This window comes from Gopherus evgoodei, unplaced genomic scaffold (genome assembly GCF_007399415.2).
Source record: "Gopherus evgoodei ecotype Sinaloan lineage unplaced genomic scaffold, rGopEvg1_v1.p scaffold_33_arrow_ctg1, whole genome shotgun sequence".
In the NCBI taxonomy this organism is placed as follows: domain Eukaryota; kingdom Metazoa; phylum Chordata; order Testudines; family Testudinidae; genus Gopherus; species Gopherus evgoodei.
Window position 1 is genome coordinate 1,538,632 of NW_022060005.1, and position 71,632 is coordinate 1,610,263.

Below are 71,632 nucleotides of genomic sequence, written 5' to 3' on the forward strand. Positions count from 1 at the left end.
CCCACGTGTGGGCATGGTCGGCCCCTCTCTGCACAGAGCGGAACTGCACTGTTAAATAGGCCCCTGTCTCTGTGCCAGGGGTTCAAACTGTAAAGTTCCATCTCTGACATTCATGCCTCTGGGCCCCCTGTATAGAAAAATCATTTTCCCTGCGGGGGAGGGAAGTAGCAGAGAGACAACGAAAATCGATGGCCCCAGACTCTAGTCTTGATGCATCTCCATGATAGTGTCAAGCATCTTTCCCAGGCAGGGCAGCTGTCTGGATCGCAGCACAACAGGCTGCCATTGAGCCAGGCCAGACTTGTGCTGTCAACGTGCCAATATTTCTACACATACTACAACAGAGTTCACAGTTTGACACCATCATACCCCACTCTGTCACACAAGCAAACAATTAACCAAAAACCATGGCACCGCAAGCAGAGTTTATGCCCCCCAAAAGGAGAAGACACAGAGTTCATGAAGTTCACTAAGGACATGATTATGGCTACTCATTTGAGGTGGAAGGTGCTCAGAGAGTGTGGTGTTGAGTGGCAGTACAAAAAACATGAGAGGTGGAGTCTGAACTTATTTACACTGCTGTAAATCTACAGTAACTCCATTGACTGGAGTGGTGTTTGTTTGCATTTTCATCAGTCTAAACACACCTTTCTGCATAAGCGGATTGCAAAGCATGTTCTCATGGAGACAATAATGTCGTTGGAGGATTACATTTATAAAGAAACATGGAATGAAATCACAACCAAAGGGAAAAAATGGACAGTTTATTTCTGGTGAATAACCTCAATGCAGCTTTGATCTCCTTGTTCCTCATGCTGTAGATGATCGGATTCATTACTGCTGGCAGCATGGAATAGAGAACAGCCACCACGAGATCCAGACCTGATGTTGAGCTGGAGGTGGGATTACTGTAGGCAAAGGTGGCAGTGCAAAAGAACAAGGACACCACGGTGAGATGAGGGCGGCAGGTGGAGAAGGCTTTATGCCGGCCCCACTCAGTGGGGATTCTCAGCACTGTTTTGAAGATCTGAACATAAGACACAATTATCAAAAAAAAGAAGCTTAAGCCTAAGCACACACTAAAGGCAATAGCCCCAGTTTCACTGAGGTACAAGTCAGAGCAGGTGAGCTTGAGGAGCTGGGGGATTTCACAGAAGAATTGATCTACCACGTTGCCTCCACAGAAGGATATTGTGATCCCAGTGTGCAGTACAGAGTAGAGAAAAACTGATCGAGACACCAGCTGCCATTTGGACACAAGCTTTCCTGTTCATCATTCTCTCATAGTGCAATGGTTGGCAGATGGTGATGTATCAGTCGTACTCCATGACAGTCAATAAAACAAGATCAGTCAGGATTAGAGTGACAGAGGAATTGATCCTGATTCTCTTTCTGTAATATCTTATAATGTGAATTTCAAGGGTGCACAGCACTCATCACTTCCGTTGATGAGGAGTCACGAGTGCTCCTCACTCATCAGTAAGAGCACTAATCAGGTGCATTATCACATTAGTGAAAACTGGATTATTTCACTTAAAGTCAATGGAGCTGGGTCAGTTTACACCATCTGAGGGTCTGTCCTTAGATAAAATGCAGTGTGAAGGATGGGACAAAGTGCAGTCCAAATCTAAGAAAGTAGCCAAGCTGGTTCCCTGTTGTGACAAACAGCAAGCCCACAACTTAGGCATGAAACTAACATACTAAAATGACAACACAGCCTGATTCCCACTTCCTAGAGAAATATGACATCGATTCACCCAGCTTCCTACATGGCAACTCATCTGTGATGATTCCTCCACATAGACGGCCTGCTACATATTAACAGATTGATCCATGGCACCAATTCTAGCTGCACTTCCATCTCTTGTGTGAGCATGGGCTAGGAGTGTCGCTCAGTTTCTGCTAGGTCGTATTGTTTCCCTTTATGACTTTGTGTCTGTGCTGGGCAGGTCAATGGCAGTCAGGAGACTTGGATTCTGTTCTTGGTTCTGCCAGTGACCTTGACCAGTCACTTCCCCGCCCTGTGCCTCTGTTTCCCCTGCCTCCTTTTCTCTGCCTTGTCCATTAGGACTGGAAGCTTTTAGGGTGGTGGACCATGTCTTACTATGTGTATGTTCTGTGCATCTCTCAACAGCACTGCCATTTAGGTAGCAGCAATATAGGACAGCAGATATGGTGCTAGAGCAGAAGATCTGGGTTCTAATCTCATTGACCTTCTGTCTGTCCTTGGGCAGAGTCAAGATAGAAAGGTTTTATCTGAGGGCTTCAGCTCTCCCAGTGCTTAAAATATATTCTGTGGGCTGTCAACTTTGCTTTATTAAGTTTAACCATCCTGGAGCTATCCCTTTGGAACAGCTGCAATAGAGCGAATGGATTTGAAATTGTGATATTAGTAGAAAATCTAAATGTTTCCCCCCTTGGTGCAAAGCTGTTCCCTTTCCAGGTAGACAGACATTTTCTGCTTTAATTATTGCAAAGGCAAACTGGGTTTTCAACTAAACACATTTTCATGGAAAGTCTCTGCTATCCTCGATATATATTTTGTTTTTCCAAGGACAGCAGAGGCTATTTTTTTTCAGTTTTCAACAGCTTTTAATTAAAATTGTTTTCTTCTCAGTTGCCACAATGAAACAAAGGTTTGATTTTTCACAATTTTTATGAACAGTCCATTTTTGCTGCTGAAAAATAAACAAATAAAAAACTCTGCCTGGTTCTAGGTATTTGATTAAATAAATAGTAAAACTCTTCATGAGTGCCAATTGTCATGCACATTTATGTTCTCACATGTGTCCTGTATATCAATGCCCTAACATTTTTAATTGAAATAGGAATCTTACTGTGCTCGTCGTTGTGGACTTTTCCTCAACTTGTGATGCATTTGATCCTCCTCTGTTAGAGAGATAATGTTCAAATAATCCTATCTGTCTATCATGCCCCTATCACCATATTATCCAGAAGCTGTTTCCTGAGTTGCCAGTCTCTTTGCAGTTCCTGGCAGATAGCAGACTCAACAGATGCATGCTGCCTGCTTCCCTCCTTGGATAGGTTTGGCTAAGAGGTGATGGACTAAATGGGATCAGAGACTGAAAGCCCCTCTCAGCTCTACAGCTGATTCCTGTTTGTGCAGGCACCAGATATGGTCACAATGTAGGATGTCCCTGTTCTGGGGCTAAATAGCTGAATCTGGTCTCCAGGGCTGTGAGCCCAGCTCTGATCTCACCTCTGGAGCAAACCACCCTGACAACCTGCCCTAGATGAACCTAACCTCAGGTAATCAGCACCCTCCCTGGATCTCACACAATGGCAGCATCCCCGAAAGAACCCTTGGCTAAAAATAAGGGCGAGCTGAGGTTCAAAGGCTGTTCCAAAGGGGTTGCAGAATAAAATATATATTTATCGTACAGACATGTGACCTACAATTGCTGAGAGCCTAGTGGCACCAGAAGCTCAGCTGGCCTAAAATAGCCTGTTCCTTCATTAACTCCACATAATTACCTCTAGGTGAGTGGAGATTTCCCCCATTCCCTTTTCTCCTGCATTGCATCAGCAGCTCTTGGAGTACAGCCACCAGGGGAACCCACAGCTCAGGTTTGCTGGGCTGATTGAATTAGGTCATTAAGAGGTACCCAAAGCAAACACTACAAACTAAGAACCACGTCCACACTGGTGTAGTTAGGGATATTTTTGCCAACTGGGGATCTGGCCCTTTGATTTCAATGGAGCAATGGCTGATTTACACCAGCTGGGGATCTAGCCTGTTACCCAGTTTCAAATTCATATTCTTTGCCTGTGAGCTTTTAAACCAAAGATGAGAAAAAATTATGAACCCATCTGCACTTTCTTAGTTCTTTGTTCCATGGGTTTAATTGGAAGTATGCAACTTTTAATATTAAGGTGCGATTCATTCCCACTAGGGACAGAACTTTGGAGGAATTCACTGTTGCTAAGATTTTCTGTATCTGAGCTTTCACTTCTATTGGGATGAATCACCCAACTGTCTTTCTTTCTTTCTTTCTTTCTTTCTTTCTTTCTTTCTTTCTTTCTTTCTTTCTTAGCAATTACATTTTTTTCTTACTGCATTCAACACTATAATAAAAGGCTCATTAGGCTGCAGGTGCGAAGCTGCATGACATTTAAAAATGTTTAATTCACTTTGATTGTAGGTATGTCAGGGAGATTGATGTCAGCTGGTGTAAATTGGCATAGTGCTATGGAGCTGTGCCAGTTTACATGAGGTGAATGTCTATACTGTGGGCCTAGTTTGATGCTTTTTCCTCTATTTAACAGTACAATCCCGTTTTAATGCTCATGGAATATTCCAAGATCATGGTTTATAGACAGACATCTGAAAGATGGGTACTCAGCCATTATATATTATAGTGACACAGCAGTGCTAGTATAGCTAAAGTTGTGTTGTGACTACCATTAAAAAGTCAGTTTTCTAAGGCCTCTAATATTGACATGCTTAGTCAGATTCCTTTGAAAATGGGTGTGCTTTTGGAGGGTGCAGGGTAGGGTTAGTAAATTGAATTATCGGTCATTTGAGCAAGGGGTTATGGAGAGAGAAGCCATGAAAAAATAGATTTTTTTCCAAAAAGTCATTTGAGCTAGGGGTTGCAGAGATAAAAAGCGTTTTTCTAGGTGAGTTTTTTTGTGCAATGCTAGAGCTCAAACTATTGATGTGATGAGGGTCAAAAAGGTCTCAGTTTGTCAACTTTATTCACTCAGATTCAGTTTGGGTCCCCTGAAGATAAAGAAAATGTTCACTTTTTAGAGTGCGCACGCACCAATATGGAAAAGCAGCCAGAGGGTTTTCATTCCAGCCATTTTATATGCTTTAAACCTTAAACATTTTAAATGCTTTAAAATCCGAATAGTCACTCAGATAGCTTTGAAGTTTGGTGTGACTCACGGGGTCGCAGGGTAGTGTTAGAGATCCAAATCTGGAGTCATTTGACCAAGGTGTTTCCCAGGAGCGGCGCCAGGGTTTTTGGCGCCCTAAGCAGGGGTCCTTCTACGCTCCCGGTCAGTGGCAAATCTGCGGCGGGGGGGGGGTTCCTTCTGCGCTCCCAGTCTTTGGGGCACTTCAGCGGCGGGTCCCGGAGCGAGTGAAGGACCTGCTACAGAATTGCTACCGAAGACCCGGAGCGTGGAAGGACCCCCCGCCACCGAATTGCCACCAAGAGTGGCAAAATGCCACCCTCCCAAATCCTGGTGCCCTAGGCGACCGCATAGATCGCCTATATGGAAGCGACGTCCCTGGTGTTTCCTGAGTTATAGCCAGTGGTGCAAGCAGAAATCATTTCTTGCCAGTACTGCACTCATGGGAGGGACACAAGGGGGGGCATGTGACCTCCCCATGTGACTCCTCCCCGCCCTCAGCCCAGAACCCTGACACTTTTCCCATCCTCTTTGAAACCCCCCTTTGTATATACAAACATCAACATGCTTAACTACTCACATTCCCCCCACATATGTAGTATTCAGTCTGTTTATATGGAATATGGGAGTGGGGTGAGAAGCCATTTCAGGGACTTTTTAAAAGACAAATTTTAAGTAGAACTCTATCCTAAACTGCTTTATAGTATTGTACTCAAACATTGCATTTCAATGGGGGATTCAACTTCCTTTATAGGAACAGAACAGACTCCTGAAACTCTTAGCAGTCCACAAAAGCGATCCACAGTCATGCAAATAGTCCGACTATCTTCAATGGGATTGATAAAATGATTAAGGCATTATAGGATTAGATTCCAGGTTTGTAAATTGTTCTGGATGAAAATGATAATGCCTGAGCTGTCAGATCAGAAGGAGCTTCATTCGAATAAAGGTGGGCAGATGTGTGATAAGTCTTAGCTCCGTTGCTAAAATGAGGAATATATTTTCAGCAAAGTTCTTGGCAGATTCCTGAGGCAGCTGGCTTAAGGCCATCAGTGTCCAGCATTATAACCTTCACTTATAGTTCTTTCACCCACAAAGCTGGAAAACGAGGCATTTGTTTTCTTTGTTTTCCTGCTCCCGTTCCAGTTAACAAAATGTATGTTAGACTAGTTTTGCTGCTAAGAAGAATTCTAGGTATACTGGGGACAACACCTGATTCCCATCAGGTGGCAGAACTGGTCTGACAACAGAATCCAGACATCCTCTGGTCAGTGTAAACAGAGACATTCCTCTGATGATCTGGACTTGATGTAATGCAGTATGGATGTCATGGATAATTCCGACCCATGGGAAGAAACAGAATAAAAAACACTGTTTAAACATCTTCCATCTCCCTCACCCTCCCCACTCCTGACCAATGTAACAGCACAAAACATATGATAACAAACTTAAACAAAGCCATTGTTTGTTAGCATATGTATTGTGCTGCTAAAGCCATTTAAATAATGCATGTCCTGCCTAGCCACATTCTGCTCCTTTAAGGAGCGGAGTGTAGTCCCTCCCAGCCCCCCAGAGGCGGGGGCTAGCCCCAAGTCTTTCCGGTACCTCATACCCGCTAAAATTCTCTTGCCGGTACTGCGTACTGGTGAGTACCGCCCTACTTGCACTCCTGGTTATAGCACCACCCAAAACAGTTTCCTGCCTTATAAGTATTAAACAGAGAGGTACTATTGAGTGGATGTTTCACACACCTCGTTGTAACCGATGCCTTTGAATTCACCCTTAGGTTAACATGATTAAGGAATGTTAATCACAGGCTCCCCCTAAGACCAAAGGAGTGCTAGACCTCATGGCAGGATGATAGCTGACTCTTCAGTCCTTGCCCTTAAGCAGTTCCATGCAGCATCCAGGCACCAAAGCACACAATGTGGAGAAAAGGAAGGGCTCCCCCCCGGAGGGGCCATGGATTCTCTGCTGGAAGGAAGGGGCCCTCACTGCTATTCTACTATGTCCCCAGCTCATTCTCATTTCTTCTTAACCCACCCCAATCTTAGCAGCTCCATCAAGCCAAGGGAGCGGGGCCACGGGCCATTCCTGCTCCTGGCCCTGAGGAGTGTGATGGTGATGTACATGGATATGGGTGTTCTCCTTTCTTTCTCTGAGTGGGTTGAGGTCCTGGCTCTTCACCGAAGGCCTGGTTTGCAGAGGTGCTGAGGGTGTGCAAACTGCACTGACTGGAACTAGAGTTTTGGTGGCTGTGGCATCTCTGCAATTCAGACCCTTAGTCCATCCTGCTCATGGAATTGAAGTCACCTCTAGACCTGGCACCTGCTCTGACTCATTCACCTTGCTGCTTTCCAGACACCAAATGGCAATGGAATGGGATGGGAATGACTTTCCAGGGCTTAGAGGTCACAGGCCCTGGGTTCCACCCCCAATCACCTGAGCCTAATCCAGCCTCTTCACCTTGTCAGTTGGGCAGCTTCCCCCAGGATGGATAAGGCTAGGACCAGCCCAGCCGGGCTGAGGTACAGCAGAGGGCTGTAGATGGCCAGCAGCACCAGCTGCAGGAAGGATCTTCTCTGCTCCTCAGAGACTATCTCTCCAAAGACCTAAAAAGCAACAGGACACAAACCTTTGGCAGATTGCACAGAGCCAAGCTCCAAATCCTGGGGCTGGGATGGTGTCACCCAATAGTGGCCCCAGGGAACGACTCAGGTACCACTCCCCAGCCCACTGATGTTGCCCCCAGCCTTTTGTAGGGTGCAGTAATGAAGCCCAGGGCAGGAGCTCACCATGTCTCTGACCCAACGCCCAAGGCATGGCTGTTCTGCTTCCTGACTCACGATGCTGCTGGGAAACCCTCACACCCACTCTGTGCTCCCAAAGGGAGCCAGGAATCCATCTGGAATCTGATGAGACAATAGCTGAGTGAGTGCTTCCCAGCTCACTGATCTAGCGTCTCCGCTCTCAGACACTCAAGGATCAGTCAGGGAAATAAAAGTCAGATCTCTTGAGACACAATCCTGCATTGACTCACCCACCCAGGGGATTCCCTTTGTGCCATGTAGCGACGGATCCCTGTAACACACACAAGCCATGGCCATTATCAGAGGGGTAGCCATGTTAGTCTGGATCATGGCCACTAGTGAGGCTTCAATCCAGGCCCCTCATATTCTGTTAAGCACCGATCACAGGGCACCAGGCTGCCTTGGAGATCAAGAACCTCTAACTCCTGTGAGACTCCGGAGATGGCCCTGAGAAGAGCCATTGGCTCCTCCTAGTGCAAGAGGGCCCTTGGGGAATTGACCCTTCTCTCCCATGGGCACAGATTATTGGAGAGGGGAAGGGAATTGTCCTGAACCCTCCCTTCACCCCAGAGAACTGCAGACATGGGCAGGGATTCTGAACCCCTGAATTATGAACAGAACATCAGGAAGGAGACAGGTCAGCCGTGACTGACCACCTATCACTGCCACTTCTGATCTAGTGAGACAATTACGGTACATAACCCAAAGGATATGGACAGAATCCTGAGAGCTGCAAAAGCCCTTCTATAGCTCTAAAATCAGGGAGTCCCATACTTCCCCAGGTCACTGAGTCTCAGCCCCCTGGGGAGGGGAAGGAGCTCGTTTTTACAGAACATTCACCTATCGATGGACAATGACCGGCCTCCTTCTTCCACAGCACATCGGCTTTTGTCTGACCTCCTGCACATCGCAGGCCACAGAATCTCACCCATCCACTCCTGTAATAGATCCCTAACCTCTGGCTGAGTAACTGAAGTCCTCAAATCACGATTTAAAGACTTCAAGTTACAGAGAATCCACCATTTACACTAGTTTAAACTTGCAAGTGACTCGTGTCCTGTGCTGCTGAGGAAGAAGAAACCTCCTCAGGGTCTCTACCAATCTAATCTAGGGGAGAATTCCTTCTCCATCTCAAATACGGTAATCAGTTATACACTGAGTGTGGGCAAGACCCACCAGCCTGACACCTGAGAAAAAATTCTCTGTAGTAACTCAGAGCCCTCCCCATCTAGTGTCCCATCACCAGTCATTGGAGATATTTGCTGCTAGTAGTCACAGGTCGGCTATATGCCATTATAGGTAGTCTCATCATAACATCCTTTACATACACTTTTCAAGCTCAGTCTTGAAGCTAGTTAAGTGTTTTGCTGTTCCAGAACTTCACTCCTCCTCTGATGGTTAGAAATGTTCACATAATTTTGAGCCTAAACTTGTTGATGGCCAGTTTATATCCATTTGTTTTTGTGTCCGCATTGGCGCTTAACTTACAGAACTCCTCTCCCTCCCTGGTATTTATCCCTCTGATGCATTTTTAGAGGGCAATCATATCTCCCCTCAGCCTTCGTTTGGTTAGATTAAACAAGCTTAGTTCGAGTCTCCCCTCATAAAGTAGGTTGCTCATTCCTCGGATCATCCAAGTAGTCCTTCTCTGCATCTGCTCCAGTTTGAATTCATCTTTCTTAAACATGGGAGACCAGAATTGCACACAGTATTCCAGATCAGGTCTCACCATTATCAGTGAGATGTGAGTCCAGCCAAAGATATCCCTCCCTCAGCTCCAGGGCTGGTGCAACACATTGGCCGACTTAGGCGGTTGTCTAGGACACTAACATTTGGGGGCGGAGACCATGGCAGCCAGATCTTTGGCTGTCCTGGTCGTTGGTGGTATTTTGGGGGTGGGACCTTCCGCTGCTTCTGTCAGGGGCACCATTTCGGGGGCTGGACCTTGTGCCACCTAGGGCACCAAAAAAGCTGGCAGCGCTCCTGCTCAGCAATAAGGGTATTTCATTGCAGCGAATGGGGAAAATTTAATGTCTGAAGAGACAATTCTTAAAAGCCAAATGCAGGTGAGACAATGAAAATCAGCTTGGCCCAGTTCTCCTCTTAATCCTGTTCAGAAAATGGGGCTGAGCTAGGGTAACTGGCAAGAGAATGTCACTCAATGTTTGTTTTCACATTAATTTTATATTTGGTGGCTGGTCTGGGAGATGAACTTTTTCCATCTGTGCCCCTGATTCTGAGCCCTGCAGGGCTCCAGGGTACTTACCCAAAATGCCCTTGGGAGAACATAATTTAATAAATTCCCTTGGCAAAGCTTCAGTTGCTCAAAGTCTTGATATTCGGTGGGCCCCCAGTGTAAGCAGCTAGAGCAGGTCTCAAACTATTTGCATACCCAGTAGTGTGTCTGCAGCTCTGGCAGGATGGGGAGAGCCTGTTTTAATCTAGATGCAGTATGAACTTTACCTACAGCTCCTAATGAGCTCTGAAAGCCCTTTGTTATAAGTCGTTGTCCCCTCCATGTTCTCAGATAGTATCAGCTCCCACTGACGGTCTCAGGAAAAGAGTCGCAGGGTTCATTGGGATGTCCATGCATTTCAGCACAAGAGATTTTTACCACACCATAAGGATCAGAGGACATCTTGACTCAGGAGACACCATCTCACCCCTACAGGTATGTTTACTAATGTGTAACTGACCAGGGACTGGGTTCTGAGCTCAGTGGCATCAGTGTGAGCTCTGATTGTGTTCTCCCAGATCTCTTTCTGTTCTAAACAATCCTGGAACATGGTCAGGGCCTGGTAGTTTGTCCCTTGCCCACAAGGGGCTACGTATTCTCATGTATTTCTGGGGGTTAGGGGAAAGGACGGATGGTCAGAACATATTTTAATTTATTTATTTAGCTAGGTTTTTTCATGGAAATTTTTGACAAGACTGAAGAGAGACAAGGCAGGTGAGGTGATATCTTTTATTGGACCAACTTCTGCAGGTGAAAGAGACGAGCTTTCAAGTTACACAGAGCTCTTCTTCATGTCTCAGAGTAAACTTGGAAGCTTTTCACTTCTACCAACAGAAGTTGATCCAATAAAATATATTACCTCACCCACCTTGTCTCTCTAATATCCTGGGACCACCACGGCTACAAGAACACTGCCAATTAAAAGGATGGGAACGTTTTTATTTCTGTCAAATTTTTTGGTGGAAAATTTCGATGTTTGCAGGAAAAGAAAACCACAGAAAATGTCTGGCCAAACCTGAAAAAAAATGGTTTGGGGGCCAAAACATTTGGTGTTGGGAGTTTTCAGTTTTCTGATAACAAATGTTTGAAGAAAAGCCAATACTTTTAGTGAAAATATTAATTTAGCAGAAAACCCAGTTTTCCACTGGAAATGAGTTTCAATGGAAAATTGTTGACCAGCCTCAGTGAAAATTCCAGGAGCTGACAGAGGTGGTGCCAGGTTCAGCTGGGCAGCACTGTGTCTCTTGCTGCTTGTGCAATGACTAAAGCAGGGAAGCAACTATGAAGAAGTAGCTGCCGTGTCTCTCTCTCCCTCCCACCCCCTGCCCTGCTGCTGCAGATATAATGGGAGAACACTATGAGAGGAACGCTTAATGATAGAAACATGCCATTTCTTCCAGGCAGAGACTCCAGAACAGTAACACATAGTTCTTACTTAGCACTTTTCATCAGTAGAATTCAAAGCACTTCAGAACCTTTATTTATCCTCTCAGCACCACTATGCAGTAGGGATGTACTATTTGTCCCCATTTTAGAGATGGGAAACTGAAGCCCAGAAAGGCTAAGTGATTATAAGTTTGGTCAACAGAGGTAATATACTTAGACATCTGTAAGGCATTTGATTTGGTACCACACAACATTTTACTTAAAAAAACCCTAAATTGATATAAAATTAACACGGCACATGTTAAATAGATTAAAAACTGGCTAACTGATAGATTGCAAAATGTAATGATATACGAGGAATCATCATAGAGTGTGTATGTTTCTAGTGGAATCCCACAGGGATTGGTTCTTTGCCCTACACTACTGAATATTTTTATCAGTGACCTGGAAGAAAATATAAAATCATCAGTGATAAAAAGCTTGCAGATGACACAAAAATGGGGATAGTGATAAATAATGAAGAGGATCAGTCAACTGATTCAGAGAGCTCTGAATCATTTGGTAAGCTGGGCTTAAGCAAAAAATATGTGTTTTAATACAAATGTAAATGTATACATCCAGGAACAAAGAACATAGGCCATACTTCCAGTAGTTATGGCAGAGAGCTCTTTCCCAGGTGTCAGGCTGGTGGACCTTGCCCACATGTGAAGGGTCTAACTGACTGCCATATTCGGGGTCGGGAAGGAATTTCCCCCTGGTTCAGATTGGCAGAGACCGTGGTTTTTTTTGCCTTCCTCTGCAGCATGGGGCCCAGGTTACTTGCAAGTTTAAACTAGTGTAAAAGGTGGATTCTCTATAACTTGAAGTCTTTAAATCATGATTTCAGGACTCCAGTAACTCAGCCAGAGGTTAGGGGTCTATTACAGGAGTGGGTGTGTGAGATTCTATGGCCTGCGTTGTGCAGGAGGTCAGGCTAGATGATCATGATGGTCCCTTCTGACCTTAAAATTTATGAGACTCTGAAAAAGATTTGAGGGCCATGGTGGATAATGAGCAGTGTGATGCTGTGATCAATCCTTTGATGTATAAACAGAGGAATCATGAGTAGGAGTGAGAGGTTATTTTTCCTCTGACCTGGTCACTGGTGCAACCGCTGCTGGAATACTGTGTCCAGTTCTGGTGCCCATAGTTCAGGAAAGATGTTGATAAACTGAAGAGGGTTCAGAGAAGAGCCACGAGAAGGATTAATGATTGGAAAATATGCCTCATAGTGATGGACTCAAGGAGCTCAATCTATTTAGTTTAACAAACAGAAGGTTAAGCAGGGACTTGATCACAGTCTGTTAGTACTTACACGGGGAACAGATACTTAACAATGGCCTCTTCAATCTAGCAGACAAAGGTATAACATGATCCAATGGCTGGACATTGAAGCTAGACAAAACCTGACTGGAAATAGGGTGTAAATTTTTAATAGTGAGGGTAATTAACCACTGGAACAATTCACCAAGGGCCATGGTGAATTCTACATCACTTGACAATTTTAAAATCAAAACTGGATTTTTTTTTCCCCAAAAGGTCTGATGCAGGAATTATTTTCATGCAGTTCTCTAGCCTGTGTTATGCAGGAGGTTAGATTAGATGATCACAATTGTCTCTTCTGGCCTTGGAATATATGACTTGCCCAAGGTCACACATGCAGTCTTTGCAGAGGAGGGAAATTGAACTCAGGTCTTCCAAGCCCCCAGGAAGCACCTTAACCACCAGCCATTCTTCCTGGCCATGTGGGCTATTACATTACATGTGTGTGGTATTATTGTGTGACAAACACCAGCCCCACATGTGCTCAAACAGGCATAAGAATTGCTCAGATTCCTGAATGGTGTTTTTAATAATGAATAGCTGTTTAACCTGACCAGAATCAAAAGATGCCAAAGTGAGCATTGGGTGGATATTTCAGAGCTGAATCTGGCCAATGAGTTGATTCACCTCTAAATTAGAGTGTGGAGAACTGTTTCCTTCTCAGCTTGTACCTTCCCCTGAACAATCTGCTTCGGACCATGGCTGGAGACCAGACAGACCATGTCTCTGATCCATGATGGCAAGTCTCATGTTCCTCTTAAACCGCAAACTGCAAAGACACAAGTGAAACTATTTGGCCAAAATTCAGCCCTAGCACAAGTAAGGTAAAAAGAACAGGAGTACTTGTGGCACCTTAGAGACTAACAAATTTATTTGAGCATAAGCTTTCGTGGGCTACAGCCCACTTCTTCGGATGCATAGAATGGAACATATATTGAAGAGATACATATACAAATACAGAGAGCATGAAAAGGTGGGAGTTGTCTTACCAACTGTGAGAGGCCAATTAAGTAAGAGAAAAAAACTTTTTTGAAGTGGTAATCAAGATAGCCCAGTACAGATGGTTTGATAAGAAGTGTGAGAATACATACAAAGGAAGATAGATTCAATGTGTGTAATGGCTCAGCCATTCCCAGTCGCTATTCAAGCCTAAGTTGATTGTATCTAGTTTGCATTTCAATTCCAGCTCAGCAGTTTCTCGTTGGAGTCTGTTTTTAAAGCTTTTCTGTTGCAAAATTGCCACCTGCAGGTCTGTCATTGAATGACCTGAAAGGTTAAAGTGTTCTCCTACTGTTTTTTTATTGTTATGATTCCTGATGTCAGATTTGTATCCATTAATTCTTTTATGTAGAGACTGTTCAGTTTGGCCAATGTACATGGCAGAGGGGCATTGCTGGCACATGATGGCATATATCACACTGGTAGACATGCAGGTGAACGAGCCCTGGATGGTGTGGCTGATGTGATTAGGTCCTATGATGATGTCACTAGAATAGATATGTGGACAGAGTTGGCATCGGGCTTTGTTGCAAGGACAGGTTCCTGGGTTAGCATTTTTGTTCAGTGATATGTGGTTGCTGGTGAGTATTTGCTTCAGTTTGGGGGGTTGTCTGTATGTGAGGACAGGTCTGTCTCCCATGTCCCTCTGCCATGTACATTGGTCAAACCAGACAATCCTAATGACTGCCGGAAAACTATTCCCATATCTCTAAAGGTAAGGGTATGTCTTCACTACCTGCCGGATTGGCTGGCAGTGATCGATCCAGCGGGGATCGATTTATTGTGTCTAGTCTAAACGCGATAAATGGACCCCTGAACGCTCTCCCGTCAACTCCTGTACTCCAGTGCTGAGAGGGTCAAGCAGAGTCGACGGGGGAGCAGTAGCAAACTCACTGCGGTGAAGACACCATGGTAAGTCAATCTAAGTATGTCGACTTCAGCTATGTTATTCACGTAGCTGAAGCTGCGTAACATAGATCGATCCTCCCTCCTAGTGTAGACCAGGGCTAAGCAAATGATATTTAGGGAGATTTACAAAAAAATACACAGTCACTTTCACCTTTCAAAGTCCAATATTATTATTTTTTCTTGCAGAGCAATAACTTTAATCATATTTATTTCTCTCTTCTTCCTTTCATAACCCCTGTCCCTCTGTAGAGTGTCTCCCAGGCAGGAAATGTCCAACCAAACCACGAGATCTGAGTTCCTTCTCCTGGGATTCTCTGACGTTCGGGAGCTGCAGATTTTACACTTCACAGTGTTTTTAGTCATTTACCTGGCAGCCCTGATGGGGAATCTTCTCATTGTCACAGTTATAACTCTCGATCGCCACCTTCATACTCCCATGTACTTCTTCCTGGGCAACTTATCCATCCTAGACCTCTGCTTCATCTCAGTCACTGTCCCTAAATCAATGGCCAACTCCCTAACCAACACCAGATGGATCTCTTTCTCTGGATGTGTCACCCAAGTCTTTTTAGTTGTGTGCTTTGCTGCTGCAGAGATGGCCTTCCTTACAGTGATGGCATATGACCGGTATGTAGCCATCTGCCTTCCTCTGCGTTACAGAGAAATCATGAACAGAAGTGCATGTGTCCAGATGGCAGCTGGTTGCTGGGTCAGCAGCACAATCTATTCATTTGTTCTTACTATTGATACCTTCAGGCTGCACTTCTGTGAGTCCAGTGTGATCGGTTAGTTCTTCTGTGACATCCCACAGCTGCTAAAAGTCTCCTGTACTAATATACGTGACCATGAAATTTTACTTCTTGTCTGTTGCTCAGTCTTTGGCTCCATGTTCATTATTTCCATATTTTTGTCTTATATTCACATTTTCTCCAATGTGCTGAGAATCCCCTCTGCACACGGTAGGTACAAAGCCCTCTCCACCTGCCTGCCCCACCTGATTGTGTTTTCTTTATTTATGAGCACCACCATGTTCACCTACATGAGGCCAGAATCAATGTCCTCACTGTATCTGGACCTGCTGGCTGCCGTGTTCTATTCTGTGATGCCACCGCTATTGAATCCTATGATTTACAGCCTCAGGAACAATGCGATAAAACATGCTTTGGGGGAAAAGATAGGAATGATATTTGGCATGAAGAAAAATTAATCCCTCTCCCTTTGCTCCTAGAGATTGTCCAGATAACACATATGATGGAAGAAAGCCATTCTCATGTTTCACCATGACTGATTGACCATTTCAGACCCTCATGGATTACAAAGCTGTAAGGGACTATTATGATCATCTAATGTGTAACACAGGACAGAGAATTTCCACCAGCGATTCCTGCATCTAGCCAATATTTTATGGTTGAGATGGAACATATATAATTTAGAAAGAGATCTTTGTTAATCTGTATCCCTACATGTGATTTAGGAGCTGTGTGTGTTAGTCTAAGAGAAGGGTTCAGACAGTTCCAACACCTTCCCCCACAAGCCAGATACAGTCACAAAACCAGTGATTGCAAGCCATTAAAGCTGAATGGGTCCAACCACCCAGAGAATGGCACACACAAGATGGGGCATAGATGCCCCAGCTGGATACTCCAGCCTTCTGAGGCAGAAGGAAGCTTCCACACCATGGAGCAATACCGTACGTGGGTCCAGATACAGAGGAAGGATGGGGGCTTTCAAAACCCTCAGATTTCCCTGGAAGAGGAAGACCTAATCACAGGGAGAATATGAGACCAGACTGGGCCTCAGAAGCTTCCTGGCTTCCTAAGAGTATGTGAGTTGGTTCATGTCTTCTCCTGTCACTCAAGAGGAACCCATCACACCCAGCTTGCAGAGAAGCATACGTTTAGATGGGACTAAATATAATGTCATAGTTCCATAGAGTTTAAGGCTAGAAGGGACCATTAGATCATCTGGTCTCACCTCCTGTTTGACACTCGGTTACCCCTGTACTGAGCATGATAACATTGGTAAGACTAAAGCATTTCAGACGTGAGCAGACTGACCTGTTGTGAGCCAGTGATGAAGTAGGAATTTTTGCAATGTTTTCTATAAATCTTGTGTGTGCCTCAGTTTCCCCTATATGCTGCATTGTTACCTAGTTGGGAGGGAAAGAGTTGGCTGCTGGAAGAAGTCAGGGTTCTCATCTGGGATCTGACCCAGGAGAGATGGAGAGAGACAAAGAGCTTGAACAATGAGGTTCACTACAGCTTGGCAGGGCTCTGGGCTAATCAGAAGGGACTCGAACCACGTTTCAACCCTCAGTTCTCTGTGTTAACCTAAACCTCCCTTGCTGCATTCCGGACTCTACTTTGTTGACAACACTGTTCGAGTGACACTGCAAATGCTTGGTAAGGTGCATTAATCCCTGAAGAGTGGACAAGTGTCTACCAGGAGCCTATCTCAGAGGGACTTGCTGAACAGAGCTCTCGGTGCGAAGCAGGAGGGCTGAAGCCCCAGAGGTTCATTCAAGGAGGCGATGAGGCTTTGCCTATGCAGGAAGAATGAGACCTCTCAAGGGTCTGGCATACTGAAGAGGTTCCTCCTAGAGACTGTTCCAAAGCTGGGGGCAAAACACCAATCCTGTGGATCCATGACAGAGACATAAGTGGAGAACAGGAGAGACTGAGGTGTCACCAATGCCTGAGGCCCCATCAACGGCAGGGAATTGATTAGGTGTAATGTGCCTAGATGATCCCAAGAGGTGAACCGGACCCCATGCTGCACAGGAAAGTGAAAATCCCCAAGGTCCCTGACAATCCGAGCTAGGAAGATTCCTTCCACACCCCAAATCAGGTGATCAATACGGCTTAAAGTATGTGAGTCAGACCCACCAGCCAGGCATCTAGAAAAAAGGATTCTCTGGGCAACCTCAGAGCACTGGTCCACCCCATCCAGTGCCACAGCTCCAGCTTTAGAAGAAGATGTGTGTGAGTGTGTTGGGAGGCAGGGGGGACGGATGGACAGAATCCATCAGATCAATAGCATTGGGGCGGGGGGGGGGGGGGCGGAAAGTCCTACCAGACCACTGTAGGTAAGCAGCTACAAGACAAGGTCTCATTTCACACCACAGTCACCTGTGACTATCATAGAAAGCTCATCGTAGACAGGGAGTGGCTGGCTTGGGGCACAGGGCATGAAGTAGGTCCCTTAATCATTAGGAATCTTCTTCAGAGAAGTCCAACAGAGTAGTGTCCAGAAGCTGCCCACTTTCTGACCCCTGTGAAAAGATCTTGTGCAAAAAAACCAGAGCACATACCCCCAGCCAATCCAGATGAGCTAATTGGCTCCTTTGGGAGAGTCAGCAAAGACCCAGGATCAGCCTTGCCTCAGAGAGACCATCTCACAGCACGAGAGGGGAACTCAGTTCCCAGCTCCCATTGAGTCATTGACATCTTTGTGGAAATTGCACCAACCAGCAGATGCGAACAATCATGGCAAACATGACAAGGGCAGGGTTTCTAGAGATGGACCAGAGTCAGAACCCCAGAAAACAAACCCTTCTTGACCCGAATGGCTCAGGTTGGGCCCATTTCTGGATATTTCAGTCAAGATTATCCATCTTCATTCTGCTGAACTATTCCCAGTGTTTATAAAGAAGGAAATGATGAGTTATGCTCCCACTGGAAGCATTGGAAGGGGGGATGGGGCTCATCATATTAAAAATTCTAAAAAAAAAATTTGGCAGAAGGGAAATCTCCTATTCTGGCCAGCTCTTGTCAAGACAGATTATTTTCACCTTCCTTCTTTGTGTTTTGACAATAAAATTTTTGACAAGTGAGGCCTGATCAAGCTCTTCTAAGCTTCAGAAGAAGTTCAGAGCAGCATGGAAAGACTCCAGTCCCGTTCCTCTCGGCTTTGTCACAGTAGCGTTCAGATGTGGGACTGAGTTCCAAAGAGGAACAGAAGAACTTATGTCCAAACAGCAGCCAATGCCTGAGTCAGTGGGATTTCGTACTCTGCACACTGGGAACACGTTTGCAATGTCCTTTTCCAGTGGCATGGTGGTGGATCCGTTCTTCTGTGAAATCCTCCAGCTACTCAAGCTCACCTGCTCTGACACATATTGTAGAGGAGTGGCTACCCACTCCTGCCCTGAAGGGCTTGAAACAGCCCAGGAGAAGGCTGTGGCTGGGGCAAGAAGCCTGGGCTGATTGGGGAAAGTAGGCTCAGCTGTGGCCATGCCCCAATCAGGTCCAGCTGGCCCCTATAAGAGGCTGTGAGCCAGAAGCCCAGTCAGTCTCATTCTGCTTGTAGAGGGAGAAGGGCCAGGCTGCAGGGACCTAAGCAAGACACCTAGATTGGGAGCAGGGCTGGGGAAGGGCCAGAGGAGCTGGGAGCTCTGACCGGGAAAGTCCCAGGCTGCAGACCTGACTATAGGCCGAATAGGTGCAGGGCTGCAATTGGGCAGCCCATGGATAGGCAGAGGCAGCAGGTCTGAACCCCTTTGCCTGTGATGAGTGGCTTATAGAATCATAGAATATCAGGATTGGAAGGGACCTCAGGAGGTCATCTAATCCAACCCCCTGCTCAAAACAAGACCATCCCCAGACACATTTTTGCCCCAGATCCCTAAATGGCCCCCTCAAGGACTGAACTCACAACCCTGGGCTTGAATTGCAAAAGATCCTAGCAGGAAAAAAACTACTCAACATGCATCCATCAGCAAATCTGAACACATCATGACAGGTTTCACATCTTTCCTTTAAGACCTGGGCAGATATCAGTCAGTCCACCCAGAAACCTAATTAGCACCCTCTAAATTAACCATTTGGTTCTCATATCACCCACTGTGATGGTGTGGCATGTGCGCACCAAAGGTCTACTTATTCCCTGCCCATTTTGCCCACCTACACCACAGCTGCTTCTATTCCTATGTGGCAGGTAGCCAGGACAGGCTGTAAGGAGGCACTTTACACAGCAGCCCTCATTCTGTGCCCCCCCTCCACACGCCATTGGCAGGTATGGGTCATCTCTGCACAGCAGTATGATGAGTCTAAGCACCTTGGTGTTTGTGAGGCACTCAGACAGTGCAGTGATGGGGGCCAGATAAGGACCTGCAATCGCTAGAATTGCAGCTGTTTCCTGTCACATCAACTCACAAAAACATCACATTGGGGTTGTCACAAACTTTCCTGATTTCACACTGCCTCCTTCACTAGCTGATGTTTCTCTTAACACCCCAGCTCCTGGAATCCTGTGATTAACTGACAATCTCAGCTCTCACTTTAAGGAAGGTCAATTTCTTGCTCTCATGGCTGAGAAGAAAAAGTTGAGAACATGGCAGCTCAGAAACAAACAAAAAATCCAGAATGTAATTTTTCAGAAGAAAACCCTCGGGATTCCTTCAGCAAACTTCAAGATTTTGGATAACGTGGTGCTGACTGTACTGCCTTTGCAGTGATCATTTTGTTTTCAGGTCTCTTGTCTCCAGCAAAGGCTCTAAGGACCTACATATAAAAATGAACATTCTAATTTATCTCTTTACTTCACCCCTAATCCAGGGGAGTTGTGCTCATTTGCTGCTTGGGCCCACAGCCCAGCTCCATGCGCATTCCCACACCTTGCACTCTCTGTCTACTTCCCTTTCTATTATCTCTTCTGTTTTAGATAAATGATGGCACTAAATTAGGGGGGTCTCCAGGGGTAGCAGATAGAGATTTAAGGCCTGAGTTCTCAGTGGCACAGGATTGCCAACACCAAACTTTTGAAAATTATGAGTCAGGATCCCCAAAATGATGCAACTGCCGTTTATGAGACATAAAAATAAAAAAGATAATAAATGTTGAGTTCTTTCGATTTGCCTTCTGGCTTCTCAGCCCTTTAGGCTGCACTTAGACCTTTTATAGTTTTTCTCTGTAAACAAGAAACTTCCTTTGTTTAGGAAACAGAAGCCAAAAGTCTCACCTTGTGACATGGTTCCAGGAGCTGGGGCTTTAACAAACACATCAAATATCAGGCAAAACCATGCTCTGAAGTGTCCCTAGCCTCTGTTTGCCAGAAGCTGGGAATGGGTGACAGGAGATGGATCACTTGATGATTCCCTGTTCCTTTCATTCCCTCTGAAACACCTGGCATTGGCCAGTGTCAGAAAACAGGATACTGGGCTAGATGGACTATTGGTCTGACCCAGTATGGCCGTTCTTATGTTCATAAGACTCATTATAAAACTCTGAATGTTGGCAACGCTTTTGATACTGCATCTCCTTTACACTGAGGCAGAGCTGCCTTAGCATATGTCAGGAACAGGCCTTTGAAACATTGATTCCAGTTTACAAGTTTTTAGCCTGTGAATTGAATGTCCCTAGACTCAGAAGGATGAGATTTTATCGGTAGATGTCAGTAAATGTTGATTTCACTTTGCGCACACAAACTGATGAAAAAATATTTCCATTGATAAGAACTGAAGTTGACAAATAGGAACAGTAAGAAAAATGCTGCCTGAGAACTTACTAGAGTGTAATTTAAGGAGATTTACTTCTCATGTTTTGATATGAGATGTTGACAATTTGTGTTATAACACTTACACTTTTTAAGTTTTTGAATCTTTGTGTCCGCTGTCCTAAAATAATTATTGTCTAACTAAAATATTATCTGAACGCTCCCCAATTTCCCATAACTGTGAACAATAATATTGATAAAAACTGAAACTTTGAAAGTTTAAATAGATAAATACAAAAAAACCTTACAAATAAATATTAATCTTCTCTGTCAAAATTACGTATTAAATCAAATTAATTCCGCCAAGCCTAAATATCACTCCTTGGACACGCAGTTCTGTCAACTCAGCAGGACAAGGGGAAGCTGATGTCCATGTGAAGCCCCAGTGACCCCCACACACCAGCAGAGGCGGCCGATTGCAGGATAAGAGCCTTGTTGCTACATTTCTCACCAAACCCCCCAGGGCTGGAATGTTACCAGTGCTCTGGCTCCAGTTAAGGGAAACACCCAAATGGTGCTGCTGCAGGCGGGGTATATTTCTGAGCTCAGGAAAGTGAAACTAACCCTGTGACACTGTCCAGAGGGAGACATGGCCACAGACAACCCTGTGGAAAGTCTCCAGGAGGAAGCTACATGCTCCATATGTCTGGAGTATTTTAAGGACCCAGTGACTGCAGACTGTGGGCACAATTTCTACAGAGTCTGCATCGCCCAGTGCTGGGAGAGACCAGATACAGACGTCTCCTGCCCTCAGTGCAGAGAAACTGTGCGACAGGGAAACAAACCTCAGGCTGAACAGGCAGCTGGCAAAAGTTGTAGAAATAGCCAAACGGCTGAGTTTACAGGCAGCAAAGGGAGCAGCAGAGAAAGGGTGTGTGAGGAACACCAGGAGACTCTGAAACTGTTCTGTGAAGAGGATCAAACTTCTGTCTGTGTGGTTTGCCATCTGTCCCGGGATCACAGAGATCACAGGGTGATTCCCATAAAGAAGGCTGCCCAGGAGTATAAGGTAGGAATTGCTGTCAAGTTTAAAGGGTAATAACTTTGGATTTTAATTACAGGCAGATTTCACTGAAAGTTGCCTGTCATGAGTGTGATGCATCATTCAGCTCTGTAAAGCTTTCATTGTGTGGGAGATGCCATAACAAAATTAATGAGCTGGCAGTGTGGCGACAGAATCAGAATATCAAGTCTTAAAAGATACCTGATGTGGGAAACTTTTCTCTGAGGGCTTGTCTACATCAGAAAGTTGCAGCGCTGGTGAGGGAGTTACAGCGCTGCAACTTTGAAGGTGTACACATCTGCAGGGCATCACCAGCGCTGCAACTCCCTGTTTGCAGCGCTGGCCGTACTCCCGTTTTGTCTCGGGTGTAGAGGATCCAGCGCTGGTGATCCAGCGCTGGTAATCCAATGTAGACACTTACCAGCGCTTTTCTTGACCTCCGTGGAAGGAGGAAGCCTCTGGTAATCAAGCTGGTCTCCTTTCCCGGTTTGCTCTCTCGTTCCCGGAACCCCGAGCAAGCAGGTCTCCTTCCCTGCGGTTTGCTGGGTGGCTCCGGGAACGCGAGAGCAAACCGCGGCGAAGCTGGTCTCCTTTCCCGGTTTGCTCTCTTGTTCCCGGAACCCCGAGCAAGCAGGTCTCCTTCCCTGCGGTTTGCTGGGTGGCTCCGGGAACGCGAGAGCAAACCGCGGCGAAGCTGGTCTCCTTTCCCGGTTTGCTCTCTCGTTCCCGGAACCCCGAGCAAGCAGGTCTCCTTCCCTGCGGTTTGCAGGGTGGTTCGGGGAACGCGAGAGCAAACCGCGGCGAAGCTGGTCTCCTTTCCCGGTTTGCTCTCTCGTTCCCGGAACCCCGAGCAAGCAGGTCTCCTTCCCTGCGGTTTGCTGGGTGGCTCCGGGAACGCGAGAGCAAACCGCGGCGAAGCTGGTCTCCTTTCCCGGTTTGCTCTCTCGTTCCCGGAACCCCGAGCAAGCAGGTCTCCTTCCCTGCGGTTTGCAGGGTGGTTCGGGGAACGCGAGAGCAAACCGCGGCGAAGCTGGTCTCCTTTCCCGGTTTGCTCTCGCGTTCCCGGAACCCCCCTTGAAGCCGCCCAACAGCGCTGCAGTGTGGCCACATCTAACACCACTTGCAGCGCTGGTTGCTGTAAGTGTGGCCACTCTGCAGCGCTGGCCCTATACAGCTGTACTAATACAGCTGTAACAACCAGCGCTGCAAAATTTTAGATGTAGACATGGCCTGAGATTCTGAATGTTTTTCAAACCCAGCTTCCGCTGCTGAAATAAGGGGACTTTTTACACAATGGGCACTGTTAACAATCAGTGAGGTTTAAATCACAAGAGCTGCAGGCCAGTCTAGGTGAGTGTGTTACCTTCAGACTGGAGAACTGATCATTTAAATATCAACACTGTTAATTACACTGGTCTACAATTTTTGAGAAGTCGTCTGCTTCAGAGATAAAATGTGATATTTATTTTGTATTTTGATGTGCTGAATTCAAATATGACAATTAAAACAACCGATTGGCAACTGGTTCTAAGATATTTAAGTTTTTACATTTTATGTCTATGTATATTTTGTAGATGGTAGAGTTTTAATCATAAATTGTAAACCTAGGTCTTTTCATGTGTTTATGGTTGCTTTACATGATAATATTTCACCTGTCCTGTTTATGTAACACTTTAAAAATCAGCAAAAGGGTTATATAACTAAAATTTATTATGAAACAAAATGCAAAAAACTATTATGTACATAGTTTAGTCCTATTCAGTGTCTACTCGGCGCTTCTTGGCTTGTCTCTTGTATTCATTCAATGGAGCTTCTCTTGTCACTGTCCAGCAATAGTCTGCAAGCATTGATGGGCTCCATTTGCCCTGATAGCCTGCCAGGAGATTCCACTGCTGTAGTCTGGAGCCCAACAGCTCTGCCTTACTTTTGGGTAGTTCCAAATCCCTGACAAGGTCGTTCAGTTCACCTTGGGTTCTGAGGTGTGGTTCAGAGGAGGAGGATGGGAGAAAATGTGGGTCCTGTGACATTGATGGTTCAGGACCAGAAGTTTCATCCTCTTCCTCTTTCTCGTCTGACTCAAGTGAGAATGACTCTGGTGCATCAGGAACCGGCAGTCCTTCTCCGTGGGGTACTGGGCGTATAGCTGATGGAATGTTTGGATAATGCACAGGCCACTTTTTCTTCTTTGACACACCTTTCCCAGCTGGAGGCACCATGCAGAAGTAACAATTGCTGGTATGATCTGTTGGCTCTCTCCAAATCATTGGCACTGCAAAAGGCATAGATTTCCTTTTCCTGTTCAACCACTGGCCAAGATTTGTTGCACAAGTGTTGCAGGATATGTGTAGGGCCCACCTCTTGTCCTGATCTCCAATTTTGCAGCCAGCCAAAATAAAGGGGATAGGCTTTCTTAACCATAGTGGTTATACTGCGCTTTTGTGATGCAAAAGTCACTTCACCACAAACATAGCAGAAGTTATCTGCACTGTTCACACAAGTACGAGGCATCTCTGCTCACTTTGGCTAAACAGAAATGTGTCCCATTGCAAAATCAAACACTGACAAATAAGAGAGCACGACACTGTGTGATTTCTAGAGCTGATATAGGGCAATTTGTTCAGCAGAGTGATGTAAGCTTCGTTATGATTGCATCATCCATGACTTCTAGAAATAACATGATGCAATTCATATCATGTATGATGCAATACCAGCTTCAGATTGCATCATTCATTGTTTTGCTTAAAAAGCAAGTACTGTCGAAACTCAGTCACAGATTTGTTCATAGATCCAGTCAAAGATGTATTTTAGTCATTTCTGGTTTAAATTGAAATCCCTTCCCTTTATAACTCACTTATCCTCCGCCATTCCCAAGTCAAGGGTCGTATATACTGACCCAATAGCATATCTTGAAAACTAGAGCCAATCAACAATTTTAAGCATCATTTTCATTCTCAGTGACCCAGAATTAGTAAAGTTGGACTACATTTATTTCAGAAGCATTTTGGCTGTAGAGCAGTGTTATTTTGTTCCCCGTGTGAGAGCGGAGAGGGAGAATTACAGCTCAGCACCATTTATTGACAGTGCCACCTCCTTCCAGTGCCACAAGCGGGTGATGTTTGGGAGATGCCACCTCTTATGTCCCCCCAGTAAAGGAGGACCAGGCCCAGAGAGCCCAGGGGTACATTCTAGCCCCATGAATGGAGTCCGGCCCCTTGGAGCCAATCAGCAACTCCATCCTGTTTTAAACATTACACCATTTGAACAGATCATGGTGTCTCCTTTTGGTGACTCACGTGGGTGGAGCTTATTTTATGGGTGGAGCTTCAAAGAATCCAGCCACCTTTGTTCCCACCCCTACTTCTGATCCGGCTCATTTACGAAGCTGTTCTGCTGGATGCAAAGGCTGCTTTTCCGCCTCCTGTCTCTCACTAGCCCCTGCTGGCTCCCTCCCTCACTGCTTCCCTGCAGCAGCACCACAGGGGTGTCACCGAACAGCTCCCCAGGAGCTCTCAGCAGCAGCAGGGGCTGAGGAGAGGGCCCTTGGGCAGAAGGGAGGACAGAACTCAAGGGCTCAGAGAAAAGAGAGAGCGAAATGGGGAAATTTCTGGAAGGGGTTCTGGGGGGCTGCCGGGGGTGTTGCACAAAGTGAGGCTCACAGGGCAGGAGCACGTTGCTGTGCTGTGTGAAGGAATCACACGCTGTCAAAGGGGAAGAGAGCCCTGGGTTATTCCAGCTCTGGAGCAGTTATAACTATGGGTGGCGCATTCCCCCAGACCGAGTGTTCCCTGTTGCTCACTGACCTCCAGCCACATCACAGCTTCACCCTGTGCAGTTAATGGGACTGCGCTGGCTCAGGTGCTTGGCTGCTGCCTGTGAGAGGCCACAAGGGAGCCTGGACAGACGAAAGCACAGTGGGGTCTTGTTCCTGGCCGGGGTCTGGGTACAGTGCAGCGAGGTGCTGCCCCAACCTCTTCACTCTCACCGCCAGGAGGGATCGTTCAGAACTTTCCCAGCTGTTTCCCATCTGACCTGTGCTCAGTAATGTGAAGCTTTAGCTCAAACACAGGCTCTGAGAAGTCCTGAGTGTCTGCAGGGAGCAGGGACCATGCTCTGAGACTGGCGTCTCTGCTCCCATGAGGCCTTTGGGGCTGGCAGAGCCAAGTCTGCTGCCTCCTTCCAGAATATTTTCTGCTCGGTAATGAAATGCCAATGTGTACAGTACTGTCCACCCATCGGACAGGCAGGCTAATGGTTGTTTATCGCACGCGATGCCCCTGCAGGTGAAACTCCAGGGAGCCCTGGGCCCTCTGAGGTAGGTGCTGGAAGAGGCCCTGGCTATGACGTCTAAAGAGGAGGAGAAAACCACAGAGTGGCAGGTGGGTGTCCGGGTTTATTCCTCCCTGAGCCCTTCCCCCTGCAGCGTTCTCAGGAATGACAGGGGGCCATCCAGGACGAGATTATGAACCTGCTCTGGTTGTTTGCTCCGTTGCACAGGCTTGGTGCCAGCCATGGGCAGTGCATACCTCCGGCATTTGGGGAGGCCAGGCATGAGTGCGGGAAACTCCCCGGCACTCAGATCATTGCCCTGCCCATTGCTCCACCCCTATTTGTCCTCCTCTCCCCGAGGCTCTGCCCACGCTCCCCTCCTGCTCTGCCCCATGCCCCGCTCCCACTCAGCCCCCTCCCCAGAGGCTCCCCACTCACCGTTCAGTTTTGCAGCTCGCTCCTCTCCCGTACCCCCTCCCGCAAGGCCTCCTCACCTGCCGCTTGCTCCTTTCTGCCCCCTCCTGCCTTAGGGGTGAGTGATGGGGGGAGGGGCAGAGAGGAGCAATTGGCGGGAGCCCCAACGCAGCTGATGGGCAGCAAGTGGCGGGTGCTGCAGGCTTCGGGGGAAGAGCTGGAGCTCCAAAGGCAGCAGGTCTGCAGCATCCTCCAAGGGGAGGGGCGCTGCATCCTGTTTGGAGAAGCTCAGCCTCCCCTGGCCTATGATACCTGCCTGCCATCCAGGGTGCTGGCAGCATCAGGCTGTGTCTCTGGTGGGGATCTCAGCACAGCAGCTCCTGTAGGTGGAGGAGGGGCAGTTCCTGGCCCTTGTACAGTGGTGCAGACCCACCCCTGAGATCTCTGATAGGGGAAAATTCTCAATATTGGGTGCAGTGTTTTCACTGTTACATGGCTCCTGTTTCCCTCTTGCAGGAGGGGAGAGTGTGTCAGCTGCTATAGCCATCGGTTTTCATTGGCCTCCATGAAAAGCTCTACAGCTTCTCTGCAGCCTGGAGGAAACAGACTGTTCCTTCTTGCTCTGCACTCACAATCCCTGCAGTGATCTGCCCAGTGCCTGGGCCAAAGACTGGAACTGGGAGGATGATTTGCCCCCATGGGTGAGGTTCAGAGTCACTCAACTGGCTGGGCTGGGGCCATGCTGGGAGCTGAGCTCTTCTGAACATCAAACCCATTTGTGGGTGTGAAGCTCTGTGGAAAATCTGCCCCCAAAGTGCATCTACATGGCCGCAACAGCCAGCTGCAGGCTAATCAATGAGTAACACCCGGGGGTCTGGGTGGCTGTGTACAGCCTGTGCTGCTGCAACTCCATAGCTACCAGTGCCTGAGCTAGCCAGATCAAAACTAGCCTGGGTGTGTCTACACACGGTGCTGTGTCACCTTCATTGCAGTGGGTATACCCCCTGAGTGAGCAGAGCCAGGAACAGGTCAGAGTAAAGCCAGGCAGCAGTCGGCCACTTCGCAGCCTCTGTTGCCATCACGTGACCACTTCATCCCAGTCACCTGCTACTGTCACTGTGACTTTACCTGTGCTTGTCTGTAGCCAAGTGATGAACCCATGGGAAAAAAATTCTGTTCCTATTCCCTTGCCTCTTACAGTGAAATCCCTGCAGAGAGCGTGGGGGGTGTGAGGAAGACACCAGCAGCAGGGATGAGAGGAGAAGTAGGTGCCCCACTAGTCAGATAAAAATGGCCATTTACAAGAGCTGAAATGCTCAGAGCTGGGTGCCTCTGGTTCTGCATCTGAAGCCCTATTTAGAACCCTGTGGAAGTGGGCTGGTTTCCAGAGGACAGAACTGCAGCAGCTCCCATTGCCCACACCGGAAGTAGTTGGTGCTCAGTTCCTCAGATAATAGGGATTTAGGTGCATAAAAATTAACAGCCAGGTTTGAATGTGTCCAGAAAAGTGCCCAGAGAGCAGATAGGGACAGAGCTGGCATCAGCCAATCCGCTGCTCTGTGAGCCTAGAGGGCTACCTAAAAGATGTGATCCCAGGGCACTTGGCACATGGGCATGGGGCACTCGGCCAGGCTGGGTGAGCCCAAAGCCAGCCCTGACAACAGCCTGGGTGCCCAACACCCATGTGAGCCCCCGGATGGCCCCCAAAAGACTATTAGCACCAGCTCTAGGTCCTGAACTTTGCAGCCCTGGAAGCAGATTATCAAAGAAGGAGCATCGCCCACATCCCGCTGTGACTGCCCCCCTGGGTGTCTGAGTGCCCAGCACTGGGCATCCAAATGCCCCCATTGACACTCTCTGTGGCCCCCTGTAAATCTCTCCTGCTCCCTTGATTTCTCCCCACTCCACTGTGTCCGTCCCATGCCACCTGCAATAACATACGGCATCTTTACAAAGCACCCTAGACAACCCCGCTATGGAACTGGCCCTATTAACTCTGAACTAAAACAAACCCATTATGGTATGTTTCCCAAAGAAGTAAATCTCCTTACAAACCTGATACTGATCTAATCCCCTGCTTCATGGACAGAGGCCCAGTCTGTGTAACTCAACATCTGGCTCATATTTTCTCTGTGCCTTTCCTATTCTTCTGTTTCAAGGGGAAAGTGAAGAATAGGAGAGAGATGATTGCAGGTGAATTTAACAAACTGCACACGCTGCTGAGAGAGGAGGAGCAGCTGCTTCTGCAGAGCCTGGAGGCGGAGGAGAGGGAGACTGTGCAGAGACTAAGGGAAAATGTAACCAAACTGTCCCAGCAAAGCTCCTCTCTGCAGCAGTTGATCACGGAGATTGAGGAGAAGTGTCAGCAACCAGTTATCGAGCTGCTAAAGGTGAGACAGCATCAACATTTTCCATCCATGCAGAATTAAAACTCAGATCTCTGGGTCTGGATTCCAGCAATTAGAGTAAATGTGTTCAGTGGTTTACGGACAAACAGAACATGAGGCTAAAAGCTCCATCAGTTCCAAAATATCACAGTTCATATTAGAAGGGAATTCTCCTCATGGAGACCCAGTGAGACCATGGGAAATTAAATGGATGTTACAAGAATGATACTGAGCTGAACCCATCCCTGCTCTGACTCCAGAACACTGGACCTAACACAGACGATAAACACAGATAGTGATGGATTGGGTCCGTAGAAGGGAGAATCCTTTAGCTAAATTCCTGGCTCACCTACATAAATGAAAGAAGTGGTCAAAACAGTGACGCTTGGGAGGGTTGATCTATTTTCTAGATGAAAGTTTGATGCCCAGAGTGAGACTCCCTCAGTTTTATGCACATTGTGTTAATACAGAACATTGATTCTCTTTTTCCTTTCAGGATGTGAAAAACACATTGAACAGGTGTGTTTCCTATGTTCGTTGCTCTTTTATTCTTGGTGGTGGTTCTGGGATGATATGTGTACAGAGCAGCTGAGTGATGATGGGACGTTTTCTTCATAGGAGTGAGAATGTGAAACTCCAGGAACCAGAAGCTGTTTCTACTGACCTGAAGAACGTGTATACAATTTCCCTTGACATGAGGGAAGTGCTGAAGAGATTCGTAGGTGAGTGGATTCTACTGGGGCATTCAGCAGTATTGTGCTTGGGGCTCTGGACCGAGCCTGGGACCCCAGGACACTCATGCACCCAGCTGATAGGCTTGGAGCTGTGTGATAGTTGGAGGCTGATGTGTTCAGTGCTGGGCAGTTTGCCTGCTACTTACAGCCACCAGCTGGTACTTGCCCAGGTATCTGACCAGGCCCCATCACTGACATCCTGACCCCTCCATGGCTGAGTTAATGAGTGTCACTGAGCCAGATGCTGTGAGGCCTGGACTGGGCCCATCGTGCTGGAAGCTGCACAGATGGGTAACGGATGACATGTCTGTGCCTCTCTCCTGGGACATGTGAGGGCTGCGTTGTGTGGGCACCGCTCAGCATTGCCCCAGCCCCCATTATTCAAGGCTGGCCCAGCTTTCTGAGCTGCAGGATGGGCCAGTCTGGCTGCTGTGGTCTGACCTGGGCCATGTGTTACTGGGTAACAAGCTGAATCCTACGGGCCCCTCGTCTGCTCTGAGCACAGCCCAGTGTGAGGTTGGGTCAGTGGTTTGCTGCTCAGTGAATGAGACTCACTCACAAGAGTGTGACCCTTTCACAACGGCTGAGCGTGAGCTGCCCCGATCTAAACTCCTCTCACAACCCCAGCGCGGATACCGGGTGGCAAAGGCAGAAACCTGACCACGGGGAGGGACAGAAGAAACTAAGGCAGAGGAGATGGGGGTGGGAAGGTTCAAGGAGCTCGGTCTGTGATTGTTGAACTGGCCATTTCATCCTACCCCCGCGGGTCCTCTCTTCCCCTCCACCCCCCACCAGGGGGCAGTCGAAGGGGCCAAGCTGGGTGTGTCTGTCCCAGCTGACGGAGGCTGCGCAGTCAGTGTCGGCTACAGGGCCAGGATCTCAGGGCTCCAGGGAGCAGGAACCCCAGGCTGTGGGGGAAACAGCTTCCTCTCTGTGATGGGCTGGAGCCAGCACATCCCTTCTCCCCTCCCCGTTCACTGCTCTCAGCCCAGCACAGTCTGTGCCCACTGGACCCTGAACACAGCTGGGCTCTGGGCCATTTCACACCCCTGGCCCCTGAGCCTGTCGGGATCCTGGGCCAGTCACCTCAGTGCCTCGTTTTAGGAGATCACCAGCCCCTGGGGAGCCTGCTCTCACCCCACCACCCCAGAAGCCCCTTCTGGTGCCAACAGGCTCTTGGCTATTGTAGATCATGTGTCTGTGTTAGAAATCCATGTTTTATTTTGCAAACACCTTGGGACATGCTTTGGGCCTCTGCCCTGCCTGGATTTTAGCCAAGGGTCCTTCCAGGGATGTTGTCATCATGTGAGATCCAGGGCGGGTGCTGTTCTCTCTCTGTGGGGTTAGAGTCGGGCAGGTTGTCAGAGTGGTTTGCCCCAGAGGTGAGATCAGAGCTGGGCTTAAAGCCTTGGAGACTGGATTCAACTATTTAGCACCAGAGCAGGGAGATCCTGGGCTGTAACTGTGTCTGAACCCTGCACAAGCCAGGATCAGCTCTAGAGCTGAGAGGAGTTTTCAGTCTCTGATCCCATTTAGTTCTTCGTCTCTCAGCCAAGTCTGTCCAAGGAGGTGATCAAGGAGCGCCCATCTGTGGAGTGGATCCCTGTCTGCTAGGGGCTGCAGAGAGATGCAGGAAATACAGCCAAGGGACATGGAAACTGCTACTGGATAATACAGTGATGAGAGCATGAGAGTTGACCAAAGAATCCTAGCGCTGGAGGATCAATTTTGCTTTCAATTATATTTGTGAAGGTATTAATATTGAGACAAATTTAATACTAGATATATGAATTGTAATTCAAACTCTTTAAGACTTTTATTATCAAACATCTAGAGCCTGTCAGATTTCTTTCCAGTAGAAAGTAAGAACCTAAATATAAGTTACAATTTGAACTCTAAGGATTTAACTCTCAGTCTAGTCAGTCATCTAGATTCAGTCAGGAAAAAAGAAGGTGGATAATTTTAACTTTGCATCAGAAATCAGAAACGTTTGCAGGGTTTGTCTATCAAAAACTAATTTATTTTCAGCTAAAAACTACCGTAAACTGGAAACTGTATGTTGCAAACCAAAGAATATTGGGATTTGCAGATTTGAACAAAACAAAACAAAAATTGAGTATAGGAGATACTTTCCCTAAACATCTTTGTTTAGTTCAAAAACCCATTTTCCTATTACTACTACCAAAAAAAAATCTAAATTTCCAACCATCTCTAATTTGAAATGGAGCTTTGAACAAGGGTGGGGAACATTAGTGCTGTTCAATAATACCATAGTTTCAAAACCATTTTTTCTCTTGAAACTGGGTTTGTTTCTGTGTTGAAGGGACAGTTACTGGAAGGGAAAAATTAACTGAGCAGCAGAGCTGATAGCCACAGTTTATGTTTTCTGCACATTAGCAGCTTTTGGCTCAGAGTTGACCCATCAGTTAAAGCCAGTCTAGCTCAGTGCTGCCAAAGGACATACAGGAGGTAAATGGGACTAGAAACCCTATTTCCAGGTCTTGGGAGTTAACAAGATAGACACAGGACCAGGATTACAAAGGGCTTAAGCACCTAAAGAAGGTGAAAGGTGCCTTGTGGGATTTACAATAGCGTCTGAGCAGATCAGAAGCCTAACTCCCACTGAATGTTCACAGGATTTAGCCACCTGGCTCACTTAGAAGCATTGATGAATCCCTGAAGGAGCCTGTCTCCATCTTTTAATCCTGGCCCACAGATAACACAGAAGTTCGGCTGGAATCAGGGAACCCTGCTGTAGATCATATGCCCTGTGTTATGCTGGGGTCAGACTAGAGTATCAGAATGGCTTTATCACTTTTTGACTTTAAAACCTTTATTTCTGTGCCCTGGCCTCTGGGCCTCTGCTTCTGAGCTGTTAAAGGCTCCAGGGCATGAGTTTTGCTAGCACTTAGGATATAGACATGGATAAATCACCTTCCCGTAGCATCAGTCCTTTAATGCCAGTGCAGCTCAAAACCAGCTACGCACAGCTCGTCTGCAGAGAGCAACAGGTTTAAGTGTAGCTCAATTGCAGAATGAGGGGTGAAAGGATTCTCAGATACCTGTGCCATTAGCTTCTAGATTCTGGCCTATAGATAGATATTGACCAAAACATTTTAGTGCTGGATGACTGACAGTGTCTTTTGTTGGGAAAAAATCCACAAAGACTGGTACAGGAAATTTGCTATTTCCATTAAATATGTTGGGAGATCAACATACAGGAGGAAATTAAGATGATGAATATGAATTAATACATTAAATGGCTTATGATCTTTACTATCAGTTTAATCAAATACCTACAGCTGATTGCGATTTTTCTTCCTATCAGGAAAATGTTTACTTTTCAGTGAAAACCCCAAATCCATTTTTTCCGCAGTTTTTGGCAAATGAAAACTATCCGCTGAAAACTGATTTTTTAAATCTCAAAACCAAAAAAAGTTTGTTTTTCTAATTTTTCAGTTTTTTTACAAAATAATCCCAAAATGTTTGAGAAAAGCAGACAGATTCTGAGATTTGTTGTTGTTTAGCTGAAAACCAATCTCCATTAAAAAGAGCACAGCTGAAAATTTCTAACCAGCCTTAAACTTTAAATGAATTGGGGAACATTAATATTGCCTGATTTCACACCCTTTTATTCTATTGCAGCTGTGTGATTTCTCTTTCAAAGGGAAAGTTGTGAGGAGGTAACAGTTGAATAAACAGTAAAGTTGGCAGCGCACAGAATGTTTTCTACAGAAGAGCCCCTTTAAACCCTGGGTTAGAGCTGAACCAAGCAGCCAAAGCCTGTCTATCCTGACCCCATTCAGGGACTTATGGGAGCTCACAGGAAGTAGAACCCTGATCTCCTGGCCTAGCTCCACACAGCTGTCAGCATAGTTTAAACGGTGTAAATGGGTGTGCAGAACATACACAGAGTAAGACACAGGGCTACATTTCCAAAGGGATTTAGGCCCTTAGTGGGATTTTTATAAGCACCTAAGAGTCTACAGCTCATTGATTTCAAGGCATGTTGGAGCTCTGATGCTTTGGAGAATCTCACTAGGTACCTCAATACTTTTAACAATCTGCTGCACTGCTCCTCTCCAAAGGCCCTTACAATCCTAATAGACATAGCAGAGATAGGGAGGAAGGGGAAACAGAGGCAGAAAGAGGGGAAATGACTAGTCCAAGGTCACACAGCAAGTCACTGAAAGAGACAAGAGTAGAGCCCAAGTGTCCTGACAAACGCTTCACTGCACAGCACAGAGGAAACGATATAGCATAGCGGTGATAGAGGGAGGCTACTAACTCATTGTTACACGCAGGCAGAAGTGCAGGTGGGATTTGGTGCCATAAATCAATTTGGAAACAGGCAGTCGGTCATCTAGGCACAGAGCTCAGGGTAGAAACATTACAGATGAGCTGCTACTTATGATACTGGGTGAGTCTGCATCATGTTGCCCTGCAAAGGTGCAATCAGACTGGGTTAGCATTTTAGTTGGTCAGTTTCATACCAAAGTTGTGAGCTTGTTGATGGTCACATTAAAGGGCCCTTCTTTGCAAGAATTGTTGGATTTGGAGTGTGTATTGTTCCATCCTTCATACTGCATTTTATCAATTTGGTCCCACACCAGGGATCAAATCCTCAGATGGGATAAAGTGATGAACCTCCATTGACTTTAAAGGAGCTGAGTCAATTTACACTAGTGTGGTAACATGACTGATTGATTGTTAGAGGGGAGGAGCACTAACAACACCTACTCATTGTAAGCGATGAGTTCTGTGCACCTTTGACATTCATATAATGAGATGTTAGGGAAAGGGGAATCAGGGGCATTCCATCTGTCACTCTAATCCTGACCATTGTCCTTCTCATTCCCTCCACAGCCATCACACAATGTACTGAGGAAGACAATGTCCAACCAAACCGCTGTGACTGAATTCCTTCTCCTGGGATTCTCTGATGTTCGGGAGCTGCAGATTTTACATTTTGTGGTGTTTCTAGTGCTTTACCTGATATCCCTGCTGGGGAACCTTCTCATCATCACAGCCATAGCCCTTGACCGCCATCTTCACACTCCCATGTACTTCTTCCTGATGAATTTATACATCATAGACCTCGGCTCCATCTCTGTCACCATCCCCAAATCCATGGCCAATTCCCTCATGAACACCAGGAAGATTTCTTATTCTGGATGTATTGTCCAAGCATTTTTTTTTGTATTCTTTTCTGCAGCAAATTTTGTCTTACTGACCATCATGGCATACGACCGATACATTGCCATCTGCCAACCACTGCACTATGAGATGGTGATGAACAGGAGAACTTTTGTCCAAATGGCATCCAGTGCCTGGATCAGTGGTATTTTCTACTCTGCATTGCACACTGGGAACACATTTGCAATATCTTTCTGTGGAGGCAACATGGTGGATCAGTTCTTCTGTGAAATCCCCCAGCTCCTTAAGCTCGCCTGCTCTGACTCATACCGCTTTGAAGTTGGATTTCTCATCTTTAGTGTGTGCTTAGCCTCAAGCTGCTTTGTTTTCATAATTGTGTCATATGTTCAGATCTTCAAAGCAGTGCTGAGAATCCACTCTAAGCAGGGCCAGCATAAAGCCTTCTCCACATGTCTCCCTCACCTCTTTGTGATCTCCTTGTTTATTTGCACTGGGACATTTGCCTACTTGAAACCTACTTCCAGCTCAACCTCAGGTCTGAATGTCATGGTGGCTGTTGTCTATTCTGTGTTGCCACCAATGATGAATCCAATCATCTACGGCATGAGAAACAAAGAGATCAAAGGTGCTCTGAGTAAATTGATATGTTGGAGGTTAATCACTAAGAACAAAATGTCTATATTTCTCCTTCGATAGCAATTTCATTCTCTGTTTCTTTATAAATATAATCAGCTGATGACATTGTTACCTCTATGAGAAAATACTGTGCAGTCTGTTTATGTTGAAATAGGTATTTACACTAGTAAAAATACAAAAATGACTCAAAAAAAAAGGAGTTTCTATAGGTTTACACCAATGTAAATATAATTGTAATCTGTCTATCATATACTGCTACCAATCACCATGCTATCTGAGACCATTGCCTATAAAATCAGTAGCCGTAAGAAAGTCCCTAGTCAGGTCTCTAGCACTTCTTATATTTTGGAATAAAAATTCAGATTGGGGTATCAAAGCATTTGTTCTTTGTGGGTTTTTTTGTTTGTTTGACTGTCAGAGTTTTAGGTTATTTTTCTTAACTGATTTGTTGATAGCTTCGTTTTATTCTTTGTTTTAGGAGGTTTTGGAGGTGGAAGGTCCTCAGGATTTGGACGAGTCTTTGGTGACACAGAATTTTCAATGTGTGTCCTCTCTTGGGAGTGTCCATATGTCATCTTTTTGAAGGGGTTTTATGAGCGCTTTGGTCAGAAAGGTTTGCTCCTTACAATGATAAAAGAGTGCAAAAGATGTTTCTGTATGGCTTAGTTCCTTCTGAAATGATGATGTGTATCTTTTGGGATGTTATTGTATTATTATTGATATGTTAGGCTTATTTTTATTATTTTAACCTAAATGAATATGTAAAAGCAGTGTCATTCTTGCTATGGTGGAAAGGCTGTTTGAAAGAAATTTTTTTCCAGAGTTTCCTAAAGAAAATCTGAGTTGGAATAATGAGGCCAAATTTAGATTCCATGGAATGACTGAAGTTTAGCCCCTCACATCAAGGAGATCAGGATTTGGCCAATAGCCTCTATACACAAGGATCCAGATTTCACTGACAGCACCCTGAAGAAAGTGAGCATGCCAGAGATCTACGGGTCAGATTTCTCAACTCAGCTAGACCAGTACAATGCAGAATAGAACCATTAACATCATATGTTTAGTACTGATGAAGTTCTGGCCCAAAGTCTCTGGGCTACACCCAGTAGTGACATGAATGTTGGTGTAAGTTTCTTGTCTGGGGTCATTTTGTTCTAGCCCTGGTGTAAGTTCACTGATCTGGTGTTCCACATGCCAACCCGTGTAGATCTACTCACATCCAAGCTGAGGAAGGATCTCAGATGTTGGCCAGTTATTTGTATTAGAAGATCATCTTTGTGCATGGTCGTGTACACTACAGAAGCAGAGTATGTGTTTAGATAGAGAGACAGACAGACAGGACCATTCCTTGTCCTAACACACAACTTCATTTAGTCATAATGATAGATTTCTATTTGATTGTGAATTATATTGCCTAGCTAGATAATGAATAATCTATTGTGATAGACCCAGGCCAGTTGGGTACAGCAGAATAGCAGAAGGCAAATATACTGGCCACTGGATTAACAGTTTTCTGTTTCCTGACTGACCAGAGCAGGGGCTGCTCCAGGCTAATGAGAACACCTGACTCTGATTAACCTGCAAAGAGTCAGGTGAGGCCATTCAGTTAATGTGATCACCTGACTCTAATTAAGGCCCTGCTGATACTATATAAAGGGCTCACTCCAGTCAGACAGGGAAGAGCCAGAGAGCCAGAGGGGAAGAAGTGTGGCTGAAGGGTTGGTTAATGAAGACATCCTCAAACCATCGTTAAGGAAGCCTTAAGGTAAGGGTGAAGAAGGGAGAAGCAGGAGAGCTGTGGGGAAGTGGCCCAGGGAAATGTAGCAACTCTGGCAGTGAAAGGTTGGCTGCCAACAACTGCTACCATTAGAGTCCCTGGGCCGGAACCCAGAGTAGAGGGCGGGCCCTGGTTCTCCCCAACTCACCACTACAGGAACATCTCCTGGGAGGGGAAGTCAGGCCCCTGTCAGGATAGGAGGCTGAACAGAGACTGTGGGAGTTCTCTCACCAACCTCCTTGCAGGCATATGATGAAAAGGGCTCAGCTGACTGTAACCCTGTCCCTAGAGAGAGAAGGGCTACGTGGAGGTTCATAATGAGCCATTGAGGCTAGCATACACTGCCTAGAAGCGCAGGACCCACGGGAGCAAGATCACAGCTCTGCACATTATGCAGATTATTCTGCTAATTATTGTTCTTCTTGTCCTGTTAAAGATTGTCTATGTCCAGATCATGATTTTCTTATAAGCAATCCCTATTAAACATTATTTAGCAAATATTTTTATGACTATATCTTACTTCATCACTCATTTACAAACAGCTCATCCTAACACACTTAGTGTTTGAACTTTAAACTGTTTGACTGGATACATTTTTAGCCTGCTCTGGTTTGCTTCTCTGAGCAAATGGAAGTATCACAGTCGGGATCCTTAGGCCAATCCTCAGCTGATTTATATTGTCATAGCTCTCTCGAAGTCAATAGATCTCTGAGAATTCACGCCAGCTGAGGATCTGCTCCAAACACTCATGCTTATGAATTTAAAACTCACTTCCTTTGAACTTTCTGTACACTGGTCCTAATTCCACAGCCACTTCAGCATGTTCTTAATTTTTATCATATGAGTGGCCCCATTGAAGGATTAAAGGTAAACTCATGCTTAAGTCTCTGATGTATATGGTTTAGGAATATGGATAGTGCTTAAGGCTAACACCAAACTGGTGACAGACTCTGACGCTGTCTCCATTTCACTCCTTTCCCAGTCAACTAAAGCCCTGCAACTGGTGCATTGGAATTACTCTCCCCTTCTGGCTTCTTTCAATAATTAGGATTCTGGGACCTGACGTGTCAGTGACCTTCGGCACCACACCAATAAATGGAGTAGAGAGAGAGAGAGAGAGAGATCAAGATTGACAAGGACTTGCACAGAGAAAGGATGCAGTGCCACTGTCCATGTCATCAGTGTGAGGGGTATTCTGATGTGAGGCTCCCACAGTCACTCCAGTTGAACTGTTCCACTCTGGATAAATAATTAAAGAGTTATTGGAGCAGGGGACTGGACACTGGGTCTCCCAGCTGATTGCTCTGACCACCACGCTGCAGGCTAATTCTCATGTTCTCTCTCTCCCTCTCCAACCCAACAATTCTTTAATTATTTAATCCAAAGTGGAACAGCTTGAACAGCTTGAGGGAGCCCCACATCGGCAAAGTAGAACAGCTTGGATAGATTGAGGGAGCCTCACATCGGAATATCCCACAGCCCAGTGATTAGGACACTGGGTGGCAGATCCCCCTTCAAACCCTTTCTCCTTCTGGGGCAGAGGGGTGACTTGAACTGGGGTTGTTCCCCATGCCAGGTAAGTACCCTAACCACTTGGCTAAAAGAAAACAGGAGGGCCTTCCCTTTGTCACACAAAACACCATAGATGCTTGACCCAAGGAGAGGGTTCCCAGTTATGATCACAAACAGGGATAGGCGCCACCCACCAGCTCAACGTTGGCTACTATCTCTGTGAGGGAGCGGGGCTTGGCACGCACCCATCTAGTCATCATCTCCCATTGGTGAGGTTAGGCACCTCCCCACAGCATGCTGGCAGCTGTGGATCCCATTTAGGTGTTTACCTCTCCCCATTCACTGAACAGGGAGCCTGGGCTCTGAACACAGGCTTTGTGAATCATGGTGATTTTCTAAGTGCCTAAAAGTTAGGTGCTGCAACATTCAGCATTAGGATACCGAAAGGCAAGATTTTAAAAGGCATTTATGTGTCCTGGTGGGATTTTCAAAAGCTTTTAGGTACATAAATCTGGGGTTTTGAAAGTCCCACTAGATGATTACCTTAAAAAATCAGGCCCTAATTCCTTCTGTGAATCTATTCCTGAGTGTCTCATATCCCCTAAGAGGCTTTAACAATATCATCCCAGAAAGCTGGAGACAGTTTCAAAAACACTATTTTTGAGCCCTTCCTGACACTGAAGGGCTTTCTAAACTGCAGTCATATCCAGAAATGGATTCTACAAATGGCCCTGTCTCTATAAAATTAGCCAAACACAGACCCCAGGGCCAAACACTCATGAGTTTGAGGTTTTAAAATATAGGGCTGTTCCCATCTCAGCTGAGATAGGGATGACCTCACCTCTAGACCATGCAGAACAATCTGGTCCCAGCAGGGTATAAGTGAAAGGCAGATTCATTGGATATCTGGCAGTCAGTGGTAGCTGGGCAGCTTTGAAAATGATGTTGCTTTGAAAATGCCAGCTGAGGGCTTTGTCAAGTGGATAATGATCTATTGTCAGATTTTACAAATAGCTCCTCTTGGCCAAACAGAAACATCCATCCCTGAGTTTTGCAGTGTTCAACAGACAGCCTTGCACTCATTGCTGCCTAGGGGTACACAGGGACCATTCTCCCGCTAGGCCACTAGTAACTATGTTGGCATAAGCAACAAAGTTTGTGCCTTGTGATGGCTTCATGGTGGCCTTAAGAAATGGACTGGGGATCTTTGTGCAGTTCCTAGAACATATGTCTCCACTGAGTTTTTTAGTTTAGTGCCATCTGTAGTAGGAGAAAAATTAATATAATGGCTGAGAAAGAAAGAAAGATTCTGGGTCATTCATCCCAATAGAAGTTGAAGATCAAATACTTGAAAACTGTGCAATACTGAATTCCTCCAAGGTTCTATCCCTATTGAGACTGAACCATTCTCCGTCACCAATAAAAGTTACACTTGTAATTAAACCCCTCAGGCAAAGAGCTAAGAAAGTGCAGACTGGGTCAGAACTCTTGAATCAGCTTCAGATCAGATTGGCAGGCAAAAAATATGGATTTATGAGTGTGTAATGCGCTAGATCCCCAGCTGATGTAAACTGACATCGCTTGACGGAAATCAAAGGCCCAGGTTCCCAGTTGGCGTAAATAGTTCAAACTACCATGAACTCAATGGAAGTGTAATGATTGACACAAGCTCATGACCTGGCCCTTGGTTTTTTATCTTCACCTCTGGTTACCTCTTGGTGACTGACTTCAAGCAGACAGGGCAGCCTGAGCTGGGGATTCCTCTAGCGGATGCATCCCGAGAGCTGCTGATACAATGCAGGAGGGGAAAAAACATCTCTGCTCACCAGAAGTGATTACGTGGTGTTAATGAAGGAACAAGCTATTCAAGACCAGCTGAGATTTTGGTGTCACTAGGCTCTTAGCTATTGCAGATCCTGTGTCTGTGTTAGAAATCCATGTTTTATTTTGCAACCACTTTGAGACAGGCTTTGGGCCTCTGCCCTGCCTTGATTGTAGCCAAAGGTCCTTCCAGCGATGCTGCCGTCATATGAGATCAAGGGCGGGTGCTGTTCTCCCTCTGTGGGGTTAGAGTTAGGCAGGTTGTCAGGGTGGTTTGCTCCAGAGGTTAAATCAGAGCTGGGCTTAAAGCCTTGGAGACTGATTTCAACTATTTAGCACCAGAACAGGGAGATCCTGGTCTGTGACCATGTCTGAACCCTGCACAAGCCAGGATCAGCTCTAGAGCTGGGAGGAGTTTTCAGTCTCTGATCCCATTTAGTCCTTTGTCTCTCAGAGAAACCTGTCCAAGGAGGTGAGCAGGGAGTGCTCATCTGTGGAGTGGATCCCTTTCTGCTAGGGACTGCAGAGAGATGAAGGAAATCCACCAAAGGGACATGGAAACTGCTGCTGGATAATACAGTGATGAGAGCATGTGACAGAGATGAGCAAAGAATCCTGGCGCTGGCGGATCAATTTTGCTTTCAATTATATTTGTGAAGGTATTAATATTGAGACAAATTTAATACTAGATATATGAATTGTAATTCAAACTCTTTAAGACTTTTATTATCAAACATCTAGAGCCTGTCAGATTTCTTTCCAGTAGAAAGTAAAAACCTAAATATAAGTTACAATTTGAACTCTAAGGATTTAACTCTCAGTCTTGTCAGTCATCTAGATCCAGTCAGGAAAAAAGAAGGTGGATAATTTTAACTTTGCATCAGAAATCAGAAATGTTTGCAGGGTTTGCCTATCAAAAACTAATTTATTTTCAACTAAAAACTACCATAAACTGGAAATTGTACATTGCAAACCAAAGAATATTGGGATTTGCAGATTTGAACAAAACAAAACACCTGAGTATAGAAGATACTTTTCCTGAACATTTTTTTTAGTTCAAAAACTCATTTTCCTACTACTATTACTACTACCAAAAAAAAATCTAAATTTCCAACCATCTCTAATTTGAAATGGAGCTTTGAACAAGGGTGGGGAACATTAGTGCTGTTCAATAATACCATAGTTTCAAAACCATTTTTTCTCTTGAAACTGGGTTTGTTTCTGTGTCAAAGGGACAGTTACTGGAAGGGAAAAATTGACTGAGCAGCAGAGCTGATAGCCACAGTTTATGTTTTCTGCACATTAGCAGCGTTCGGCTCAGAGTTGACCCACCAGTTAAAGCCAGTCTAGCTCAGTGCTGCCAAAGGACATACAGGAGGTAAATGGGACTAGAGCCCCTATTTCCAGATCTTGGAAGTTAACAAGATAGACCAGGACCAGGATTACAAAGGGTTTAAGCAGCTAAAGAAGGTGAAAGATGCCTTGTGGGATTTACAATAGCATCTGAGCATGTCAGGTGGCTAACTCCCACTGAATGTTCACAGGATTTAGCCACCTGGCTCACTTAGAAGCATTGATAAATCCCAGAAGATGCCTGTCTCCATCTTTTAATCTTGGCCTACAGATAACACAGAAGTTCAGCTGGAATCAGGGAACCCTGCTGTAGATCATATGCTCTGTGTTATGCTGGGGTCAGACTAGAGGATCAGAATGGCTTTTTCACTTTTTGGCTTTAAAACCTTTGTTTTTGTGCCCTGGCCTCTGGGTCTCTGCTTCTGAGCTGTGCTGGGCTCCAGGGCATGAGGAAATAGACATGGATAAATCACCTTCCCACAGCATCAGTACTTTAATGCCAGCGCAGCTCAAAGCCAGATACGCACAGCTCATCTGCAGAGAGCTACAGGTTTGAGTCTAGTTCAATTGCACAATGAGAAGTGAAAGGATTCTCAGATACCCATGCCATTAGCTTCTAGATTCTGGCCTATAGATAGATATTGACCAAAACATCCTGGTGCTGGATGACTGAATGTGTCTGTCTTCTGTTGGGAAGAAATCCACAAAGACTGGTACAGTAAGTCAGCTATTACAATTAAATATGTTGGGAGATCAACATACCAGAGAAAATTAAGATGATGAATAGGAACTAGAATACGAACTGGTTAAGATCTTTACTATCAGTTTAATGAGATACTTACTGCTGACTCGAAGTTTTCCTCACTGACTCCAAGTTTTCCTCCCTGCAGGAAAATTTTTACTTTTCACTACAAACCCAAAATACATTTTCCCCTCAGTTTTTGGCAATTGAAAAGTTTCTGCTGAAAACTATTCTTATCTCAAAACTCCAAAAAGTTTGTTTTTTCAGTTTTCCATTTTTTTACAAAACAATCCCAAAACGTTTGAGAAAAGCAGACAGATTCTGAGATTTGTTGTTGTTTAGCTAAAAAAACAATCTCCATTAAAAAGAACACAGCAGAAAATTTCCAGACAGCCTTAAATATTAAATAAATTGGGGAACATTAATATTGCCTGCTAAGAGCCTGATTTCACACTCATTTATTCTATTGCTGCTGTGTGATTTCTCTTTCAAAGGGAAAGTTGTGAGGAGGTAACAGCTGAATAAACAGTAAAATCGGCAGAACACAGATTATGTTTTATACAGACTAACCCCTTTAAACCCTGGGTTAGAGCTGAACCAGGCAGCCAAAGCCTCTCTATCCTGCCGCCATTCAAGGACATATGGGTACTCACTGGGAGTAGAACTCAGAGCTCCTGGCCTAGCTCTACACTGCTGCCAGCTGAGTATAAATTGTGTAAATGGGTGTGCAGAACATAAACAGAGTAAGACATGGGGCTACATTTCCAAAGGGATTTAGGTGCCTAGTGTGCTTTTCAGAAGCACCTGGGAGCTCACAACTCATTGATTCCAAGGCGGGTTAGGGCTCTGGTGCTTTTGAGAATCGCACTAGGTCCCTCAATACCTTTAACAATCTTCCCCACAGCTCCTCTCCTAAAGCCCTTACAGTCCTAGTAGACATGGCAGAGAAGGGGCGGTGAGTGTTTGAAACAGGGGCAGAAAGAGGGGAAATGATGGGTCCAAGGTCACATAGCAGGTCACTGGCAGAGACAAGAATAGAGCCCAGGTGTCCTGACAGCCAGTGCATCGCACAGCACATAGTAAATGAACAACGTTTACTACTAGTCAATTGTTAGACGCAGGCAGAAATGCTGCTGGGAACTGGTGCCATAAATCAATTTGGGAGCAGGGAACCAGCTGTCTAGCACAGGGCTCAGGCAAGCAAAATTACACATGAGCTGCTATTTATGATTCTGGATGATTCTATGTCATATTACCCTGCAAAGGGGGAATCAGGCTGGGTTGGAATTTTAGTTCATCAGTTTCATACCCAAGTTGTGAGCTTGTTGATGGTTGCAATAGCAAGAATGGTTGGATTTGGTGTGTGCTTTGTTACATCTGCATTTTATCAAGCCACACCAGAGGCCAAATCCTCAGATGGGATAAAGTGATGAAGCTGCTTTGACTTTAAAGTAGCTGACCCAATTTACAGTAGTGTGGTAATGTGACTCTTTGATTGTCAGAGGCGAGGAGCACTAACAGCACCTAGTCATTGTAAGTGATGAATCCTCTGCCCCTTTGACATTCATATAATGAGATATTAGGGAAAGGGGAATAAGAGACATTCTCTCTGTCACTGTAATCCTGACCATCGTCCTTCTCATTCCCTCCACAGCCATCTCACGACATACTGAGGAAGAAAATGTCCAATCAAAGTACCGTGACTGAATTCCTTCTTCTGGGATTCTCTGATGTTCGGGAGCTTCAGATTTTACATTTTGCGGTGTTTCTAGTGCTTTACCTGATGTCCCTGCTGAGGAACCTTATCATCACAGCCATAGCCCTCGACCACCATCTTCACACCCCCATGTGCTTCTTCCTGATGAATCTGTCCATCATAGACCTGGGATCCATCTCTGTCAACATCCCCAAATCCATGGCCAATTCCATCATGAACACAAGATCCATTTCTTATTCTGGATGTGTCACCCAAGTCTTTTTTTTCTTATTTTTTGGTTCAGCAGATTTTGCCATACTAACCATCATGGAATATAACCGATACATTGCCATCTGTCAGCCATTGCACTATGAGACAGTGATGAACCGGAGAGCTTGTGTCCAAATGGCAGCCAGTGCCTGGATCAGTGGTAGTCTCAATTGTGTACTGCACACTGGGAACACGTTTGCAACGTCTTTCTGTGGAGGCAACATGGTGGATCAGTTCTTCTGTGAAATTCCACCTACTCAAGCTTGCCTGCTCTGACTCACACCTCACTGAAGTTGGGTTTCTCATCTTTAGTCTGTGCTTTGTCTCAAGCTGCTTTGTTTTCATAATTGTGTCATATGTTCAGATCTTCAAAACAGTGCTGAGTATCCCCTCTGAGCAGGGCCAGCATAAAGCCCTATCAACCTGCCTCCCTCACCCCTTTGTAGTCTCCTTGTTGCTTTGTACTGCTGCCTTTGCCTACCTGAAACCCACCTCCAGCTCAAGATCAGGTCTGAATTTCATGGTGGCTCTTCTCTATTCTGTGTTGCCACCAATGATGAATCCAATCATCTACAGCATGAGAAACAAAGAGATCAAAGGTGCTCTGAGTAAATGGTTAGGTTGGAGGTTAATCACTAAGAACAAAATGTCCATATTTCTCCTTCGATAGCAATTTCATTATGTTTCTTTATAAATATAATCAGCTAGTGACATTATTTCCTCCATGAGAAAATACTGTGCAGTGTGTTTATGCAGAATTGGGTATTTTCACTTGTAAAAATACAGACAAACATGACTCAAGAAAAAAAGGAGTTTCTATTGGTTTACAGCAATGTAAATATGATTGGAATCTATCTATCGTATACTGCTACCAATCACCATGGTATCTGAGACCATTGCCTATAAAATCAGTAGCCATAGAAAAGTCCATAGTGAGGTCTCTGGCTCATCTTATATTTTGGGATAAAAACTCAGATTGAAGTATCAATGAATTTGGTTTTTGTGTTTTTGGTTAATTTGTGTGTGTGTATTTGTCAGATTTTTAGCTTATTTTTGCTTAACTGGTTGGTTGGTGGTTTGGTTTGTTTCTTTGTTTTAGGTGGTTTTGAAGGTGGAAAGGCCTTGGAAGATGGTGAGTGTTTGGTGAGACAGGATTTTCAATGTTTGTCCTCTTTTGGGACTGTCCATATGTCATCTCTTTGATGGGACTTTCTGAGCAAACTGAAGGTTTGCTCCCCACAGTGAGAAAAGAGAGCAAAAGAGGTTTCTTCATGGCATAGTTTCTACTGAAATGAATACGTAAAAACTGTTTCATTCTTGCAGTGGTGGAAAGGCTGTTTTAAAGAAAAACTTTTTGCAGAGTTTCCTAAAGAAAATCTGACTCGGAATAATGAGGCCAAATTTGGATTCCATGGAAGTGACTAGAATTTAGCCCCTCACATCAAGGAGATCAGGATTTGGCCAATAGCCTATATACACAAGGATCCAGATTTGCCTGACAGCACCTTGGAGAAAGCGAGTGTGACAGAGATATAAGGGTCAGATTTCTCAACTCAGCTAGACCAGCTCCAATGTAGTTTAATACTGGTGAGTTTCTGGGCCAAAGTCTCTGGTCTACACTCAGTAGTGACATGAACACCAGTGTAAGATCTTGTTTGGGGTCATTTTGTTCTAGCCCTGGTGTAAGTGCAGTGCTCTGGTGTTCCATATGCCATCCCATGTGCATCTACTCACATCCAAGCTGAGAAATGATCTCAGAAGTTGGCCTGTTATTAGTATTAGAAGATGATCTTTGTGTATGGTTGTGTACAATACAAATATGACAAAGAAAAGCAGAATATGTGATTAAATAGAGAAACAGACAGACAGGACCATTCCTTCTCCTAACACAAACCTCATTTAATCATAATGATAGATTTCTATTTGATTGTGAATTATATTAGCTAGCTACATAATGAATAATCTCTAGAAATTATTGTTCTTCTTTTCCTGTTAATGATTGTCTATGTCCCGATCATGATTTTCTTATAAGCACTCCCTATTAAACATTATTTAGCAAAGATTTTTTATGACTATATCTTACTCCATCGCTCATTTACAAACAGCTCATCCTAACACACTTAGTGTTTGAACTTTAAACTGTATTAACTGAATACATTTTTAGCCTGCTCTGGTTTGCTTCTCTGAGCAAATGGAAGTATCACAGTCGGGATCCTTAGGCCAATCCTCAGCTGATTTATATTGTCATAGCTCTATTGAAGTCAACAGATCTCTGAGAATTCACGCCAGCTGAGGATCTGCTCCAAACACTCATGCTTATGAATTTAAAACTCACTTCCTTTGAACTTTCTGTACACTGGTCCTAATTCCACAGCAATTTCAGCATGTTCTTAACTTTAATCATATGAATGGCCCCATTGAAGGTTTAAAGGTAAACTCATGCTTAAGTCTCTGATGTATACGGGTTAGGGATATGGATAGTGCTTAAGGCTAACACCAAACTGGTGACAGACTCTGACGCTGTCTCCATTTCTCTCCTTTCCCAGTCAACTAAAGCCCTGCAATTGGTACACTGGAATTACTCTCCCCTTCCGGCTTCTTTCAATAATCAGGATTCTGGGACCTGACGTGTCAGTGACCTTCGGAACCACACCAGTGAATGGAGTAGAGAGAGAGAGAGATCAACTGGACACTGGCTCTCCCAGGTGAGTGCTCTGACCACCAGGCTACAAGGTAATTCTCATGTTCTCTCTCTCCCTCTCTGACCCAATAATTCTTCAATTGTTTAATCCAAAGTGGAACAGTTTGAACAGGAGAGGCTGAGGGAGCCCCACATTGTAATATCCCACTGCCCAGTGCTTAGAACACTCATCCAAAAGTTGGCAGATCCTCCTTCAAATCTCTTCTCCTCCTGGGATAGAGGGGGGACTTGAACTCGGGTTGTTCCCGATGCCAGGTAGGTATCCTAACCACTGGGCTAAAAGTTAAACAGAAGGGCCTTCTCCTTGTCACACAAAACACCATAGATGCTTGACCCAAGGAGAGGGTTCCCAGTTATGGATCACAAACAGGGATAGGCACCACACACCAGCTTGATTTAGGCAACTATCATTGTGAAGGAGCGGGGCTTGGCACACACCCATCTAGTCATCATCTCCCGTTGGTGAGGTTAGGCACCTCCCCACAGCATGCTAGCAGCTGTGGATCCCATTTAGGTGTTTACCTCTCCCCACTCACTGAACAGGGAGTCTGGGCCCTGAACACAGGCTTTGTGAATCATGGTGATTTTCTAAGTGCCTAAAAGTTAGGTGCTGCAACATTCAGCATTAGGATACCGAAGGGCAAGATTTTACTGCTCTATAGTCAAAAGGCTTCTGAACTAAATGTAGTCCAACTTTACTAATTCTGGGTCACTGAGAACAAAAATGATGCTTAAAATTTTTGATTGGCTCTAGTTTTCAAGATATGCTATTGGGTCAGTATATATGACCCTTGACTTGGGAATGGCGGAGGATAAGTGAGTTATAAAGGGAAGGGATTTCAATTTAAACCAGAAATGACTAAAATACAATCTTTGACTGGATCTATGAATAAATCTATGACTGGGTTTGGACAGTACTTGCTTTTTAGGCAAAACATGAATGATGCAATTTGAAGCTGGTATTGCATCATACATGTTATGAATTGCATCATGTTATTCCCAGAAGTCATGGATGATGCAATCATAATGAAGCTTACATCACTCTGCTGAACAAATTGCCCTATATCAGTTCCAGAAATCATACAGTGTCATGCTCTCTTATTTGTCAGTGTTTGATTTTGCAAAGGGACACATTTGTTTAGCCAAAGTGAGCAGAGATGCCTCGTACTTGTGTGAACAGTGCAGATAACTTCTGCTATGTTTGTGGTGAAGTGACTTTTGCATCACAAAAGCGCAGTATAACCACTATGGTTAAGAAAGCCTATCCCCTTTATTTTGGCTGGCTGCAAAATTGGAGATCAGGACAAGAGGTGGGCCCCACACATATCCTGCAACACTTGTGCAACAAATCTTGGCCAGTGGTTGAACAGGAAAAGGAAATCTATGCCTTTTGCAGTGCCAATGATTTGGAGAGAGCCAACAGATCATACCAGCAATTGTTACTTCTGCATGGTGCCTCCAGTTGGGAAAGGTGTGTCAAAGAAGAAAAAGTGGCCTGTGCATTATCCAAACATTCCGTCAGCTATACACCCAGTACCCCACGGAGAAGGACTATCGGTTCCTGATGCACCAGAATCATTCTCACTTGAGTCAGACGAGGAACAGGAAGAGGATGAAACTTCTGGTCCTGAACCATCAATGTCACAGGACCCACATTTTCTCTCATCCTCCTCCTCTGAATCACAGCTCAGAACCCAAGGTGAACTGAACGACCTTGTCAGGGATTTGGAACTACCCAAGAGTAAGGCAGAGCTGTTGGGCTCCAGACTACAGCAGTGGAATCTCCTGGCAGGCTATCAGGGCAAATGGAGCCCATCAATGCTTGTAGACTATTGCTGGACAGTGACAAGAGATGCTCCATTTAATGAATACAAGAGACAAGCCAAGAAGCGCCGAGTAGACACTGAATAGGACTAAACTATGTACATAATAGTTTTTTGCATTTTGTTTCATAATAAATTTTAGTTATATAACCCTTTTGCTGATTTTTAAAGTGTTACATAAACAGGACAGGTGAAATATTATTATATAAAGCAACCATAAGCACATGAAAAGACCTAGGTTTACAATTTATGATTAAAACTGTACTATCTACACAATATACATAGACATAAAATGTAAAAACTTAAATATCTTAGAAACAGTAGCCAATCAGTTGTTTTAATTGTCATATTTGAATTCAGCACATCAAAATACATAATAAATAGCACATTTTATCTCTGAAGCAGACGACTTCTCAAAAATTGTAGACCAGTGTTTTCAAAGGCATTTAGTTGTCCTGGTGGGATTTTCAAAAGCATTTAGGTACCTAAATCTGATTGAAATGAAAGAATCTTTTGAAAGTCCCACTAGACGCTTAAATATTTTAAAAAATCAGGCCCTAATTCCTTCTGTGAATCTAGTCCTGACGGTCTGATATCCCCTAAGAGGCTTTAACAATATCCTCTCAGAAGAGTGGAGATAGATCCCAAAACACTATTCCTGAGCCCTTCCTGACACTGAAGGGCTTTATAAACTGCAGCCATATCCAGAAATGGGTTCTACAAATGGCCCTGTCTCTTTAAAATCTGCCACACAGAGACCCCAGGACCAAACACTCATGAGTTTGAGGTTTTAAAATATAGGGCTGCTCCCATTTCAGCTGAGATAGGGACCACCTCACCTCTAGATCGTGCAGAACAATCTGGTCCCAGCAGGGTGTAAGTGAAAGGCCGTTATTCATCAGATATCTGACAGTCAGTAGTAGCTGGGCAGCTTTGGAAATGAGGCCTCTTTGAAAATTCCAGCTGAGGGCTTTGTCAAGTGGAAAATGATCTATTGTCAGATTTTACAAATGGCTCCTCTCTTCATCCTTAGCCAAACAGAAACATCCATCCCTGAGCTTTGCATTGTTCAACAGCCAGTCTTGCATTCATTGCTGCTTAGGGGTAAACAGGGACCATTCCCCCAACAGGCCGCTATTAATTATGTTCGCATAAGCATCAAAGTTTGTACCTTGTGATGGCTTTATTGTGGCCTTGAGAAATGGACTAGGGATCTTTGTGGGGTTCCTAGAAGATGTGTCTCCACCACACAAACGTCAACATCACTGGAAATATATATACTCTCTTGTGCTCCATTACTATAAAGAGGTCCAGGAGTATGCAGAAAGGAATCCTCTGTCATATACAGCAAGGGTCCCTCCAGGTCAGGGTAGAAGCACACGTCCAGGAGTGGTGACTGAGGGAAGATCGCACAGCTGCCACTTTGGCTTCTATATGTACTACTGAAAAATGTCAGACTTCAGAAACTTGGGCTAATCAACTGGCTACTTAGGGTTAGGATTGTGCAAAGAAAATGAGGATACAAGGGGACAAGACAGAAATCTCTATATTAAGTCTGGGATATTCAAAGGGGTCTAAGGATGTTAGCTGCCTAACTCTCATTGTGCAGTCAGCAAGAGCTGGGCACATAATGCCCTGAAGACACTCTGAAAATCACTGTCACGTCTCATGGCCTGTAGTAAAAGTTCACTGTATGTTACAAATTCTGCAGCATCCACGGCCCCTGGTATCTGCTCTAATTGCACAGGAAGCTGCACAGTCAGTCACTGGTTCCTCCAGAGGGCCAAGCCCATTCCTGGGACCTCTCCAAGGAAATCAGTGATTTTGCACCCGGGATACATTATGTCCCTTCCGCTGAGCTGTTTTCTACTCTCTTCCCTGCTAATGCCCAGTGGCAATATGCACAGTTCTGTGCTCTTCATGGGGGTTTCCTAGCAGGGCCGGCTCTAGGTTTTTTGCCACCCCAAGCAAAAAAAAATTTGGCTGCCCCCCATCCCAGTCCCGGGCTCCCCCCACATACCCCCTTGCTGCCCCAGCCCTGGGCTCTCCCCCCCACATCCCCTGCCACCCCAGCGCTGGGCTTCCCCTTTTCCCCTCCACCAGTGCCCTCCCCCCACCCAGCTGCCACCCCAGCCCTGGGCTCCCCCTTTCCCCCCCACCTGTTCCTCCCCACACACCTCCTGCTGCCCCAGCCCTGGGTTCTCCCCCCCACCTGCACCCTCCTTCTGCCACAGCCCTGGGTCACTGGTAACTCGCTTCCAGGATGGGTCATTCAGCAGGAATTTTGGATGTGCACAGAACACAGACAGGATTGGTTCCCATAGGGTTACAGAGCTACAGTAAAGTGGAACAATTTTCAGCTTGTGTGGAGGATATCTGGATGCATATTATAAGGCTGTCCTCCATAAATGAGGAAAAGTTGAGGTGCCTTTATTATTCTTTTGTTCCACTCTTTCTTTCTCTGGGGAATTTGCAAATGCGATATCACTGTCTTCCTTTTAAACAAACAAACAAAAGGCAATGGCTGTTGAAAATAGCAATTCCAGTCCTAATAACCACTGGGAAGCATTTCTTGCTCAATTTTATCCTACTTTTTCTACAGCAAGTTACAGTGGATCAGTATATTTGATTTGGGAGAAATGAAGTAACAGCTGCCCAAACTGAGCTTTAAGCACTCCTGAATTTTGAGGTGTTCAAATCTAGAATGCAGGTGCTGGGTGTGTTGTGGGGGAGGGAGCTGTGGGCTCCTTGGGGGAGCACGGCAGCATGTATGCAGCAGCTGTCACGCTGGTCTGAGTGGCATGGTTGGGGGGGTTGGAGAAGGGGTAGGAGGTTCCGAGGGGGCAGTCAAAGGACAGAGAGCAGGGGGGATTGGATGAGGCGGAGGCTTGGGGGGCAGTCAGGGGAAGGGAGAAGGGGGGTTAGATGGGTCAGAGGTTCAGGGGGGCAGTCAGGGGACAGGCAGCAGTTGGCTAGGGAGTCCCAAGGGTTCGTCAGGGGACAGGTAGGGGGTGGGGTCCTGGGGGAAAGTTGGGAGGGGTCTCAGGAGGGGGCAATCAGGGGACAAGGACCAGCAACGCTTAGATGGGGGTGGGGTCCTGGGTGGCAGTTAGGGGCAGGGGTCCCAGGCGGAGGTGATCAGGGGGGGGTGGTTGGATGGTGGATGGGTTGAGTTTTCTGTGGGAGGCAGTCAGAGGCAGTGGATGGCAGCAGGGTGGGGCTTCCCTCCCCCTGGACTGTCCTGTTTTTTGAATGTTAAAATATGGCCTCCCTGCCATTCACAGTGCAACTCTCCACTCACAGCAACCCGCCCTCCTTCCCTTCCGGTTGGTAGTGGCCAAGGGAATGCTGGGAAATGTAGTTCTTTCCCTGCTCCAGGGCTGGCTCTATAGGCAGGGAGCTAACCAAGGAACTACAACTCCCAGAGACTCCTGAAGGTTCTCAGCTCCCATGCCGCCCCTGCAAATGGACTGCCCCAAGCAGGTGCTTGCTTTACTGGTGCCTAGAGCTGCCCCTGTTTCCTAGGGGATTCCCTGCTTGGTCTGATGATCTGATTGCTTTGATTGCTCTCAGTAACTGAATCCCTGGGCTGATGCTATGTTCGTTGCACACCATGCTGTGTGCATCATGCTGTGCAGGACCTGGGAAATAGATTGTGCCCCAATAAAGCAACTTTAGAGAGCAGGAGTGGCCTTGGGCTTAGCCCCCTTAACATTTGTAAGGCGATGAGGTCTCAGTTCACACTCCATTTCCATGTGGATGCTACAAACATTGTAGACAGGCTGGCTCGGGAAGTTGCTGCTTTCGCCTCTTAAGTTACCTGTCCAAACTCAGCAACACTGAGCAGAAGCTGAGAGCTAGATCCGCAAAAGCATTTAGGTGACTAAGCCCAAAATTTACGTCCTCAAAACCTCTGCTCAGCTGCTGTCTAACCCTGTAACACCTACATTTCCCTGGATAAAGTCCATTATGGTCTGCTATTGCAGAGGTTTACAGATGGTCGTGTATCAGTTGTATAAACTCAAGGTTTGCTCCAATAGGCTCTTTTGCAAATGATAGGTTTAATGTTGCTGAAGTTCAAGTGAAGCCCAGGTCTTAGAACTTGAGAAGATAGACATGAGGCCAGGATTATAAAGGGATTTAGGCACCTACCTATTCTAATAGATGCCTAGTGGGATTTCCAATAGCACCTAAGCAGGTTAGGTGCCTAATTCACATTGAATGCCCATGGGATTTAGCCACCTGTCTTACTTAGGAGTTTTGATTAATCTCGCTAGGTGCCTGTTTCTATCTTTAGGTGCCTAAATCCCTTTGTAATCCTTATCAACAGATTACACAGAAGCTGGACTGGAATAAGAAAGCCCTGATGGAGATCCTAGGGACTGTGATATGCAGGACAACAGGAATGCTGGAGCTGAGGAGACTGGTCCCAGGCCTAACAGGGAAAGGTCTGTGTATCCAAGACAGTAACCAACCTGCAATATCGAGTAGGTTGAGAAAAACTGCTTAAACTAGATATTGTCTGTGTCTAGTAAGGTTGAGAGTTGCATGCTTAGCTTTTATTTTCTTTTGGTAACTTATCTGACCTTCTGCCTATCACTTATAATGACTTAAAGTGTATCTTCTGTAGTCAATAAACTTATTTTTATGTTTATTCTTACCAGTGAGTTTGCCTGAAGTGTTTGGTAAATCTGCTCAGGTTACAAAGGCTGGTGGATGTCTACTTTCCTTTGAAGTAAGTGGTGAATTATTTAATAAACTTGCATTGCTCAAGAAAGAATCTTGAGTAGTGCAAGACGGTATATTACTGAGGAACAAGGCTGGGATCTGGGGGGATCTGGCTGGTGCCTTTCTTTGTGTGATTCACGAGTGGCTCTGGGAACATTCATGCAATCTACCTGAGTTTGGGGTTTCACATGCTGCTGGACTGAGTGGTAATAGCACCTGGAGAGGTTTGCCGCTAGTCACTAGCAGAGCATTGTGAGAGACACCCTGGCCTAGTGAGTTCAGGAGCCAAAGCAGTCCCACAATCTCAGGTTGCACCCTGCTGAACACTGTCACATGCCCCCACTCTGCCTAGGTGCACAACATGGTAGGAATCCTTTGCCCAAATGATGAGTTTTGGCTGGTATTGAATCACAAGTCACTTTGTTATTGGGGCAGGGGTAATAAAGGGTTGTGTATCCTTGTTATGTGAATCAAGGGCAGCAGAACTGTGCTTGACATACCTTGATTGAGGAACTCACCCGCAACTAAACTGCACTTGCTAAACAGGAGACCTAGGTGCCAAAGCCCAGTAGAGTTGAGAGAGTGTGGAGGAAGGTATCTGGTGATGTGGGCATTGCCTAAGGGTCTTGAACACCATTTGGCCTGTCCTCTCTCTCCACTGTGTAATAACAGAGTTGATTAAGACTCAACGGAAAGTCTTGTTGCAAACCAATAGAGCTGAATTCACAAATAACCAGGTCTAAGCATTAGACTTGCTTTAGGACAGTGTCCCTTATGCATGAGGCTCCCCCAGTAACAGCTGACATCACTGAGAGCTGTGTTTTGTGGCAGGACCTCAAGACATCTCAGAGGCTGCAGGGTGGCTGGTAGAGCAGAGCAGCAGAGGCCAGAGCGAGTGCCCAGACAGCAGAGAGAGCAAGGTGCCTTTCTTTCCACCCACCAGGGTGGGTGGTGAACTCCACAGATGCAAATCTGAACTCTGGGTCTTCACTGACCAAGGACAACAGCTGTGAGTGGGGTGCGGGGAAGGGAAGGGCATATTACAGGAACTTTTGGTTGCTGGACTTAAGAACCTGAGGCAAAAGAACACTGCCCACTGTACTCTGGTGTGGGTGTTTTGCTCATGGTTTATGTTATGAATCCTGCTTGTGGTGTTTTCCCAAGTTAATGCCAGCTTAATTTCACCATTTTTATTAAAAGTTTCTTTTCTACACTCAGACTCTGTGCTTGTGAGAGGGGAAGTGTTGCCTCTAGAGGCACCTAACGGGTGATGTGTAATTGTCGAAGGTTACTATTTGAGGGCTCAAGCTGGTTTTGTGTTGGATTGTTGAAAAGGAACCACTAGATATTGAACCCAGCCCTTGTTGCTGCCGACTCCTTCGACCCTCCCCTGTTAGAACTAGAAATGCAGGGGCCTATGGCAGTATCCGAGGGGACCTCACAGGAAACCTTTCCATCCTTCGCTCAAGAGGATGTCCACCCTACCAGGGCAACAGCGATTCTCAATAGGCAAGACAGGGTAATAAAACCAGTAAAACGGTTAACTTATGATGTACCTGGGGTGACTAGTGAGGAGCCAGTCCATTTAGCACACAGGTTGTGGAAGTTAAAGTGGGGTATTTGAGGCCCTTTGGAGGGGACCAGTGAGTTTGGTATACTAGGGAATGTGATTTGCCGGGACGACAAATTCTCGGCTGGTGAAAGGATGAGGCTATGATGATGAGAAGGTTCCCCAGAAGGGATGCCAGGTAAAGCAGCAGAAACACCATAAAGTGTAAAATCTGCAGTTTCCGAATGTCAGAGAATTCCAGGAGAAGAAATTCAGTCACAGTGGTTTGGTTCGACATTTTCTTCCTCAGTACACTGTGTGATGAGAAGGACAGAGTCCCTTGCATGGCCCTGGAGTGTCTGAATCCAGCCCTGAGAGTAAGCAGAGCTTTATGGGAATAAATTTGCTGCTCTCCCCAGGGTCCTGGGAACAGCTCTGCTGAGAGCAGTGACTCCTGAAGGGACCAGCGCCACCTACTGTAGAGGGAGGGGCAGGGACCCTGTTCCCCCTCAATGGACAATTCTGCACTAACCTCCACATCAGGGTGATTCCGTGAGTGAGTAGCTGGTTGGAGACCTGTACCATGGTGATTTAATTCATTTTCTGATCGAATGTAACTGTGAAGGCTTTCATGATCCCTGTCAGTGTCTCACCCTTGTGGTCATTTTGTCTCAGCGATATCTTGTGGCAGTGAGTTCCCTAGGTTAGCTGTGTACTGGGTGAGGCTAGGCAAAGGCCAGCCAGAAAATACTGTTCAGAAAAGGGACTGGGCCAGGCAGAGGAAGAATGAGAGTTGGGAAGGAAGGAAATGGTGGCCAGGTCTTGTCAATGTGGAGAAGGAGGAGAGAATGGGCAGGTATTTGGAATTGAGGTGAGGCATGCTCTCTGGGGATGGGGCCATTTTAGGGGAGTGGGGCTGAGCACAGGAGGGGACTGGTGGACAGAGGGGTTAAGCAGGGATCTCTGAGAAAGCTCAGTCAGGAACACAGGGTGGAGGAATTGGCTCTGGGCCATGGAAAGGGGAACCTCAAAGAACAGGGGCTGAGAGGGTCTGTGGGGTGGAGGGTTGCAAGAGGGAGGGAGAGGATTAGGGGCTGTGGGTGTTTGTTTGGGGGTTTGGGCTGTGTGAGGCAGAGGGAGGGAAACACTCAGGGTGTAGGATAAGGGGATTCAGAGGGTGGAGGATGCAACAGGGGCTGGAGTCAAAGGGCCTGAATCTCCTCTTCCTTAGACCAGACCTACTCCATTGTAACACCATGGACTTACCCTGTGGAGAGTGAGAGGGGAATCAGGCTCCTTGACTGCAATGGAATTACTCCTGATTTACAGCAAGGTGAGCGAGAGGAAATCAGCCCCATTGACTCCAAAGGAGTTACTTCTAACTTTTCTTAACATTGGTGTGTTTTGGTGCTGATTTTTTGTGCCCAGATAAAGGTCAAACCAGGGCTCAGATCCTCACAGTAGGAAGCATTTCCAGTGCTCAAGGCCACCCCAGCAGCCCTTCAGGGGAAATAAAGGTACAGTGTTATTAGTCAGAGAGTTTAGCTCTCAGTTGTGTCCTTCAGCCTCAGCTGCAGCGGCACAGGAGCCAGCGAACAGAGCTGCTAACGGGAGTTTCAGTGGGAGTTTCCAGGGGGAGGTTACAGGGGAGACCAAGGCAGAGAAACCAGGAAGCCAGACAAGGGAAGAGGCAGGGGTCTGCCAGCAGCCCAGCGCTTGTTGGTGGCCTGCGGTGCGGTGTGAGGCGTGGATTGCCAGGCACAGAGTTGGAACGGTACGATGGAGGCGGAGGTAGCAGGTGCAGACACACTGAGGATGACCGGATGCGGTAGCTGTGGCATGTACATGGTCCTGGAGGGGGCACCTGAAAGGAGTTTCGTCTGCATGAAGTGCCGCCTGATAGAGCTGCTGGAGGAAAAGATAAGAGGACTGGAGATGCAGGTGGAAACTCTGGCTGAGTTTAGAAGAGGGTTTGAGCAGATGATGGAACACAGACATGATGAGGCACAGGGGATAAGCTCAGACGAGCGGATAGAAGCAGGACCAAAGAACTCTGAGGAGGTGCTGCTGGGTGAGGAAAGTGGACGGTGGAAGCATGTGACTAGGAGAACCAGGCAGAGGAAAAGACGGACCAGCGATGGAGAAATAGAACTCAGGAACAGGTTTGCTGAGTTGGAAAATGAAGATGGAGCACAGCAGGTTGCTGAAGGAGAGAGGGCAAGGAAAAAGAGACGAGCAGCTAGTCCTGCACAAGGAGGGGAGGAGTCAATGGAGGCGACACCAAGTATGAGCCCTAGGAGGATTGTAAGGGCGAATACAAATCGAGAGGAATTGCGGCCAGCTGGTGTGGGGGATAGACCAGAGAATCACACTATCGCCAGGAAAAGGAAAGTCTACGTGATTGGAGACTCTTTACTGAGAAGAATAGACAGACCTGTAACTAGACCTGATCGGGAGAACAGAAGGGTGTGCTGTCTGCCAGGGGCTAAGATACAGGATGTGGACCTGAGGCTGAATAGGATCCTAGCGGGAGCGGGAAAGAATCCGTTGATTGTCCTTCATGTGGGAACGAATGATACGGCTAGTTACTCGCTGGACTGTATCAAGGAGGACTATGCCAGACTGGGGAAGACGCTCAAAGAAATCGAGGCTCAGGTGATCTTCAGTGGGATTCTGCCGGTTCCTAGAGCAGGGCGACGAAGGAGTGACAAGATTATGGCAATCATCAGATGGCTCAGGCATTGGTGTTATAAGGAGGGCTTTGGGATGTATGGTCATTGGGAAGCATTTACGGATAGACGACTGTTCGCTCAGGATGGACTTCACCTAAGTAAGGAGGGAAATAGAATTCTAGGATGGAGGCTCGCCGACCTCATCAAGAGAGCTTTAAACTAGGAAGTTGGGGGAGATGGTTGGGAGATGTTCAGGAGATCTCCACGCCGGAATATAACCTGGAGAGGGAAGTAAACAAAGTGAGAGGGGATACCCTTGCGGACCAAAGAATTGATCCAAGGAGGAATAGTGGAGTAGAAACCAGAGTAACGGGTGATGCTGGTGGTAGAAGGTCTGTGCACGACAGGGGAAAGAATGTCACTGACTCCAAACGCCAAAAATTAAAATGTCTGTACACTAATGCGAGGAGCCTAGGTAACAAGATGGAGGAACTGGAGCTACTGGTGCAGGAAATGAAACCGGATATTATAGGGATAACCGAAACCTGGTGGAATAGTACTCATGACTGGAGTACAGGTATTGAAGGCTATGTGCTGTTTAGAAAAGACAGGAAGAAAGGCAAAGGCGGTGGAGTAGCCTTGTATATCAATGATGAGATTAACTGTAATGAAATAAGAAGCGATGGAATGGATAAAACAGAGTCTGTCTGGGCAAAAATCACACTGGGTAAAAAAGCAACTAGAGCTTCCCCTGAGATAGTGCTTGGGGTGTGCTATAGACCACCGGGATCTGATTGGGATATGGATAGAGACCTCTTTAATGTCATTAATGAAGTAAACACAAAGGGGAAATGTGTGATTATGGGAGACTTCAACTTCCCGGATATAGACTGGAGGACGAGTGCTTGCAAGAATAATAGGGGTCAGATTTTTCTGGATGTGATAACGGATGGATTTCTTCATCAAGTAGTTGAAGTACCTACGAGAGGGGATGCCATTTTAGATTTGGTTTTGGTGAGCAGTGAGGACCTCGTAGAAGAAATGGTGGTAAGGGATAACCTTGGTTTGAGTGATCACGAGCTGATCCAGTTCAAACTAGATGGAAGGATAAACAAATGTAGATCTGGGATTAGGGTTTTCGACTTCTCGAGGGCTAATTTTAAAGAGTTAAGGAAATTAGTTAGAGAAGTGAATTGGATGGAGGAACTTGTGGATTTAAATGCGGAGGAGGCCTGGAATTACGTTAAGTCGCAGCTTTGGAAATTGTCGGAAGCCTGCATCCCAAGAAAGGGGAAAAAAACCATGGGCAGGAGTTGTAGGCCAAGCTGGATGAGCAAGCAAATCAGAGGGGATTAGAAAAAAGCAGAAAGCTTACAGGGAGTGGAAGAAAGGCAGGATCAGTAAGGAAAGCTACCTTGGTGAGGTCAGAACATGTAGGGATAAAGTGAGGAAGGCTAAAAGCCGCATTGAACTGGACCTTGCAAAGGGAATCAAAACCAATAGTAAAAGGTTCTACAGCCACATAAATAAGAAGAAAACAAAGAAAGAAGAAGTGGGGCTGCTATACACTGAGGATGGAATGGAGGTTAAGGATAACCTAGGCATGGCCCAATATCTAAATAAGTACTTTGCCTCAGTTTTTAATAAGACTAGTGAGGAGTTTCGCGATGATGGAGGGATGATAAATGGGAATGTGGATATGGAAGTGGATATTACCGCAACTGAGGTAGAGGCCAAACTTGAACAGCTTAATGGGACAAAATCGGAGGGCCCGGACAATCTCCATCCGAGGATATTAAAGGAACTGGCGCGTGAAATTGCGAGCCCGTTAGCGAGAATTTTTAAGCAATCGATAAACTCGGGGGTTGTGCCGTACGACTGGAGGATTGCTAACGTAGTTCCTATTTTTAAGAAAGGGAATAAAAGTGATCTGGGTAATTATAGGCCTGTTAGCTTGACGTCTGTAAGGTCTTGAAAAAAAATTTAAGGGAGAAAGTAGTTAAGGACATAGAGGTCAATGGTAATTGGGACGAATTGCAACATGGATTTACTAAAGGTAGATCGTGCCAAACCAATCTGATCTCCTTCTTTGAGAAGGTGACGGATTACTTAGATAAAGGAAATGCGGTAGATATAATTTACCTAGATTTCAGTAAGGCGTTTGACACGGTTCCACATGGGGAACTGTTAGTTAAATTGGAAAAGATGGGGATGAATATGAAAGTTGTAAGGTGGATAAGGAACTGGTTAAAGGGGAGACTCCAGCGGGTCGTATTGAAGGGTGAACTATCAGGCTGGAAGGAGGTCACTAGTGGAGTCCCTCAAGGATCGGTTTTGGGACCGATCTTATTTAACCTTTTTATTACTGACCTTGGCACAAAGAGCGGAAATGTGCTAATAAAGTTTGTGGATGACACAAAGCTGGGGGGGAATGCTAACACGGAGAAGGACAGGGATACTATTCAGGAAGATCTGGACCACCTTGTCAACTGGAGTAATAGTAAAAGGATGAAATACAATAGTGAAAAGTGCAAGGTCATGCACTTAGGGATTAATAATAAGAATTTTAGATATACGTTGGGGACGTATCAGTTGGATGCGACAGAGGAGGAGAAGGACCTTGGGGTATTGGTTGATAACAGGATGACTATGAGCTGCCAATGTGATACGGCTGTTAAAAAAGCAAATGCGATTTTGGGATGCATCAGGTGAGGTATTTCCAGCAAGGATAAGGAGTTGTTAGTACCGTTATATAAGGCGCTGGTGAAACCCCATCTGGAATATTGTGTGCAGTTCCGGTGTCCCATGTTCAAGAAGGATGAATTCAAACTGGAACAGGTCCAGAGACGGGCTACTAGGATGATCTGAGGAATGGAAAACCTGCCTTATGAAAGGAGACTCAAAGAGCTTGGCTTGTTTAGCCTGGCCAAAAGAAGGCTGCGGGGGGATATGCTTGCTCTATATAAATATATCAGGGGGGTTAATGTTAGGGAGGGAGAGGAATTATTTAAGTTTAGTACTAATGTAGGCATGAGGACGAATGGGTACAAACTGGATATAAGGAAGTTTAGACTTGAAATTAGATGAAGGTTTCTAACCATTAGGGGAGTGAAGTTCTGGAACAGCCTTCCGAGGGAAGTAGTATGGGCAAAAGACTTTTCTGGCTTTAAGGCTAAGCTTGATAAGTATATGGAGGGGATGTTATGATAGGATAGTTTAATTTGGTCAATTGATCTTGGATTATCACCAGATAAGTCTGCTCAATGGTCTGCGGGGAGATGTTGGATGGGATGGGAACTGAGTTACTGCAGAGAATTCCTTCTTGGATGCTGGCTGGTGAGTCTTGCCCACATGCTCAGGGTTTAGCTGATCGCCATATTTGGGGTCGAGAAGGAATTTTCCTCCAGGGCGGATTGGCAGGGGCCCTGGAGGTTTTTCGCCTTAGACTCATAGACTCATAGGTCAGAAGGGACCAATATGATCATCTACTCTGACCTCCTGCACAAGGCAGGCCACAGAACCCTACACATCCACTTTTATAACAACCCCTAACCCAGGACTGAGTTATTGAAATCCTCAAAATTGGTTTGAAGACCTCAAGCTGCCTTCCCCTGCAGTGTGCGGCATGGGTCGCTTGTTGGTGGATTCTCTGCAGCTTGAGGTCTTCAAACCAATTTGAGTAGAGATCTAACCCCATGCAGAAATCTGAAACTAAGAACAGGAGGCACCTGACTCTCTCTGAGTGGTTTGAATTGTGGGGAAATGTCATCTGAGTACAGCAGGATATTTAAGAGGTGCTGAAACTATTTTTGAAACGCACTTACCTTCTGGGAGGGGAGGATGATGAGGATGGGAATTAGGGGAGAAGACTTTTGGGAGCAGGGAGTATAGGGGTGATTATGGGGTGGAGGATGGAAAGGGTGGGTGGTTAGGAGGTGGGTTGGGGGTCAGGAGATGAGGAGGGGTGGAACACTGGGAATGAGGGATATGAGGGTGAGTGACAGGGGCACTGGGACAACAGAGGGGTGTGATGTCCTCTTTAAATGTTCAGGGGGCGCTATGCTCTCCGCTCCCCCCGCTCCCAGCGGAAAGCCTCACTTTCCTGTTTTAGTTTCAGTTTTTCAATGGCGAACACAGCACCCTGCTGTCTTTTCATCAGCACGGTCTGCGCATTTGTGTCTATCTCAGGGATCAGCAACCTTTCAGAAGTGGTGTGCCGAGTTGTCATTTATTCAGTCTGATTTAAGGTTTCGCGTGCCAGTCATACATGTTAACCTTTTTAGAAGGTCTCTTTCTGTAAGTCTATAATATGTAACTAAACTATTGTTGTATGTAAAGTAAATAAGGTTTTTAAAATGTTTAAGAAGCTTCACATAAAATTAAATTAAAATGCAGAGCCCCCCGAATGGGTGGCCAGGACCTGGGCAGTGTGAGTGCCACTGAAAATCAGCTTGTGTGGCGCCTTCGGCACGCGTGCCATAGGTTGCCTACCTCTGGTCTATCTCCTTTTCTGCTGGATCCAGAACTAGAATAAGGGGCAGGGCACCCGACAGCCCCACAATCCCTTCCCTTGTGTGTGCCAATATTGGGGGGGCTCTCTATGCATCTTTGGGGGTCAGACCCCCCTTCCTCTCTCCCTTTTGTGATCTTGGGGGCTTTGATCTTGCCCTTTGGCAAGACGGGGGAAGAGATGAGGCTGTCTCCTTAACACCCCCCCCAATGTGTGCCAGGGTCTGGGGAAGCGCTGCCCCTCAGGGTATCAAGCTGTGAAGAGGCAAACAGGGACATGCACCCACAACACACAGAACACCTGGGTGACTGATATGAGTGGAGCAGTTCACACCTCTCTGAGCGATTGTTTCAGGCTGTATCATCTCCTGGAGGTGTTTCTCACTCTGCTGAGAATAGCTCATTGAGATGAACAGCCCACTTCACACATCTCTGAGCCTGCATTACTGCAGATGGCTGTGTCCAGCTTTGTGCTGCTTTTACCGAGAGGTGGGGGATGGATGCGAGGGGACCCCAGATTGGTAAAGCAGTGCACAGATTACAGCTTCTTTCCAGAAAAATGTGATGGTTCTTAGAAAAGCCTTTTGCTTCACTCATCATTCATATCCATGGCCACCTTCAGCTGCTGCAATGACCACTAATTCCGACCAACAAGCTTTCTTTCTCTTAAAAAATTAGGAAATAAAATGGCTGAAAAATTCATTAACACAGAGTTAAGGTTTCCCAGTGACAGGTCATGCCTGTCCAGAAGGTCGAGTTCAGCTAACCTCACGCTTCTAATAAGGAGATGCAGAAGTGAATTAAATGCCCTCATAAACATAACTCCCCTGTTCCTGTGCGATGCCCCACGACACCCATAACACACATGATGTCCTGTCCCTTTCTATGTTTGAGCACTCTCCCTCCCCAGTGCACAGCCTCACTTTCATGTTACTTTCGATTGTGGAGCTAGAAAAAGAGCATAGCACTCAGCTGTGTTCCTGTCAGCTTCCTTGGTGTCATGTCTATCTTAGAATCATAGAATATCAGGGTTGGAAGGGACCTCAGGAGGTCATCTAGTCCAACACCCTGCTCAAAGCAGGACCAATTCCCAACTAAATCATCCCAGTCAGGGCTTTGTCAAGCCTGACCTTAAAAACCTCTAAGGAAGGAGATTCCACCACCTCGCTAGGTAACCCATTCCAGTGCTTCACCACTCTCTGAGTGAAAAAGTTTTTCCTAATATCCAACCTAAACCTCCTCCACAGCAACTTGAGACCATTATTCCTTGTTCTGTCATCAGGTACCACTGAGAACAGTCTAGATCCATCCTCTTTGGAACCCCCTTTCAGGTATCTTCTTCTCTGAGGGGTGCAAACATAACAGCACACGCTTCCACTCTGCCTTATCACTGGAGCTACCTTCACCTCCCCCGCCCTCAAACACAGCCTGCTTCCCTGACAGAACACCACACCTGTGAAATTTAACAGCCACTTCATGCCCTATTACAGCCCCTTCACATAGGAGATCACTTAAATTTATACTTCCCTACTCATCATTAAATCCACAGCCTGCTCTCATATCCCACTTCATTACTGGCTATACCGTGGCAAGAAGACACCAGTGCTACTGACACAACCTACACAGTTCTGTATTGAATTGATGCAGACGAGTTCCTTGAGGGACAGGTGCACCTTTTTCCTTTGATCACATACATGGGGGGGACTCAGACCCAGATCTTGTTATATCACAGTCACGGCTCTGTGAGGTTCCTCAGCTAATCCCAAAATCTCCTCATATCACAATCACACCTCCACCAACTTGCCCCACCTACTGCCTCCATTATTCAATACAGCTACAGCTAGCACAGTAAATGCAGCTGGGGGCAGAATTAAGGTTATGTGAGCATGTACCTTAACTCTATTTCTTGGGTTTCCAAAGTTTAAGTATTGCTGAACTTAATGTTCTGGTACAGCAAGAGCTATCACTAGACAATAGATAGATAGATAGACAGACAGATAGATAGATAGATTCTTTAAAAGCAGCAAAGAATCCTGTAGCACCTTATAGACTAACAGACATTTTGGAGCATGAGCTTTTGTGGGTGAATACCCACTTCACCAGGTGCATGTAGTGGAAATATCCAGGGGCAGGTATATATATGCAAGCAAGCTAGAGATAATGAGGTTAGTTCAATCAGGGAGGATGAGGACCTGTTCTAGCAGTTGAGGTGCAAAAGCCAAGGGAGGAGAAACTGGTTTTGTAGTTGGCAAACTACATTCACAGTCTAATCCTGAGCTGATGGTGTCAGATTTGCAGATGATCTGAAGCTCAGCAGTTTCTCTTTGAAGTATGGTCCTGAAGTTTTTTTGCTGCAGGATGGCCACCTTAAGATCTGCTATAATGTGGCCAGGGAGGTTTACACTGGTGTAAACCTACAGTATCTCCACTGACTTCAGTGAATTTAATCTGGATTATTACTACTGTGAACATTTTGCATAAAAAGACTGCACATCACATTCCCATGGAGACAATAATGTCATCAGTTGATTATATCTGTAAAGAAGCACAGTATGCAACCATGACCATTGGAGAAATCTGGAAATTTTATTCTTCTTGAATAACTTCCCCTCAGTCCGTTTTCTCAGGGCACCTTTGATCTCCTTGTTCCGCCTGCTTTAGATGACTGGATTCATCACTGGAGGCACCACAGAATAGAGAACAGTCACCATGACATTCAGCCCTGATGTTGAGCTGGAGGTGGGATTCAGGTAGACAAAGGTACCAGTGCAAAGTAACAAGGAGATCACAGTGAGGTGAGGAGGACAAGTGGAGAAGGCTTTGTGCCGGCCCTGCTCAGAGAGGATTCTCAGCACCGTTTTGAAGATCTGAACATATGACACAATTATAAAAGCAAAGCAGTTTAAGCCTAAGAACAAGAGAAAAGAAGTAACAATAACTTCACCAAGGTATGAGTCAGATCAGGAGATCCTGAGCAGCTGGGAGATTTCACAGAACTGATCCACCATGTTGCCTCAACAAAAGGTTAGTGCAAATATTTTCCCAGTCTGCATAGTAGAAACCTGAATTCCACTAATTCAGGCACTAGCTGCCATTTGGACACAAGCTCCCCTGTTCATGATAGTCTCATAGTGCAGTGGTTGGCAGATGGCAACGTACCGGTCGTAAACCATGATGGTGAGAAAAGCAAAGTCAGCGAGAGTGACGAAAATGAAGAGAAAAACTTGGGCAACGAATGCATCATAAGAAAACTACCTGGTGTTCAATAGAGATTGAGCATGGACTTGGGGACAAGACGGAGGTTGATCTGAGGTCTAGTATGGACAAATTCATCAGGAAGAAGTGCATGGGGGTGTGAAGGCGGTGGTCAAGCACTAAAAGTATGATAACAAGGAGATTTCTCACCAGGGCTGCCAGGTAAATCCCTAGAAACACCACAGAGTGTAAAATCTGCAGCTCCTGAACGTCAGACAATCCCAGGAGAAGGAACTCGGTCACGATGGTTTGGTTGGACATTTTCTTTCTCAGTACATCATGGGCTGCCTATGGAAGGGCAATGGTCAGGCTAGAGTGCTCCTGCCTCCTCACCTCTGACAATCACACCACTAGTAAGGATTATTGTCACACCAGTGTAAATCACCACAGATCCCTGTAACAGGGTGGTCACCCACTCCTGCCCTGAGGGGTTTAAAGACAGCCCTGGGAGAGGGCTGTGGCAGGGGAAAAGCTACTAGGCTGATTGGAGAAGCAGCTGCAGCTGAGCCACACCCTAATCAGACTTCAGCTGGCCCTATATAAGAAGCTGGGAGGCAGGAGCTCAGCAGTCTCTCTCTAGCTGTAGAGGGGGATGGACCTAGCTGCAGGGAGCAAGAGACCAGGGCCAGTGCAACCATTTAGGCGGACGAGGCGGTTGCCTAGGGTGCCAAGATTTGAGGATGCCAAAAAGCGCCCCCAAATTTTTTTTTTAAATGGTTGAGCAGCCGCTGCTGCTGGGACAGAGAGGGAGACTGAGCTGCCGGCGGCAGCCGGCAGCCCAGGGTGTCCCCTGGGTCAGGGCGCCTCTGCGGCAGCCCGCAGTCCAGGGTGTCCCCTGGGTCAGGGCGCCTCTGCGGCAGCCCGCAGTCCAGGGTGTCCTCTGGGTCAGAGCGCCTCTGCGGCAGCCCGCAGTCCAGGGTGTCCCCTGGGTCAGGGCACCTCCGTGGCAGCCGACAGTCCAGGGTGTCCCCTGGGTCAGGGCACCGCCCCGGCAGCCGGCAGTCCAGGGTGTCCCCTGGGTCAGGGTGCTGCCCCGGCAGCCGGCAGTCCAGGGGGTCCCCTGGGTCAGTGCGCCGCCCCGGCAGCCGGCAGCCCAGGGGTGGGGGTCCCCTGGCCCAGGGAAACCCCGCACTGCCGGCTGCCGCGGAGGCGCACTGACCCTGGGTCAGGGCGCCGCTGCGGCAGCCGGCAGTCCAGGGTGTCCGGAGGGGGCGGCAGGCAGCTCCCATGGAGCTGCCGCAGTCGTGCCTGCGGACGGTCAGCTACTAGCGCGGCTCCAGTGGACCTCCCGCAGACACCACTGCAGCAGCTCCACTGGAGCTGCGGGACCAGCGCGCGGGGCGGCAAAATTGCCATCCGGCGCTCAAAACCCTAGCACCGGCCCTGCAAGAGACAGGGTACCTGAGTGAAGCAGGGGAGAGACAGAGGATCCAGGGAGCTCCAGCCTGGAAAGCCTCAGGCTGTGGCCTAGCATAAAGCAAATAGGTACTGGGCATTGCAGAGGGCAGCCCAGGGGTAGGCAAAGGCAAGAGGTCCAAACCCAATTTTGCCGGTGATGAGTGGCTGATACTGCAGCCTGCCCCAGGGCGCAGGGGCTAGATGGTGACTGGCGGTAGCCTTATACTGAGGTGAGGTGGGGATAGTGGGTTGGGGTTCCCTGGGGAGGGGAGACCATGAAAGTAAGGGGTTACTGCCAAGGGGCAGCACCCCAGATAACAGGGCACTGGGTCTGGGAGCAACACGGGGGCCAAGCGGCAGCAGGACACGGCCTGCAGAGGGTGCACTGGAGGCTGGATGAGCTAATTCTCAGAGACAATCAGCAGAAGGTGCCGCAGGGCTGAGTCTGCACTCGCTACAAGTGGTGGAGAATGTGGGCACAGGCGGTTTGCCCCTGATACAAGGGGAAGGCAAGGACTGGGACTATTGCCTGGAGAAACTGAGGAAGGGGACAATGGAACCTGCGTATACTGGGGCATACTTTGCAGAGGCCCCAGGTGTTAACCCTGGTTGGGGACAGGCATCAGTGCCCTAGCAGAAGGGGGCTGATGACCCACAGAGACTATGGGAGGTGCAGTGGGCCCTCCATGGACAGTTGGGCCAGCTGACGGAAGAACTGGAGGCCCTGGTAAAACTCCTCCAACAGGAGTTTTGGAGGAAACAGGAAGAGTAGCGTGGGATGCCAAGCACCAGGGTCAGGAGGTCTGTGGCAGAGCGTAGGGCTTGCTATGCCTGAGGTTGGCGAGGACATTTGAGGGTGGACTGTCCCTACTGGGATGGGGGCCAAGAGCCTCACCAAGAACAGGGGAAGGGACAAATCCCTACAAGAGTCTGCCAGGTGAGGGAACCCAGGCGACTGAGGACATGATGGGCCTGTGGCTGACAAGGGCACATGCAGTGGGCATGCCCAGGCCTGAGGCGGAGGGTCCAGGTCAGTCCCAGTGGGGTGGGGGACCCCAGAAGGAACCCAAAGGGTCCAAGGCAACCAAGAGGTGAGGAGCCTGCTGGGACTGCCACACACTGGGCCACATTAGGAGGCACTGTCCCCACAAGAGAACTTAGAGGCAGCTGAAGGAGGTGCCTGGGGGCCCGGAAGGGGTTAAATTGGACCAGGTGGAGGTGTCCAGACAGAAGGATGATCGGCCATTGGGCCACCCATGAGAGGTGGCAGAGACAGCAGCCGGGACGCAAGGAACCCAGAGAGAGGTCAGGACCAGACCATCGCCAGGCAGGTCTCACACCAAGAGATGGAGACCAAGTGGGCCCAGAAAGAGACTGGGACCCAAGTGGTCCACGATCAGGCCACCAAATGGACCCAGACCCTGAGGATGGAGGGTCAGGGGGAGGCTGACCTGAGGGTGTGGTTGGAAGCTGCGGAGCATGCCCGCCAGAAGGCGGAGGCCAGCACCTAGGAGATGGCCTGAAACTGGGAGGCATCTGAAAGGAAGCGGGAGGCCCTGGAAGGGCGGCCTTGGAGGGCTAATTTTAGGGAGCACAGTCCATGAGTCCCCCCTATCCTCAGGGTTGAGGATTTTGAGGAGGGGTGTGGGTAGTGGGGTGGTCATCTGCTCCGGCCTGGAAAGGGTTAAAGCCAACCCTGGGAGAGGGCTGGGGCTGTGAGAAGCAGCTAGTCTGATGGGGAAGGCAGCCACAGCTGGTGCCACGCCCCAATCAGCTTGCAACTGGCCCTGTAAAAGGCCAATGAGCCTAGAGCTTAGGAGACTCCCTCTCCAGCTTTTGAGAGGGAAGGACCTAGCTGCCTGGGAGCTGAGCAGGGACTTGAGCTAGGGCAATGCTGGGGGAAAGGCAAAAAGGGCTGGGTAGCTGCAGCCTGATAGCCCTCCAGGCTACAAGGCCTTGTGTGGGGCCTACACCAGGTACTGGAGTTGCCCAGGGGCAGCCCAGGGCTAGGCAGTGGAAGCAGGTCCTACCCACCCCTTGCCAATGATGAGTGGCTATTACAGTCTGCAGTCTGCCCTAGGGAGCGGGGGCTAAATGATGACTAGCAGTAGGCACTGAGCTAAGGTGGGATTAGGGGATTTCTGGGGACAGGAGTCCCAGAGACTGAGGGGATACTGCTGGGGCAAAATCCCCAGATAAAGGGGCACCAGGGTCTGGGAGGGACAAGGGAGGGCAGCCAGTGGTGATGACACCAGCCTGCAGAGGGCGCTCTGGAGCTGGAAAGCAAGCCAATTCCCAGACAGCCAGCAGGAGGCGCCACAAGGATGAGTCCTGAATTGCTACACTCCCTTACTGTAAATAGATGATGGCTCATTCCATGATCTGAGGATCCGGTCCAAGATGAGGCTTGATAAAATGCATTGTAAATATGGAAAATGTTACAACCCAAACCCAACAATCTTAGGAATGATGGTCATCCTATTGCTACAATGGAGAGCTATATGAGGAGAGAATAAGGCTACATCTACACTACAAAATAGGGGGAGTGATTCCCAGATCGCATGCATTACTTGCAATAGCTCGACGACAGCTAGCACAAGTCTGAAAAGTAGTATAGCCATAGTAGCATGGGAAACTGTGCCAAATACAGTACATAGCCCCAGAGTTCAGGTGGGTTTGTACTCAGCATGACTAACCCAAGCTGCCAACCATGCCACCGCAGCTACCCTGCTATTTATACTCCTCAAGCTAGCGTGAGTACATGTATGCCAGCTGGTGAAATACAGCCCAAGCTTGCTGAGTAGATATAGCCTAAAAGAGTTTGGCTAATTTAACCTGGCAAACGCCAGCTGAGGGGGGTAATGATCACTCTTTTTATAAATACATCAAAGGAGTAAATACGAGGGAGGGAGCAGAGCTATTGATGCTAAAGGGCAATGTCAGCACAAGAAGGAATGGGGATAAATTGGCCGGGAGTAAATTCAGCTTGGAAATGAGAAGATGATTTGTCCCCATGAGAGGAGGGAAGCTCTGCCATAGCGTCCAAATAGGAGCAGTTGGGGACAAACAAGCTAACTGCTCTTAACATGGGCCTGGATCAGTTTTTGATGGGGATTATATGACTGGGTTTCCAGTGAGAGCAGGGAACTGGACTCGATGATCCAAGTCCCTTCCAGTCAGTTCTTCTTAGTACAAACAGCAAGGTAACAATTTGGACAGGAAACTTCTAAACCACCAGCACTGCCTGATTCCTTCTTCCCAGGGAAACACGACCAGGGGTGGCTCCAGGCACCAGCGCAGCGAGTGCCTGGGCTGGCAAGATGCCGGGGGCGGCCTGCCAGTTGCTGTGAGTGCGGCAGTCAGGCAGCTGTTTCTGCGGTGGTGTTTCTGTGGGAGGTCTGCTGGTCCCATAGTTTTGGCAGCAGTTCGGTGGCAGGTACACCAAAGGTGCGGGGACCAGCAGAACCACCGCTGAATCTGCGTGACCGGTGGACCTCCTGCAGAAACGCTGCTGAAGGCTGCCTGACTTGGGGAGGCAAAAAACATAGAGCTGCCCCTGAACACGACACAGACACACACAGCGTGCCGAGCGCCAGCTCATCTGTGATTCCACACTGAGTTCTGAGACGGCCTGCTACCTGCTTAGAGATTGATTCATGGCTGCAAATACCAGCTGCGCTTGTGTCTCTGTTTGATGATGGGCTAGGTGAATCCCTCTGTTACTGCTCTGTTTTATCGATTCCCTCTCTACCTTCATGTCTGTGCCCTGCGGGTCAGTGGCAATCAAGAAATTTGGGTTCTGTTCTTGATTCTGCCACTGACCTGCTGGGTGACCATAAGCAAATCACTTCCCCTCCCTGTGCCTCTGTTTCCTTCCGTCCCACCCTCCCACCCCCCGCTTTCTCTGCCTTGTCTACTAGGACTGTGACCTCAATTATAGAAGGGCTGTGTTTTACTATGTGTGTGTTCTGTGAACCTGTTTACAGCATTGGTGTTCAGCTGGCAGCAGTGTGATTCAGAGGATACAAGGCATGAGTAGGAAGGAGATCTTCCTTCTATCCTCCTTGACCTCCTCTCTGTCCTTGAACAGGACTGAGCTAGAGAGGCATTAGGTGGCAGGTGCATCTCTGAATCTGAGTTTACAAGTGCTAGCG

At 46.7% G+C, this 71,632-nt stretch overlaps 1 protein-coding gene and 2 pseudogenes across 6 annotated transcripts; all 3 read left to right on the forward strand.

The window, feature by feature from the left end:
* The first annotated feature begins 14,851 nt into the window (after positions 1-14,851).
* Positions 14,852-15,790, forward strand: LOC115641090 (annotated as a pseudogene).
* A 6,019-nt stretch (positions 15,791-21,809) lies between these two features.
* LOC115641050 (olfactory receptor 14A16-like) lies at positions 21,810-36,796 on the forward strand. 6 transcript variants are annotated; one of them, XM_030544162.1, is made up of 9 exons: positions 21,810-22,084; positions 26,359-26,454; positions 27,275-27,459; positions 28,918-29,148; positions 29,642-29,664; positions 29,764-29,867; positions 31,431-31,631; positions 34,746-35,661; positions 36,151-36,796. In XM_030544162.1, exons 8-9 carry the CDS (start codon positions 34,773-34,775, stop codon positions 36,336-36,338), a joined length of 1,077 nt encoding a protein of 358 aa, XP_030400022.1. In that variant the 5' UTR covers positions 21,810-22,084; positions 26,359-26,454; positions 27,275-27,459; positions 28,918-29,148; positions 29,642-29,664; positions 29,764-29,867; positions 31,431-31,631; positions 34,746-34,772; the 3' UTR covers positions 36,339-36,796. The 6 variants fall into 6 exon arrangements, with proteins under 6 accessions (XP_030400022.1, XP_030400020.1, XP_030400021.1 ...); XM_030544160.1 differs by lacking the exon at positions 27,275-27,459; XM_030544161.1 differs by lacking the exons at positions 27,275-27,459; positions 31,431-31,631.
* A 4,624-nt stretch (positions 36,797-41,420) lies between these two features.
* On the forward strand, positions 41,421-45,513 carry LOC115641051 (annotated as a pseudogene).
* The last annotated feature ends 26,119 nt before the right edge of the window (positions 45,514-71,632 follow it).

Excerpts from the sequence above, each read along its gene's own strand:
- LOC115641050 (XM_030544162.1), top strand. The coding sequence starts at position 34,773 with ATGTCCAACCAAACCGCTGTGACTGAATTCCTTCTCCTGGGATTCTCT. Across the intron at positions 35,662-36,150 it reads GAGAAACAAAGAGATCAAAG|GAGGTTTTGGAGGTGGAAGG; the intron begins GTGCTCTGAGTA and ends TCTTTGTTTTAG.